At 37.9% G+C, this 54,929-nt stretch overlaps 1 protein-coding gene across 1 annotated transcript; it reads right to left on the bottom strand.

Moving 5' to 3' along the window:
* Positions 1–8,343: 8,343 nt before the first annotated feature.
* On the bottom strand, positions 8,344–35,226 carry LOC136050670 (leukemia inhibitory factor receptor-like). The gene is made up of 15 exons (XM_065739706.1): positions 35,186–35,226; positions 34,939–34,989; positions 31,095–31,206; positions 26,700–26,866; positions 25,563–25,702; positions 24,694–24,829; positions 24,466–24,548; positions 20,525–20,735; positions 17,970–18,128; positions 16,765–16,887; positions 16,015–16,167; positions 14,340–14,483; positions 13,403–13,499; positions 11,855–11,918; positions 8,344–10,010 (listed from the first exon to the last, which is right to left on the bottom strand). Exons 1-15 carry the CDS (start codon positions 35,223–35,225, stop codon positions 9,525–9,527), a joined length of 2,166 nt encoding a protein of 721 aa, XP_065595778.1. The 5' UTR covers position 35,226; the 3' UTR covers positions 8,344–9,524.
* Positions 35,227–54,929: the final 19,703 nt, after the last annotated feature.

The following is a 54,929-nucleotide window of genomic DNA, read 5'->3' as shown; positions in this document are numbered from 1 at the left end:
TCATTTTTGATAGGATTTAGTGTTCTTGCCACTGTGTACATTTAAGACTATAGAAAATGCTTTACCATGTAAAGTATAGACAGTCATTTTTGTGATGTTTAAGCCACATGCTGTTGGTTGGTTAACAGCTTACTCTGATTAAAAAAAATGACAAATCTGTACGCTTAAAGAAAGATTGTGAAGGATTGTGTCTTGCAGCAACAGCTGTCTTATTTATGATGTGTAAGTAGCTTAGAGCAAAGAGGTTGTTTGTATACTTGTTACCTTTGTTACCATTTCCACTAATAAAGTTAAGTATTTTAGAGGGAAGTTTCTGCTGTTACATACTTATTAAAGAAACATTTTTAGATGGCTATCAGGTCTTATTCAGGCAGCTTCTTTTGATTTGAAATGGGGATACAAGTTAAAACATATCTGTATTATTTATAATATCTTTGAAAAGATAAGTTACTCCTTCTCTGGGAGAAATTAGAATTTTCATAGTATGTCATGTTTCAGTTCATCCTAGTTCGATTTTCTGAGTTTTGTTATCCTGAATTTGCATAGTTCTGTTCTATACAGCAGTTACAGAATATGTAGATAATTGTACGCAGTTAGGGAAGAAAAACGCCTTCGGAAATTCATAGGAAAGGATGGCAGCATTACTAGCTAACATATATATGCAGCATATTAAGTTATATGGTATGTGAATTAATAGTCCCTTTAAAAAAATTTTGAGAAGGGGGAAAAAAGAAATAGACCAAATACATTTCTTCCCCACCCCAAACTGTTTTCTTACAAATACTGTATTTTCCATTTTGCCTTGTAATTCTGTGAGGATAGTTTTACCTCTTTGTATTAGGTATTTAATGGTTCCCTTCTTTGTAAAAAACAAACAACAACAAAAAAGCCACTAATAGGTGACTAATGTTCTGTAGAACACCCATCACCACAGTGGGCAGATCATTTTTTAAAACACCACTGGAACATGGTAGCAAAATTCCTACTTGCTCTACCACGATTGTGAGTTTGACTCATTAAATGTGTCTGTCTTCCACTGGAAGTCCATGCCTTCATCATTATGCATTTGCATGCTCAGCTGTTGTGTCAGATAGTTTGTTTCTGTACTTTCATGAGTTGAGAAAACTGAGTGAGGGTTCTTAGAACAGCGTAGTTTGTGATAGCTGTACTGTTTTAGATGTAATTTCATTTAACTTGGCCTTTGGGTTCTGCCTACCCATTAGTTGCCTGCTGTTTTTGGTAATTTCTTTTTATGTCAATTTCAGATAGGTGTAACTGAGCTAACTTTAGTTAACCAGCTGGCTAACAGCAGCAACCCGCGCACAGCCTGGTTTCTGAAATGAGTTGACCACTTGAGTGGTTTACTCCTCTGCTAAAGTAAATTCTGCAGTCTGTATCATGCTCTGTGTTGCTTGCGATTGTTTGCTGGTGTTTTCCAGCTTAGTTATGTGTAAGGCAATAAATATTTTCAATTCTGCAAATCTATTTGTTAATGGTTAGCTTCTGTGTTTTGCCTTCAGTCTGTAGTAGTAATTACATGTAGGAATTTCTGTGACACTCTTTAGGTTCAAGCAAGGGATAAAAGTAAAGGCTGCCTTGTATGACACAAATTCTTATGTGCTGCATACAAGTCTCTGTTAGTATTTTCAGTTAATGTATTTAATTAACACTTATAACCACTGAAAGCAGTAATGCCATAGTGGTATGTATATTCTTTATTCTTAAAACTGAAGCATCTCTGTATCAGTTTCTTTTTGTAAGTTTGTAATGAAACACGCATTTTAATTTTGCAAGCCATTCACTTAAAGGAAAAAAAATAAAGAACGAATTGTGTTGCGTTTCAGTGTGAAAATTCTGACAAAAACAAATGATTTCTAAGTACATAAGTTCTGCACTATGAAGTAGTGCAAATCGGGGCATGTTACGGATCCAATTTGACACCTGAGGATACTTTAGGTTTTATATCAGTGAATTACTGTTTCTGGTGCTGTCTTAATTCTAAAAGCAAGACTTGGATGTAGTGTCACAAATGTGGAGAGTTGTAAGTAGCTAAAATGTAAATTCGTAGGTGCTTAGTTCAGAGAGAGCTAGTTTTCTCACCAGTGGATAGGTGAAATTCATAGATATTCTTAGTGTTATTACAACCTAAAGTTTGTTTTTTGTTTGCTAATGCCTAAACAGAAAAGTTTCCAGGCTGTACGTGGAGTTTATTTTTTATATGGTGAAAAGTGTAATTCAAGTAATACTGAAAGCATTGTATAAAAGAGATTTTTTTTGCCTCATTTCAGATAAATTCACTTGTGTTTAATTTTAAACTCCTTGGCACTGTCTCTGTATGTAGTATGTATTTTCATGCATATATGCATTTAAAATTCAAGAATGCTTCATGTATAAGTAAGCTGCATCATGGGACCTGAGCACATTAGTATGGATTTTTCTCAGTAGTCACTTCAGCACATAAAACAGCTTAAGAAAGTTGTCTGATAATGCATGCAAACAGCTCCTTTGCCCACTGTATGAGAGCAGTTCTCCTAAGGCTTCAGTCCTGTACTCTGAGTAAATAAAACCATCGAGGAGCTATCTATGAATTCCAGTTTTCAAGATCTTGTAAGAATCCAAGAACTCTTATTATCCAGGAAGGCTTAAGAAAAATTTTTTGTGTCAGTTTTACCATTTCTGAGATTAGTACAGGAGGACACTGAAGTAAAAAGTGAGATTTTAGCTGTGTATTTGTTTTCTTCTGGAGAGCTGCAGTTTACACTTCATTTTGGATTCATTGCATTTTAATTTTCATTTTTTGACTGTAAGATAAGTGCCAAATTTGATGCAAGACTTAAAGATTGGAGTACAAAATATGTTCTGTACTAACTGTGCAAAGGAGATTTTTCCTCTCATATAGAGGTTACCTGTCTTACTTGGTCAGAAAGACTTATCAGCAATGGAAAAAATCATCTTACTGTCACTCAGTCCTTGATGTCCTTCGCTGACAGTTAAAGTAGCTCTTATAATGCGGATATTAGTGTGCTAGGTAACAAATTATAACAATTCCTAAAGGATGTTTTAATCTAATGACTATAGTAGTATTTTAGTTTTGAACTACTGAGAAGGTTAATACATTGATATAATAACTCAGATCTGCTTTAGCGGGTCTATTTTTCTTTACAGTAGAATTATGCAAATGTACGTTTGTGTTCTTTGATAGTTAAATGTCAAATATACTTAGGGAGTGGTAAGGGGATAAAGGTATTTACAGGAAGCAAGCAGATTTCTTTGAAGAGTAAGTTGCTGTACTCAGTAAAACCTTTAGCACAAAGATTGAAAATTGCTACAGTGATGCGTAAATCGTGATCTACTTAGAAGCTAGTACTTTATAAATGATTTTCATAATAATTTGATCAAAGGAGTGATACGCTCTGGGAACATCAAGATTGGATTTTTGCAGAGTTAATGTAGCTAGCTTATCAGTAGATCATTTCTGGTGTTCTCAGTGACGCAGGAGCCATGATAAGTTTGTTTTACACAGCACGTATCACCTGTGCTCAAATGTGCCTGGGTATCCTGTGCACTACAGCAGCAAAAATATTACTGCTCCTCCTCTAAATCAGATGTTTTGTTAGTAAAGGAGGCCTTTTAAGTTTAATAAATGTATATCCAAGCTTGTTCCATGTGAGTAGAATATATTTTTGCATTATTGAAGCAAATATGAAATGGTACAACTAAAGAAATGTCAACTGCTGCTATTTCGTTGTTATTTTTGTGAATAAACAATGTCCCAAAGTTTTCCTCGTGTCATAAGATCACTTTTACTGAGCAGAGAGATGTAGCAAATGGCTGAGCAGTTCTGTCTTGTGTTTTATTCATTTATTCTGCCTACATCTGTACCCAGGGAATTTAGCTCTTTGTTGGATGGAAATTGTCAAGAATATTGCAAGAATGGTTGTGAGGGGCTATGGCCTTTCTGGAAACTCCACCCCTGCCAAGGAGCTATGGTTTTCTTCTCCACAGAAAACTCTTTGGGTTCCAGCAGGAAGAGTTTGTCATTTTTAAACAAATGGGTTAGTTGATAAATGTGGATGTATAGAAGTGTATGTTGAAATTCATTTTTATTAAGTAGAATTAGGGGTTCATGCAGAACATTTTAGCATGAACAGTATATGCCCAGTTACTGTCATGGATATTTTTATACTAAAATTCACTATTTTCAGTGCTTAAGCTTCTCTATCAAGATAAAATTTGTACAAGGTGCTTCTCAGTGCACTTCAGACTTACACTTGGCCAATAAGGATCTTGTAGTTTTCAGAGCTGTCATGTCTGTAACAATCATACGGCTGGTTCAGCTCCTCCTGATCAGATGGTGTCGTCACCTGCACTTCTCCATGTTTCTCCTCTGAAGGAAAGTGAGGAAGAACACATAGGGATGTCTCAGCAGTGGCTCAAAATTATCTATTCAAGTATTCCATCATTTGCTGAAATTATTTATTCACTGAAACAAAATAATAAATAAAAATATATTATTCTTAGAGGAGAAAGTTATAAATTAAGTGAAAAAGGGACAGTTTTAAAAATCAAGATTTGGTGGCTTGCTTTGACTGCTTGTTTTAACTGCACTCAGAGATTGGTGGTCGCAGCACCTTGTTTTGAAAATGCTGTCCTTGGTTACTGCAATCATATGCCAGTTCTTAGTCCTGAGAGAGGAATCTCCAAGCAACATTCAAGCTCCTTAGGGCTCTTTGGGAGAATTACAGTGGTGAAACAGAAATTTTGAAGCTGGGGTATGTACAGAAATTACATATAAAGGAAAGTGTGATAGTATTTGAAGTGCATCTTCAAGAAGTTACACTGCTTCACTGCAGCAAAAAAAATTGAGTGGTGCAGCATCCCCTTTTGAGTATTGCAGAAACTTTTCAGATGACCTATGATACGCTGCACATTTATGCAGAGTGATAGGGGCTTATTATTAGAGCAATCTGCTAAAATGCAGTGGAATGTGATAAGCCTAATTATATGTCAGTTGGAGATATGCTGCATATGGGTTACAGGGCCTTTTTAGCCATGTCTGAAATAGGTTTGCCTCAATTTTGAGGACGTGCCACGTTTGTTACCTGGTGCCTTGGGCCAACACCAGGAGATCGAATGCTGAAGTGTTGCATTTTGATTGCTTGCAGCTAATTGGCTGATTAGTTATTTGAATAATCTATTTATTAATTGGTGATGGGTGAATAAATAAAAATGCTTGGGCACAGGAAGATGCTTTTACATAAGTTAAATTGATAAAAGTGTTATAAATCTAAATTATGTAGTCCTTGGCCTTCAGCTGCAATACTGATATACCAAAGATGTAGGAACTGTAAGGAACTGTAAGTAACTGATATGCCACTGGGCAGAGGACAGTTGTGCCAGCCTGAAAGATACGGTAACTGCTAGGACAGGCTGTGTGAGCATAGGTCTAGAAGGAAGATAAACAGTCTGCATCAACACAAGTGCTTGGAGCAGCTGCCTTTCGCTGTTTCTCCTGGTCAACATGTCTGTGCATCCAAACCTTCCCTTGCATTCCTCAAAGCTGCTGTAAAACAAACAAACCACTCCTACAAAGGGTGCTGTGCTCAGGAGATGTAGTTGCACTCCCTGTTAGCCCTGTCACTGGCTCTCCAGACTTACTTCTTGATGTGTAGGATCAGCTCACCTTTTTATCATATCTAGACAGCATAAACTGAGTCACAGTATTATAAACAAAAGTAAACTGTTTGCCAGTGAAATATTTGATGTTTTTAAGGCAAACATCTCTGCAATCATGGAACTCTAAATATGAAAGTATGGAAACAGGAGAAACTCTGGTGCTTGAAGAAATATAATAGTAAGAAATGTTATTTCAACGAATGTCATCAAAGCAATTGTATCATGGGGTTGCACGAGCCACACTGAGTGAAGAGGAATGGTCAAGGCCACACTTAGGAAGGCTGCCGTGAAAATAATGCCTCCTAATTATTTCCATGGAAACTATAACAAACATGAAAAGCACAAGTTCTGTTTAATAGAGCAAACTCTCAGCTGCTTTTTCAATGGTCACAACCTTGAGCTGTGCATTTTCAGCAGTGATGAACAGGAGCCAGCATGGCACGCTTGTAACAACCTGTACCAGCAGAGGTGATCCGCTGTTGCTGCTGATGGCACGCACCACCCACCCCTCGCTGTGCCCACATCCACTGCTTCATCTCAATAACTTCTACAGGTGTCAGTGGGTGCCATTTTTTCTGCACAGAGGAAAATGATGACACATTTTGCTCCATCCACGCTTCCGTGTCTGACGCCATTCTGCAAGGTGCCCCTCTGCTGCCATCTGTCACACGATAACAAAACAGAATATTGGCGGGAAGGCCTCTACTGCCACACCACCACCATCTGCCTCTGACATCGTGGGCTGACCAACCCACGACCAACCTTAATGATTCTATGATATATAGAGATATATATACCTCCATAATGCAGACACTCACCACTCACTAACCATTGCCCAGCTCACAATATAACCATGCACCAACCAGCAGCCAGCTATCCATGCAACATCTCACTGCCCACTGACCAGTACCCAGCCAAGCCCCAAGCAACGACTGCCCCTGGCCACCTCCCTTCAGCTTTGTGGCTTTCTTCGTGATTTCACATGGTATGGAATAACCCTGTGCCTAACTCAGGAATGTTTCCTGTCTCTGCCCTGCTGCCCCCCCCCGCCCCCGCCATCATGGCTGTGACTCTTCTCAGCAGCAAGCCAAACATACTGAGCTATTAACGCAGTCTCAGCTGAAACTAGGACAGAATGGGTGTTGTGAAGGACAGTTTCTAGGACAGCGGGTTGCTATCAATTTTATCAGTCAAACTGGTGCTTCTGCTGTAGAAATAAAATGGACACAGGGATAAGATCATTCTCCCGATAGCAGATGTCTTAGTGGCAAGTTATGTTCAGAAGTGACTGATGCAAACAGTCCAGAGTTTTATTACCTACCTTCTTAAAGAGCTCACAGTAACTGAAACAGTTAACATAATCCAAGCAGTGCAAACACAGTTCTTCAATGAAAAAAAAAATCACTGAGTGAGTGGAAAATAAGTAAACCAAAAGTCTGTAACACAGATCCAGAAGCTCTGAGACAAGTATCTTGTAATTAGAAGGCTTTAATTAAATGGTTTGTTACTTTACAATTTTTGTAGCAGTAGCTAGAGATAGGACTTCTCCTGTACTCTGCCTTCAGAGGACTCTGTCCAAGTGCACTTGCTGTTGTGCTGTAAGGTGGCTTTTAAGGTTGTCAAAGTACCCACAAAGCTTTGTTTTTCAGCAGATTTATGGACATTCTGTAGTTCTTATTATTCTATTTGACAGTTAATACAGAGGAGAAAAAAGCTCTGGAATATTCTGATCACTGAAATCTACTGTTCCAGGCCGAGTAGCTATATTTCCCATATCTGGAAAACACTGTCATATTTCTGAGTGCTGTCTAGTTACTACAATGTGATCTCACATCAAGTGTAAAAAATATGGAAAAATGTATCTCTGTGTTCATACAACATTAAAGTATGCAAGAAAAAAAACAACTCACCCTTGTTACCAGAAAATAAAAAATTATACTGACTTAGCTGTTTTCTGGTGCTGACTCACTACCATAACTGTGCTCTTTTTGGTATTACAGCTGACTCAGTAATGTGCCATGACTTGCCACCCACAAATCTCTTTTTCTGTGCTAACTAGCTCTTGAGACACTTTAGAAATGTGAGAAAAACTGAGAAATGTGAGAACTGAGAAGAACTTCTCCTCAAGAATATAAGTAAATGAAGAAGAATGTAAGAATGTAAGGTTTTTTTTATTTTTTTATTGTCCTATACTGTGATGCTGGATTATTTTTTAATCTTCCACAACTGCTCAGTACATAGGCCATATTAGAGACTAGATATGACATTAATTTCTCCAAAAATAAGAAATACTAGATCTTTGTAACACTGCAGTGTATTATCCCGTGCTATGAATCACTGTGACTGTGTGTCTCCAGGCCTACAGGCAAGTGTCTAAGCTTTTATGTCTAAACTCTCCCTAATGCTAAGAGTTATCATCTGGAGGAATTAACTGTATGCTGCCTAAAAAAAGCCTGAGATATATTCAAAATACTTTGGCATTTATGGTCTTGAGCCCCTATATTTTCAATTATGCTCTTAATGTAACACACCCTGACAATACTGAACTTAAGAGAATAACTGAAACCACATGAACTGAAGTTAAGAATATAATTAACTGAAGGCACTTGAACAGCAATATTCCAAATAAAATGAAATATCTTGCACATATGTTACTAGAGGCTTTATATGCACTAATATTTTTAGACAATTACCCCTAATCTGAAGACCTCAACACTCAGTGCCTCCTAGTCCATGTCCCTTTTTGACTGTGAGTCTGTTTAACAAGTATACTCTTCAAATATTCTCCAAATAGAAGACTCATTTCTTTTCTCTTATAGCCAGAAATGTCAGTGTAGGGAACATCCAGTTATCAACTTCTTTCTTCCCGAAATAATCTTAATAAAATGCTCCATAGAATAGAGAAGACTGACAAATTTCTACAGTAACTGCAAACCATTAATGCCTATGGAGTTTTTGGGTGAGAGGGAAGCCTCTGTAAGCTGGAAAAGCAGTTCAGACTCAGTGCGTTGTGGAGGTACATGACATAGTCACATATTGGTCATACAGAGGAGACCCTTTCAGCTGATGTATTTCAATGGCATCTTCTGGCAAAGCTTAGGGAATGACTAATTGAACTACCTATTCAGCTCATTAATTCTGTTCCACAGATTTTGTTATTGCATACAGGGTGAAACAGTATCTTCAACTACATCTCACAAAAGAACATGAACGGATTTCTGTCTGTATAGATGAACACAATAAGAAATATCCTTAACTTAATGCAAGTAAACTTCAGTAAAAATAACACTTGTTATCATCTTTCCTTAATCAGGATTTTCCACCTAAGTTTAAGTGCTTTCCATAGGTGCGTAAGCGTCATTTTCTATTCCTAAATTCAAGACTTCTCACTATTTTGTTCAGACAGTTTTGGCTAATTAGTTGGAGAGCTTCTTTGTCAAGTCAGGTGTTTTTAAAAATTTTTACTAAAAAACATTCTTTTCACACCTGAAAATCATATCCTGTAGTGGTCACACTATTATCAAAATCTTCTGATAACTAGAAAATGTTCTTAGACCAGAAGACTAGAAATGGTTTCTTGGGTGCCCTTGGTCTGAGGAATGAACAAGGATATATACCTTACTGAAAAGTTTTAATACAGTTCTCTGAAAAATTTGCCCATGCTAAGATGAGGCGTTCCAACAGAATGACCGTGGTGAAATATCTGATCTGATTATGTAGCAAATCTATTTCACAAAGGTTGCTCACTAAACTAGAGCACAGTCCTTATCACAAGCTCACTGTCATATAATCCTTATGCCTCCATTCATGCATTAGAGGTTTTGAAAGTTGATTTTTTTTAAGATTCCTTAGTTCAAATTGACTTTTCTCATCAAAGCTGGTCCAGATGGTAAAAATACTACCTGGCTTTGTTTGAGGTAGTCCTGGGGAGCAAACAAAACTTGATGCTCAGTTTGTGCTGTCTTATTACTTAGTTCCATTTCCAGGTGAGGATGAGCAGCTCTTGCAGGCAGCTTCACTGTCAGACTCATCAGAGCTTTCTGGCTGCACTCCATGCTGGTGTAGTCGCTCAAGAGTGGTACTGTAATGGAAATTATTCCATCTTTTTCACTTGTAACCATTTCTTCAGGGATTTCTTTGTGTGTTATATTTATGCCTATATTATTGCTAGGTTCTTCTGACTCACTGATGTCATGCTTGCAGTCTTCTACACCATCTATAAAGTGCTCTAGCTTCAAGGAAGCCTTTGACTCGTGCTCTATGACATAAAGGCTAGTGGTATCATTGTCTGGCAGAGTTTGAAGCAGTGATTTTGAAATGGGTTTCCAATTACTCTGGAAGGAAAGACAAGTAGAAATTGTAACATTGGTATAATACCTTGGTAAAGTATATTCTGAAATAAATGCCTGAAGAACAAAGCTAGAAGGTAACCTCTATGAAATGTACTTCCATTATTCCATTTATTATTATCAGCAGCCCTAACTCTATACTAACTAATCTAAAATAAGTTCCATACGAGCTTCTGATTTTTTTTACTGTATTAAAAATATGCATCAGTTGTAATCTTTCAAACTCCCAGGACCAATGTGATCTGGCAAAGCATGACAAGGATCTGTTTCTACCTATCGTATCCTCAGTAGTTACAACACTAAAGCATAGTCTGTGCCAGTCTTAGCATGCATTCATTAATCTTCTTGACTTCATCTGTCTTAGGCTCACATCCTTAAATGATGACTGAAGCCCCATATCACCTGCTTCTCATCGCCCACAGCACAAAACCATGCCCTCGTCATATCACTAGTCTCACTAATGTGTGGGAGAGAGATTGCAGCTCCTATCAGAAAGCAAACTTCTTGTATACTATTAAATAGGAAAAGTAAAAAAAAAGTGCAGATTTCAGACTTCTTTGTTACAGGAAGGAAGAAAGAAATACTTCTCTTCATCTAACTTATTATCAATAGCCTGTCAGTATCTTCATTAATATCACTGCTAATTCTTTCATTCTGTTGTCTTAGATGTGGACAGCGCTGGGCTGTAGGTACCTTCCAGCTTCTGTTCTGATCTTTCATTGTGTACTTGCCTTTTCCTATGTGAGCAGTAACTTTAAGCTCCCCAAACTCTGACTTCACTTAACTTGACAATGACATATGCTTCCTCTCACTGGCTTAAATATTAGAAGCAAGGAAGTGACACATTTGTAATTCTGTCCATCAGGATACATTAAGAAATGCCTATTTCACTTATTTCACTAACTTTTCCTTGTCCTAAATAGAAACAAGACCGCTTTGCTATAGCTCAGAATATCTACTATATATATTGCTATAGCTCAGAAGATCTACAAGTACCAAACTAAGTTCAGGTCTACCAGGAAAATAAAAATTTTAAAGGGAAACAGTACAAGTTCCTGTTCCAAAAACATAAAGGTTAGCAGTCTCAGACTTGGGAGATAAACTGAGGTGTAATGGAGGAAAGAATTTAAGTTATCACTACCAGCAAAAGTGGAGCAGAATCATATTTTCCAGCCATTTTTTTCAGGCACATTGTTAGTCCTGAAATTCAAATAGCCTTACCAAAACATACTGGTATTCTGTGGGTAGGGCAGGGTTTGAATGTGCTACTGAACTATGTTGCCTCTTGAGTAGTAGATGCTTCCTCAGGCAGCTACTAGCTGACAAGCTAAAGCCCCAGAATTTCTGCAGAAGCACGTAGGGACTGAGAGGTGAAGACTGGGTTTCAGAAAACACCATATACATTACCTCCTGTGAATTCTACTTTTGTGGCATTAGACCACAGTGTATTACTTACTCTGTATTCTGAGTAACATACTCAATAGTCCATTCCAGTTGTTGAAAAGTCACTGGGTATAACTGAACTTCTCCCTCTCAACAACTCCACCTATACAACATTTTGTTCTTTTAACAACAGTTCCTCTAAATGTGCTCTAAAGTGTTTTCAAAAGCAGTCTGAGAACATTTATTAAGCTAAAAGATGTGTACAGTCTCTGCCTAAACAACAACCCTCCCAGTTGTGTATTTCTGATACTAACCTAGCTTCTGAGCTGTTGAAATGAGATTCATGTTAGGATCAAGTGTGAAAACAGTAATAGCTAGAGTTAGTAATTAGTAAGTAGGAAAGATTTTCCTAGAACATTTTTTCACACCATTAGAATTATACTTGCCATATCTTGGATTGCAGTGCTCTTTCTTGGACTTGGTACACTGGACCAGCATGATATTTTCAACCTGTAAATAAATATTCTAAAAGTTCATTGTCAGGTTAAATAACTGGCACTTCCTGTGCATATAAATTAACTGCTGTACCTACATTTTATTGGTATTTTCATGACCATCAAAACAAGATGTTCTACAGTGACAGGCATGATGACAATTAAAAACTGTAGGCCAAGATTGTTAGACTACATTGAGATGCTGAGTTAGTATCTTTGTTTAAGGATAAATTAATTGTGACAGGAGCTGGTAAAGTTGTACGTTTCTATAGTTTCATCATCACATATTCCTAATTCATTTTCATTTCCACAAAAATCTCTATATTTTTTGAGGACTTGTAGGACAACTTTTGATTTAGGGAGTATTTTCTTCTTTGTATACAGAAGCTTAGTTTTCCTTAAGAAAAGAAAAAAAAAAGAAGAAAAAGAAAAAAAAGAAGAAAAAAAAAACACATTGGGCTGTTTTTAATTTCTTTACAATCACACTTTTGGTTTGGATCTGTAAGCTGGAATGTAGAGAGCATCATGGGAACATGGGTACTACTTTTTTCTCACAGTATGAGTTTAGCCCTCATCTCACCATTTCATTTCACACAGACCTAAACAAACCTTCACTAGGTTGTTTCTGCCATAGCTATAGAGTAAGTGACAATGTACTCTAAAATGCTGCAAAATCTAAATCCACCATATTTGTTTCAAAGCTCAATCCTCCCAGAGAGGAGTAGAGCAGTGTTCAGAATGGTGCCATTCTAATTTCAGCTTGCTGTTTGTTCCCAGCCCTCTCATCATAGCCCTTTATTTCCAGCTCCTTTCTTGGTCTTGGGGCATAAAACCACAAAACTGACAGCTGGTCTCTAAGCTGTCCGGCCTGTCCTGGCTGTCACCACCACAGGTATGTGCAGGACTTGGGGGCTGCTCCCTGCACTGCTTCTGATGGCTCTGGGGAAAAGAAGCTGCCTTTCATCCTCTGTGAATGGCACAAAGCAAGGGCTTCTTGTGAAGGAGTGTCTCTAGAAAGCAGTGATGGAAAGCAGCCCTGGAAGTGCTGGGCCAAGGCCCCACTGTCTCCCTCAGTATTGATCAGGCTGAGCTAAGGGTCCTTTTCCTCCTTTCTTTCCAAGAGAACAGGCTATGATGGTGGCACACCATCATTCCTGCCACCCCAGGATACTGGATAACATCCCTCAGCATTTTCCATGAGAAAACATGAGGTTATTTAGGCCATCACATTGCCTCAGCACTGACTTCAGTGTTGTCTGCTCTTAAAGTTGAATCTAGACTTTATTACATATTAAGTACTTTGTTTAGATAAAGCCAAAGGCTGTAAAGTTTTTCCATGTTGTCATGGTATATCAACAACATAACAGAAACCACAAAACCATGACACATGTACTTCTGAATTGATTTGCTTTTCGTGACAATAAAGGCACAGTGCTAAGAAAATCAGACTTAATAAAAGGGGGTTATTGTTAATAGCTTTAGTCAGCATTCACTTCTTACCTCTTAAGCATCAGAATACATGCCACAGGTGCAAAAAACAAAGCAAACATCATGCTGAAACAAAGGCCAGTCAATAAAGCTTCAAATTCTCCTTTATCTGGTGGGAAGCATCAGAAAGACTGAATCAGACTTGTACTATCAAGTACAGAGAGATGTTACTGTCTCCATTACAGATATACTCTAAATGTGAGTCAAACTTTCCACATAATCTGGGAATCGTGTTTTGTCCAATTGATACAGTGTTGAAAATACATGAGTGTTCATATTCTAGTTAACTGCATTTAATACAATATATGGAACTTCATAAAAATAACTGTATTGATCTTAGCCTATTGAGGCACCTTTGAAAGAAGCAAATTCTTGCCAGTGGATGATAGAACATGTTAGATGAAAAGGACTCTAGTTATCAGAAAACAGAAGATTTGATCAGCTGTCAGCCACAGTAGAAGGAGTGACTTTTTTTTTATTTTTGTAAACAATTAAAGTTTTGGCTGAGGTATCTAACTGGAAACCAGATTATGTGGTAAAGATTTTGCCTTAAATGAAGACTACTGAACTTCATAAGTCATAGGCAGATTATTTAAACTGCTGAAACCTGTGATAGGAGCCTGCAATAAATAAAGATTGGTTAAAATAACTAACATGAAAAGATCACAAAATGTTACAAAGATGAGGAACCTTAGCTAAATCTTCTCTGCAAGTTAGGTGAAGAAATATAGACAGAGTTTTATGATGCACAGTTCATCTGTAGCAAATGAACAATTTTGCCTTTGTTATCAGTAAACTAAGAACTGAATAATAAATCTTGTGCGTGAGCACTTTTTTATTCCTTGAAAAGCAGGGAAAAGAGAAAGGGTATTGCATAATGCTTTATGTAATGAAGTATAAATCCAAGATTGCTGCTGGGCAACCCAGTAGCATACAGATTCCACAGTACCATATTTTAGAGTACTGAAAGGTTGCGAAAAAGATGGTGATCCTTCTCCAGCTTTAGTGAATCCTGAAATCTGTACACGGTAGATGGTCTTTTCCTTAAGTCCAGTAAGATGATAACTTGTAGTAGAAGAGTTGATGCTAGCAGCTGAAAACACAAAAGTGGTTAGGGAATGGGGCGATTAAATAAACTCTACTGTTTGAGTCTGCACCTGTGTAGCTGACTAGGAAAAAGGCTAAATTCCTCTGTCCTGATCCACACTTGGAGAAAGTCATACTACGTAGATTTTCTTTGGGTGTGTATAAGACTCTCCAAAATACTTACGTGCATTTGGATTTCAGATGTAAAATAGCATGAGTTCCTAACACACAAGGATATTCAGGTGATGAGTGCAGTAGGCTGTGTTTAATGGGATATAGACCTGACATGCTGTACTATGGTTTCATGAAAACCCATTGTTGTTACAGTTGAAATAAGGACATTGAAAGAGCAAAGCATCTGAACTGCCTGTAAGCAATAACTGAATGATATTTGCAAGACTAGACCTTTGCGTTACCCTCATTATAGTAATTGGAAGTTATTCACATCAATCAATATCAGTACTATTATTCTGGGATCTGTACAGAAAAATGTCACTGTATTCAACTTCATCTGCTTTTCAGGACTTTGATCTCAGTCCATCTTTTCTGATGATGTGATGACTTCCACTAGTTAGAAAAAGCAATCAACAGTGCAATAGGACACCTTTAATGTGGCAGAAATTATTTTTCAAGTTTGCTATTGAGTATCTGAGATCTTAGAAATGAAAGAAGTTCAATATGCAAAATAAAAGCATTGTTATTTATGGTATGTTTGACAAAAGAGATAAAGATGGTGTTTTTTTCCCCAAAAACATAAGAGGCTTGAGCTCATAGCAGCATAGCTATGAGCTTTATTTCAATATGTAGAAGATTAATCATTTGTAGTTAAATAATAAACAAGTCTATCAATTAAATAAAATGTTTCTAAAAAATGAAATTAATAATCACGTCTTTCAAAATAGGTAAGAAGAATGAAGTAAATTCACAGCTAATAGGCTTACTTTAAAAAATGCTCAGAGCCAAACCTAGCTGAGTTGCAATGAAGCATAAAAGTACTGTGACTGAAATCAGAGAATCAGAGAATCACAGAATTGTAGGGGTTGGATGGGCCCTCAAGAGGTTATCTCATCCAACCCCCTGCCAAAGCAGCTCCCTAGCCCAGGTTGCACAGGTAGGCGTCCAGGTGGGCATTGAATGTCTCCAGAGAAGAAGACTCCACCACCTCTCTGTGCAGCTGTGCCACTGCTCCGTTACTGCACTGGGAAGAAGGAACTTAAATCATTAAGACCTCAGAAATACTGAAAGCATACATTTTCCTTTCATTATTACTGGGAAATTTTATCATTGTCCTAAAACTGTAAATTTTAAGGGAATTTTTGTTATCAATATTTATTTTGAGATGTTCCTACAAATATGTAGAATTTTCTTGAAGTCATCTAGAGCAGTAAAACCCTAACCAGAAGCTGATCTTTGGAAGCACTCAGTTCCCAGGGAAATCTGATTCAGTAGTGTGTTGTGAAAGCCATTAATTGTTTTGTCTGAATATTTTTCCGTCATGCCTCTGAACTACCGCTTTGTACTGAGCAATATAGACTTACCCAGAAACTTTTTCCTTGAGGAATCTATGTAGTTGATTTTGTATCCCTGGAGAAAGCCCATAGAGTCTTCAGCAGATATTTCAGTCCACTTCACAAATGCAGAATGCTTTGTGATATTCATTATTGTTATATTACTGGGTCCTACCCTAGGAACTTAAAATTAAGATAATAAGATCTGCATTAATATTAGTGCTATGAATATACATGACTGAAATCTAGCTGCTACCTAGAGAGAACTTTGCCTCAATTCTAGCTGTCATAAATACAAGATAAAGAGTGGAAAACAAAAGAAGAACCCCGTGGAGTAAAACACCCAGATATTAAGCAATGCCAAAGCAGGTAAACACTACAAACACTTATACTCCAACAGTCACAGCTGTATTAATTTCAGTTTGCTGTGTAAGACGTCACTGAATTTCTGTTGGAAAATCTAACTTTAGCCACAGTTGCTCTCAAGCTGCAAGGTGTAGTGACTCAGATGCCCCCTGTCTGTTACTTTTGTAATGTCATGTGTAATAACATTTCTACGGACCTCTCAGTAAGCATTCAGGTCACTCATTGCTGGTGCATAACTGCTAAGGAACAAAGGCAATGCTAACTGTAGAATTATGTTAAGTCACCTGGAAAATATCTAGGACTTCTTTTCTTCTCCCTCCCTCCCTCCCTTCCTTCTTTCCTTCCTTCCTTCCTTTTTTTTTCTGCAGATAGGAAATGAGAAGAAATATAATGAATATAAAAAGAGAGGAATACCTCCTTCAACTGAGTAAAAGTGGGTTACTCCAAGAGTCTTTTCATGTCTTCTGAAACTTTCACACTGACACACATCAGATGCATGCACCATGATTTTGTACAACTTATATGGATTAATATTGTCTAGAAAACAAATAGACAGATTTCAGTGTTTACTGAAGTTACAAATGGGAAAAAAGGGGAGGAGGGACAACAACCTTACAGTTTTTCTATATAGTTCCTATATATTCCTGAGACTGAGAGTGTACTATAAAGTTACATCCTTTACACAGAGCATAAAAGATTTGAATCCTTTCTCACTGCTTTTTAGCACTTTACAGAAACTATTTCAAAAGCAGAACAAGTTGTAGCACTGATTTTTCTTTTTTACAAGGTGCCACCTCTGGAAAGCTTGAACTGCTGTATAAAAAGTCGTGAACAAAAATAAGAAGTTTACACATATTAGTTCAAGGACCAGTATTTCCCCACAGCCAGCATACTTAAAAACATGCAAAACAACTAAATGTAATGTGACAGTTCAGATATTGCAGGAGGACTGAGGAAAGCACTGCACCTATTTACATAAAACTGACGTTAAATGTTCTCTATTGCACATTAAAAAAAAAGACAGTTCTGAATGGTATCTGCAAGAGTCACTTATGTGTTTTTATTAGAGCTTTTAGATGACTGTACTGTAAACTGATCTCTGACAGCAGCTCTTCACATTCAAATTGGTAGGAAGAATGCAGCAGTTGAGAATTTTTGCTTGACAAGCTCAACTGTGGGGATAAAAAATAAAAAATAAAAAGGGGAAAGTCTTCAACAGAGCAGTTTATATTTGAAATTAGGGGCAATAAAGTCTTATTTTTGTTCATATGCCACTGTGTTAGCCAGAAAGTAGTGTATAGTTCTGCCTAAATTTGGGGAAGGAGAGACTTCTTGCCAGCAACTGCAGTTTAGCTGCATTTCTTGACCGGATGTGACTAAAAGAATCCTACTGAAAGCTCTTCCTTTCCCTGCTTTGATGTTTCTTAGAATTAGATGCTATCTCATTGTTTGAGAGGATACACTTACCTGGATCCTTGGTTTGCTCTTAAAAACAGGATGAAAATCCTTCCCTCCCCAGCCAAAACAAACAAACAAAAACAAACAAACAAAACAACAACAACAACAAAAAAACTGGCAAGTGAAATGGTGCCTGCATGAGATGTGGCTGTTGCTTTTACCTAATGTGAAATTTCCAGCCGCTGTAGCTACTATTTTCATGCGCATATCCTCTTTACCAGTGCCCCAGTCAAACACAAAACATTTGGGACTGTGTTCTGGAATCCATGTGACAACTGCATTAGTTCCCTGACCTTTAACATTGATTTGGCCAGGCAAATCTGTGAACAAATACACAATCAGAGATGAATGAACAGGAAAGCAGACCGTTCCTTCCCCTGTCAGTGTTTCTCCATCTTATTCTCTGATTCGTCTGAAGATTCTTCATTAAGTAGTTATCATGTGGATGACTATATACAGTAATGTCTACTCTTGTGTATCAGTAAAAGAAATTTAGCAACTAGCACTTTGCAATAACCTCTGGGACCTCCACTGTTAGTTGCCATTCAGGACCTTTAATTTATTAAAATTGGAAAAAGGGAAATTGTTGTTTCCATGCTTCAGGCAGGGACTGGCTAACATTGCTAAACAATCTCCTGTGAACTGCTATTAACTGCTATAGACAGAACAACTGTGAGATAGCTCTTACCTGGAGGAGGAGACCGAGTTAATTACAGTTTGTAGCTGTGCAACTTTGTGTTTCATGTTCTTGCAGAAAATGCAGAATGCCTCAAATATTCTGTTGTTTTCTAAGACAGATTATTAAACTAGAGAAGACCTTCTGACTGAAACTTACATAGAAGAAAAACAGCCTATCAGTAAAAACTGAATCTTATGATAGACAAATTTCTGTACTTCGTTTAATCTGAAAACCAATATTAAAAACAGTAGAATTAAAATATATATATATGTACATTCTCACAAGAGTTGTGCATGCTGAGCAGGAATTTGTCCTGGGAACAAACTTAGTGTAGTATATTACCAGTAATTCATCATAGGTATAATGAACATGCCTGTAAGTAAAATCTTATCTAAAACAGATGTCTGGAGAGAGCCATGAAAAGCAGGCTGATATTTAGTAAAATGTGGTTCTTACTTTAAGAATGTCTTGAAGAGACAGATAGCATGTATAATATTAGAAAAGAGCTAAAGCAATTAAATGTAAGGAGCAAAAAAAAAAAACTACTAGGACTTTGCAGGCAAAGGAGAACAGAATGAGAGGAGCATGTTAAGAAAATTCTGGAAAAGTAATTGTTTGCAGCTGTTTGGTTCTTGAAACATGTGAATGCTATGGCTTGATTTAAAAAAAAAAAAAGAACAAAAATGCAATTTCAAGGAAAAAGAGGCTCTATCGTTGAAGTTACTGTTAGCTCAAGATCATAACTAATAAAACTAGCTTATAAAATCATTGTTATGTTATAATAAAATCATTGTTATATAGTCAAAATTAAAAATCCTATAATTTTGGACATCAAAAAGATTACATCTTCATTGGAATAGGACGTATACATCCCACCTATTTCTTCTTCCATGTACCAGCAGGTTTAAATCTGAAATAGGGAAAGTAGCATGTGTCTTACTAGTTACTTAACTCCAAAAGCCTCTATTTGCACTTAATTCTGAGAACTTTGTTTAAACTGCTGGAATCTGCTTAATTTTGAGTATGCATCATAAGCCCTTCTGATAGATTTTCATTTCTACCAACACCCTTTCTTAAGAAATAGTCATAGAATAGCTTGGGTTAGAAGAACTTTTAAGATTATCTCATTCTAACTCCCCCCTGCTATAAGCAGCCCTCTAGACTGTGTTGCTCAGTGTCCCATCCAGCCTGGTCTTGAATGCTTACTGATGGGGGGCATTCACAGCCTCACTGAGCAACCTGTTCCAGTGTCTCATCACCCTCACAATAAATAATTTCTTCCTAATACCTAGTCTACATCTACCCTTATCCAGTTTAAAGCCATTTCCCCTCATCCTATCTCTATATGCCCTTATAAAACTTCCCTCCCCAGGTTTCCTGTAGGCCCCCCTTCAGGTACTGGAAGGCTGCTATAAGGTCCCCCTGCAGCTTTCTCACCTCCAGCCTGAAAAGACTCATCTCTCTCAACCTGTCTTCATAGGGGAAGTGCTCCAGCCCTTTATCAACTTTTTGGCCTTCCTCTGGTCCTTCTCCAGCAGCTCCATGTCCTTCTTGTATTGGGAGACACAGAACGGAGCAGAGTGGAGGGGCAGAATCACCTCCCTCGACCCGCTGGCCACACTTCTCTTGATGCAGTCTAGAATACAGTTGACCTTCCAGGCTGCAAGTGCACACTGCCAGTTCATGTTGAGTTTTTCATCAACCAACATCCCCAGATCCTTCTTTTCAGGGCTGCTCTCAAGCCATTCTTTGCCCAGCCTATGTCTGCACCTGGGATTGTCCCAACTTAGGTGTAGAAGCTTGCACTTGGCTTTGTTGAACTTCATGAGGTTGTCATGGGATCACCTCTCAAGTCTGCCCAGGTCCCTCTGGACAGCATCCCCCGCCCTCTAGTGTATAATACTGATACTATGAAAAAATATCAGCCTAATGAATATTCAAAAGAATGCTAATGCAAATCCCAAAGACCGTTGAAATGTAGTCTAGAGATTGCTTATAAAACTTTTCCATCAGTCTAAATAAAAAAATGGTAAGTACCTGTTGCAGAGAAATCTGGGACAATATAGATGGTTTGTGGAGATTGTCCTGCTTTGTTATAGGCAGAAATATTAATCCTATGGTAAGCCATAGAGAGATTTAGAAGAACTTTTCTGTCCTTTTGAATGATCCTATTTGGTGAATCTCTGCAACTATTGGGTATTCGTTCAACATCAACGTAGTATCCAATGGTGTTCTCACTTTGCATTACCTAAAAGAAGAAGATTATTATTCTATATATATTATTATTATGTCCTGTGTAGAAAATGAAGAGCAATGGAATTATAGAAACCAAATACCATGTTTAATATTGGGGATAATGTCATACTATTTCAATTAGACTACCAGAAATCAGTGAAGCAAACCATTTTCTTAATATTAAAAGTGTTCTTGAATTGAAAGGATTTTAACACAAAATTAAGTGTCTTGCTTAATTGGAATCTTAGTTATGTATGTCCAATTATTAACAGCAGCACTGAAGAAGCTGCAATGTTCTTTACACTTCACTGGAACAGTTATCCCTCATAATTAGAAGCCTGAAAGTTAATGAGAGGTGTTTAATTGCAATTTATGCTTCAGGGAATATTCATCTATTAGACTCTGTTCAGCATCTGGTCTCTTTGAGGATAAATGCTGGTAATTATACTACAACTCTGAAACATTATATTCATTGATAGAAATTTTTTAGGTGGTGGTTGAGTCATTATTTTACTGTATAAAATCTTCATGAGAAATGAGAAAATAAGTGCACAGAAATGGAAATTACTACAGTTTAGTTATAAATAGAAATAAATACATCAAAGTCTGGGTATTCTGCTACACTTAATACCAAGTGTGATTATTATTTCTTGGTCACCTTGGCACAAAATAAATAGTGTAAAAAAGAACAGAAGTTTTTCCCAAGATACAGAAGGAAGAATTGATTCCACTATTTGAAGCTCTGATGAAGCTGCATGGGGGATAGTGTCCTCTAATTGAGCTTTGAAAATGAAAAAGGTATGTATGCAGGAGAAATTATTCCTAGGATATGTGACAAATGAAAAGAAACCAGCAGAATTCAGCTTTCATAAGGTAGCAAAATAAGACTTGAGAAGGGCAAGCATTGCCTTATCATGTGCAGTCCTGCTTGAGATCCCATTTTATTTCTATAAAAATACTATGTACTCCCTAGTTGGATGTTTAGAGCTGAAGCCATCTTTTTTGTGCCTTTAGGTCCAAACTCTGTAAAGCTTACACATTGAACAAAATAAAATAAAATAAAATAAAATAAAATAAAATAAAATAAAATAAAATAAAATAAAATAAAATAAAATAAAATAAAATAAAATAAAATAAAATATTTTTTTTATGTTTGTTTCTTTGAGATTGGCTTAAAAATATGGCAGATGACCCTCCCTTCTCCACCCACCTCTTTTTTCCCCTTTCACTTTAACATGTTAATTATTGAGTATTCTCCTTCCCTCCACCCCTTCGATGGTGTACTTGAACTTTATTTAGTATATTAGTTTCATACAAGAGTCATCTTGAAAGATCCTAGCCTTAATCTTGTATTTAATATAGGTATTTTTAAATTAAGGTTCATCAGTGGAGACTATTGTCTTCTCTTAACATTTAAATTGCCAGGTACAATCTATTTTATCACAAAGTGAATAATTTACTTTGCAACCTTTCCTTCTTAGGTGATAAAAGAAGGGGTATCTCATCCTAACCAGAAGAGGAGGAGTTTGCTTTTTCTGCTATCTTTTCTTTCCCTTAAAAAAATAGAAAATAGTAGTTACAAAACTTCCCTTTTTTATATATATATATTAAAAAACTCTGCCAGTCTCTGTCTTCCTTGCTTCAGACATTCTCTTTCGTAAGTTTTTGAGTTTGCAGATGTTCATTCTCAGCATCTGGATAGAGTTAGCTTCCAAACAAAAACCAACTGAAGACCTTGCTCATCAAAATTTCCTGTGGGCCCTTTAAATGGCAGTTCCAGACTGTCAATTACCCTCTTCTTAAGAGGAGAACTTCAGCAAGTAAGAGTGACTGATAAACAGTCAGTCAGCTGATAATTACACCTGCTACAGAAAGGTGGAAGCCTATGATTTATGGAGTGAATTTTTAATATCATTATGGGAAACATTCAGCTAGATGTTGGTTTTTAAGATCCTTTTCTCTCATTGTAGTGTATTTGCACTTCTGACCTTTTAAATCAGTAGTCTTACAAAAAGCATTTCTAACAAGTTTTGATCTCTCTTGATAATAATAATGCTCCTCAGGAGCACATCTAACACAAGATATATCACTTTTTTGTGTCCTATAAAGCTTTTTCAAGGAAACTTGATTTCATAATTTCCTGACAAGCACCAATGTTTACCATTAACTAACTGGAAAACATTTTTACTCTAGTCAATGATTTGAGCCCTAGAGGTTTCTGTAAATTTAAATAGTTTATAAATTATTGTGATTTTTCCTTGCTTATTTCTAGTACCTGATTTACCATCATGCAAATACAGTGAATCCTAAAGCGCAAGTTCAATATTCATAGAATCATACAATTACTGAAGTTGAAAAAGACCTACAAAATCATACAGTCCAACCATCCATCTATCACCAATAGTTCTCACAAAACCATGTCCCTTAACTAAACGTTCCTTAAATGCTCCCAGGGTCAGTGACTCCACCACCACCCTGGATAGCCCATTCCAGTGCCTGATGACTCTTTTGGAAAAAATCTGAAATCTCCCCTGTGCAACTTGAAGCCATTCTCTCTTGTCCTATCACCAGTTACATGAGTAGGAGGCCGACCACCAGCTCACTACAAACTCCCTTCAGGTAGTTATAGAGAGCAATAAGGTCTCCACTGAGCTTCCTCTTCTCCAGACTGTACAGTCCTAGTTCCCTCAGCCGCTCCTCATAAGACCTGGGCTCCAGACCCCTCACCAGCTTTGTTGCTGTTCTCAGGATGCACTCCAGGGCCTCAATGTCTTTCTTCAGTGAAAGGCCCAAAACTGGACACAGTACTCGAGATGCAGCCTCACCAGTACAGGGGAACAATTACTTCCCTGCTCCTGCTGGCAACACTATTTCCGATACACACCAGGATACCATTGGCCTTACTGTCCACCTGGGCACAGTGCTGGCTCATGTTCATCTGAGCATCAACCAATACTTCCAGGTATGTTTTTCTACACAGTCTTCCAGCCACTCTGCCCCAGTCCTGGGGTTTTCGTGGCCAAAGTGCAGGACTTGGCATTTAGTCTTGTTGAACTTCATCCCATTGGCCTCAGTCTATCTATCCAGCCTATCCAGAACCCTCTGTAAGGCCTCACTACTCCCAGGCAGATTGGCACTTCCAGCCAACTTGGTATCATCTGAAAACTTGCTGAGGGTGTACTCAATGCCCTTATCCAGGTTGTCAGTAAAGATACTGAAGAGGACAGGTCCCAGAGCCAACCCCTAGGGACTGGTTACCAGGTGGATTTAGCTCCATTCACCACCACTCTCTGGGCCCAGCCCTTCAGCCACTTCCTTACCCAGCAAAGAGTGTACCTGCACAAGCCACAGGCTGCCAGCCTCTCCAGGAGAATACTGTGGGAGATAGTGTCAAAATGTTTTGCTGAGGTCTATGTACACCATATCAGCAGCCTTTCCCTCATCCACCAGACGGGTCACTAGATCATGGAAGGAGATCAGGTTAGTTAAGCAGGACCCATCCTTCATGAATCCATGCTAGCTAAGCTTGTAGTTCCCTGGATCTTCCTTATGACCCTTCTTGTAGATGGGAGTCTCACTGGCAAACCTCCCGTCTTCTGTGACCTCACCAGTTGACCAGGAAGATACCTTTTTCTTGTACACTGTAGTCCTGATACAATGAGAAAATCTATTTTTCCCCTATAAAGTAATGAATTATTGTTATGGTTATAACATAATGTAAACAGACTCAAAGAGAAAATTACCTCCCACTTCAGAAGAACACTTCGTCTGCCTGGTGATATTTCTGTAGTTGCGTTATATGATATTCTCGGCTTGTTCATGAGCTCTGGTAAACATAGGAAAAGATGGAGACTCATACAAATCATGTTGATCTTAATATTTTCAACAGTATTTAACAATGTTCATATGTTGCAAAATTGGAAAAGAGTCTTACACTCATGCTTTTTCCCATGAAATTATTTTTAACTTACTGTGAGGGACCAAAATCTCTCTACTCCAAATGCAAACACAGTGAAGACCATCCTTGGTTATACATCTCAGCTGAATGATATATGAAGATGTAGCATTTGAAACAGTGATGTTGACAGCATTGCTTTCTATAGGCACCTAAAAGCAAATTATGTTTGATGTATGTGGCAGCAAGAAGACAATCTTATATTAACTGTTATCTCAAACAAAAAACATTATTCTGAACAAAAGTAGTGGTTTCCATCATCAATGAAGAATTACTACACATACTAGCAAATTTTATTTCATACTTGAAAGATGATGCTCCATTTTTCAACTAATTATGTTCTGTCAGGACATGTAAGCAGTAGTGCAGGTCTAACCTGCTTTTCAAAATGGCTTCAATGTTACATACATTGAAAAATTATCACTTATTTAAATTTGATCTTTGCTGGCATTGTGAGGACCAGTTTCACAGCAACCTGGTCTCTAACGGTACTAGTGAAGAAAGTAATAGAATCCTTTAATTAAAATGTAATCAGACCTTGGGATTGTACCTCATTTCTGATACCCTCTTCAGCTTTTCACGTGTTGATTGTTGTGTCTTACTGACAAGTTAATGAACCATATGACATAGCCTTTGTTTGTTTGTTTGTTTTTCTTTTTTTTTCCAGCATAAACTACTAATTTTTTCTTTCAGAATCTGTCAGCACAAAACTAAGAGACCACTGTGAGATTTGTCAGCAAATCATGCATTTTGTTTTCTTTCTGTCCACATTTTTGTGCATTACAATAATATCCTGTTTACATCCTGTCATGTAGCTGTATGTAGTATGTACTACTGAGCTGATAATAAATCTTGTGTTCTCAAGAGACATATGGAAATACTTACTTTTGTCCACTGAAGTGTTTCTGCGAGTGCCTCTCTGTATCTCAACTCATATTCTGTAGGAGTTGTGGGCAAGTTCCATTTTATTACCAATTGCTTTGTGATCTGATGAGCATTTATATTAGATGGAGTCAAACATTTCCCTAAAATGAGGAACGGATATAATCAATATAAGAGAAACAGGAAAGCTTTGGACATTATGTGTCAATTGGATGTGTTTTACCAAAAATTGAAGACTTTGCTGAGAATACTGAACACTATGAAACTTCAAAAAACCGGAAATAAGTGCTAACTAGATCTTTATAGGATCAACAAATAGGGTTGTTCCTCTTTTGTCTGTGCAATTCTTTTTTGAATGCTTTTTCTGATATCAGGAAGATACTTTTTCTAAACATGTGCTGAGTGAGTCTGAAAGGTAAAATGTCAAGAGTACCAATTTCAGCAGCTGTATTTAGCTATATGATTGTTAATGCAAATACAGTTTTCCCTTCATGTCCCAAGGAGTCATAGTGATAACATGGGTTTTAGTGATACTGCCTTTCAGCAATGATAAGTGCTTTTGAAACACAGTTACTCTGGGAAGGTGAGGATTTCAGAAGGTCTTGAAGTTAACTCAGTGATTGGATGCTGTAGAGAATCTGTGAATAGGCATCTGAGGTGCATAGTTCATACGAATTATTTTTTTTACATGCCCACTGTAGGACTGCGTAATAGGCAACTGGCCTTAGGAAATAGTTGAAATTTGAAAAATTTTCTCAAAATGTTAATTGTCTGTTTAAAAAATTCCTTGAATGTATGCTACTATGTAAGCCTGCCCTCGTAATCCTATAAAGACATTACAAAAACCATCAGAGACTGAGGAAGCTGATGAAGTATGGTACACATATATGACTACATAGTATTTTTGGGTATCAGTATTTTATAGTCTGGCAGATGATTTAAAGTCCTGTTCCCATTTTATGGAATTTTGCTATGGACTTCAATAAAGATTTCATCCAAGGATGCCAAACTGCATCATGCTGAATCAGTGAAAAAGGTAAGCGCATAGCAGGAGTTAACATTTTGAAAATAATTTTGAAGAAAATGCTACCACTGCTTCAGCAGGACACTGCAGTGACACAAATCATGAAGATATAATACCTGCTTTTCTTGGTGTAACTGAGATGTTCTTTCCTTTCACACAGCTGGCATGGGCATAGTTCACTGCTATCCAAATAGATGCAGAACGGTTCATGAAGAGATTTTTTCGTTCTATTGTGATGGAAGGTGATGATGTATTTCTTCTAAAAAGTTTTGTGATTCTCTCCCTTCAGAGAAGAGGAATAAGAATGAAAGCCAAAGTTTTTTACTGGTTTATCATACACTTTTTTTCCCCCAAAAGTATCATCATAACAATGCATTGCTTTCCAGGTACTCATAAACAAAGTTATCATTTTGAAAACATTAAGGTGAGGATAGAGCAGCTTGAAACAGCAAGTATAGTTTCAGTATCCTAGCAATTCTAGCTGGCTTAAACTTGCAAATCCCTGTTATGTCTTTGAGAACTGCTACAACCTTTACATTTATAAGGCACAGAGTGATGAAAGATCAAATCCGTATCATTTTTTTAATGATTAAAATGGGACATAAACGGCTTTTAGAAGTTAATATTAGATTAGAAATTACTTACATAAAATGTACTTGCCAGATACCATAGAACATAAATTCCTTTTGAACAGCAAAATTTCCAATTTACCAAGACTCAATTATGAAAAAAGTATGAAAAATGTCTGGTTTTATGAATTGTAGTCCTGTCTTATCAATTAAGGACTGATGCTTTGCAGAAACAAGACACTGATGTTTAAATATGACATTGACATTTAAAGGATCGCTCATTCCTCAGCTCTATAGATTTCCCTCAAGTAAACCTACATATGAATATAGTACAGAAAGTCCAAGAAGTTTCACTGTTTTCTTCCATAGTTGGAGGTTGCTGGTGTCTGATGCTTTTGTGTTTTTGCAGATGTAACTTTTTTCCAGGAAGGGAATTCTTCTTGACAGTTACTGAAATTTGGGCATCTAATTTCTCAGTTTTCATTTTGTATCCCATGCACCTGCAAGTACGGCAGTATTTACACAGGAGGTGCATAAGCAGGTACTCCTCCAATCCTCTCTTACCTTCAAGAACACTCAAGAAAAATACTAAAACAAGAAAATCAGTCTCCCTGTGACTTTGTTTACAGGTGATTATTATGCAGGCTTAACTGTACTCCTTAGCAGCAGAAAATATCACCAGTTTTGTTCAAGTTAGTCTTCAAACCCTCTTCACCTTCAAGAGTATAGTGCAAAAATTGAAGTTGTTGCAGTAAAAGTAAGTTAACAGGGCAGGTCTACCATCTACAGAGTATATTAGCAAGACACAATGTGCCTCCAACTTAAGTGACTATTCAATAAAGCTTTTATATTGAAATGATTTTCATAATTACTATATGCTTCAGATTAGAAACAGACTCTGTGTGACTTGATTTTCAACCATAGGTTCATAGGTTCATAAGGCTGGAAAGGACCTACAAGATCATTTAGTCCAACCATCCTCCTATCACTATCCCTACCCAACTACTAAATCAAATCCCTTAGCACCTCATCTAAATGCTTCTTGGACAGAAACCAAGCCAACAGCTGGCCAAGTCTTCATTATAAATTTTAAAAAATACAGTGGCCATAATGTGTACTGACTGTCCAGAGATACTTGGAGCAATTTAGGGTATTTACTTTGCTAAAGCCCAAGCCATTTAATGCAGACAGGAGTCCACAATTCACCGAGTCTCAAAAATAGCCAAGGTTGGACTGGAGATATTGAAATCAAATCATTCAATACTGCTTCTCAAAGCAGTTAACAGCAGGGAGAAATACAAGTGCAGGGAGAAAAACAAGTGCAAGTGCAAGAGACAGTCAATGTACACTGTACCATAATTCTCTTCTAAGAGGCAACCTTCTGGAAGCTACCTGAGGTTTTAAACTTTTCCTGTGAACAGTAGTGAAAGCTTAAGTTCTGCAAAATGTTCTTCACATAAGTAGTTGCTGCAGAAATACGGCCCTAAGTGGAGTAGGATTTGGGAGTATGTGTGCATGTAAAGAATGTATAAAGAAAAGCAGGATTTAGGGAAGTAAGATTTAACTTTTCCTAGTTGCTTTCTCACCACTCAGTTTTCCTTTAGGAAAAGGCCTTCAGTGGAAAACTGCTCCTGTTCTGCTTGGACTTCCCTCCAGATCCTCCTCTGTCATTTGCTCTCTGATACATACAGAACAGATTTTTCTAGGCTAAAGCTGTTCTAATTCAACATTCTAAAAAAAAAGGGATTAGCATATTAATTTCATACCTCCATATTTCAAGTATTAAATGTAACGATCATGATAGAATATTTAATAATGGAACAAAACTCCTGGAAGCTTCCCTTGTCTTTTGCTTCAGACTAGTTGTGAATCAGCCATTAATATTACAAAATATGATTTTGAATACTTGGTTTGAACATCTCTGTGGGAGTGTTATTCCTTAATCCTTTTCTTCCTGACAATTAAATCATAAAGTGCAAAGTAAAGGAAAAATTTCAATGCTAAACTAATGTTACTTCCAGATGGAGTAATGTCATCTTCTAGGCAAGGAGAAAAAAAAACAAAAAACTTTCAAATGCTTTTTTTTTTCCTACTGAAATAATAAAAATGGAGAAGAAAGTTTTTCTCTTGTTTTCCTCCTAGGATGAAGCCCAGGAGGCTGAGGTTCTGACTCTAGCTTGGGGAAACTTATCTCTCTATTGCTTCCCTTCCTTTCCTACCACTTCTTTCCCTCTTTTACTGCCTCTTCTTTTCGTAACATCAACTCTGCAGCTTACCAATAATACACTTTGATTTTGACTGGACATACAAAGAGCAACTACATTACAGATACTCTTGATGACAGCGTCCCAGAGGAAGGAGAGCAGTTTCACAAGTCCTTCTCCCCTTCCAAGAAATAAGGGCTCCTGGAAAATCCAGGAGGCAAGACAACAAATTCAGTGTGGTTTGGTATCTATTGAAAATTGCCATCTGCTTCTTCAGTCAGTAGGGAAATAGCCACAGTGGCCAGGAGAATAATCACAGCCTTGATGCTGCCACTGTGCTGCTCTGCAGTGTGCAGAAGATCTCCCTGGGGAATTTCCCAGCGCAGAGGCATTTCCTTACTGCAGCTCTTCTTTAATGCAAAGAGCACTGAGCTCTGTGGTAAAATAATCAGCAATGAGTATCAAAATTTGCCAGCAGTATACAGTATCATAACCTGTGTACCCCATGACATGGTCTCGTGGCAAAAATTGTGTTTCTGATGTCAGCTCTCTGTTTCTAGACATGCCTTTAATCTCACGGCAAATCCCAAATTCGAAGATATAAAGTGAGGAAAATCCCTTTTGTAATGAAGATACTGAGGCAGCAACATACTTCAACTTTTTGTAACAGCCCTGTGGGCAGATGATGATTTAATCTGCGCATCTGCATTTTACCTGAGTTCTTTGCTTTAGCTCACTAAAAAAAACGGAGTGACTAAAGATAGACATATTTTGTAATTAACCTCTACAATTTAATTTCACATATCTAACTCACTAATTTGGAACTGCAGTAAGATACTTCAAAACCTGTTTTATTTTTTCATAGATTATCTTATCTGGTTTAACATTATAATAATGCATAATAAAAATCAAGCTTTTAAACTTAGAATGTGTTAGTGTTGAATATTTGCTGCAACTCAATAGAAAAAATAAAAGTAATTAACTAATATGGTCTTCGGAAATAGTTTCTAACAGAGATTTTTGATGCATGGAAGATTACTAATGACTACTAGCAAATTGCAGAAAGAAGAAATCATTGCTTAGATAGAACATTATTTACTGGGTGGAGGAAGGGTCATTGTAATATCATTTCCATGTTCTCAGTGGATAGTGAAGATGATTACTGGTTGGAAGAGCTAGTGTCATTTATCTGAAATACGGTTACTAAATTACATGGTTGTTCTGTTATCTTTTCTTTAAAACTAGGAGGGAAGGTGGAGATTTCAGCTTGTTCAGAATTTAATGAATCTGTGGAAGAGATGAGTAAGTACAGTTGCTACAACTGAAATCCTCTCAATCCAATCCTGAGTAGCTTTACTGGGTACTCCTCATGAAATCAGAAAATGGTACATCACTCTTCCTCAGATTAGACAAATGGTTGTTGACTCTATGCACCTATGTCAAGCTTTTCTGTAAATCTGTTCAAGCACAGGTTCTATCTCTTTCTGCACTGATTATAAAGCTAACATAAGTGTCTGGTTAGTACCATGTGCGCTTGCCAACATCAGTCTCCCTGCAGTTTGAAACATGCAGCTCTTACAAAGTCATTAAGAATTGATGAGATGTGATGAAAAGGCTTGATCAGTATTGTGTAACAACCTACAATGTGATTGAATACGTATCCAAAAAATTTAGGCAGGTAGGAATCATTAGACAACAATGATAATTATTCATTTTCTGAGGCGACTTTTAGACTTACCATTTTAAGAATAAGGTGTAGTTAATACTATTTGGAGCACTGGGTGCTGGCAGCCAGGTACAGGTTAGATCCTCACTTAGTTCTTTGTAACATGCCAATTCATTGTCCCAATCTGCAAGATGAAATATATGGACTGGAGAAGATCCATCACCAACATTTGCCACCACTACTATTTGCCATCAGTAGGGGCACAATGACCAGGAGAATCAAAAGAATCAAAAATATAAAACAAGCTATACTTTTTGTAAAATGGAATAAGTAGCTCTTGTATGAACCTTATACCATGTCTGTTCTCAAAGCAAGCAGCTCGCTAACATTTAAACAAGGGACAGAAACATTTATATAATTTAAATATGATCAGTCATGTTTCCGAGTAAAACAGAGTTTTCTTATGTGACTGTAGAAAAAGGATCATTCTACCTATGCTTTATGTTTCTTTAAGAGCTATTCTGTACTGAACAATGTAGTGTGGAAACACTTGCTTTCCTCCAGCTTCAGAGTTGTGACACCTTTGAGCAGCATTTATCTCCCACCGTTTTACTTCCTGCTTGCCTAGGCACTTGTTTTTCTGCAAGTCTGATAGGTGTACTTTCATACTATGGGAAGCACTACTGCATTCCTTGCACAAAATAATTTAACGAATGCAAGGAAGCATTTTTATCTTTTTTATCTTTTGATCGTCTGTTTGAGTAACTTTGAAGAAAGCTCTTGCAAGGTAATTTCCCTATAGCATATGACAAAGCTACTGTGAAAGCTCTACCCTAGCATACCTTCAGTTTTTGCCTCCCAGCTCTCTTTTCTGTGGTTTTGCACCTTCCACCCCTGTAAGACAGTGTCTGTTGTGCCCTCAGTGTGTCTGCTAATGTGACAGACTGAGAAAAGGAACTGTGTGGCACCACTCAGCTGTTTGCTGGAACATGTTTGAGACAGTGCCTTCTGGGAGGTTGCTCCAGATCCTCAGAGTAAACTATGTGGTCGGGGAGTTACTGTAGCTTGAGAACCTTACAGAATAGGGAGCATCTGTCTTGTACTGGGGAAAATCCTGTTTGCTGTCACTGGGTGTGGCAACAGCTTTGTCAGTAGCAACTTACTGCCTGTTAAACACAACTTGTATATATTTTGGAAAGTACAGTCCAGAACTGAGGGTTTCACAGACCTCACACATATCTTAGAAATTAATTAAATGCAAAAATTTATTTCTTAATTAATTAAGTGTGAAGAAAAAAAGAAAAGAAAGGGCTTGCATTTTGATGATCAACACCAAGGGCAAATGTGATATTTCTATAGTTTCCAACCTGAAAGAATTACTGGGGAGTTTCTTGCAAATCATGATACCATTGTAGCATAGAACAGTTTTCCAACAATATAATGGATTGACCAGACTCCAGAATTAGTCCAAGATCATCAATCATCTCTTTGTGGAGTTCAGAATAATAGCTGGAGAACCACAATCTGCTGTATGATACCAGATTCATTACAAAGCAGGAGTGTGAATTTTTACACAGAATAACCCGTGCTTAATTTCTGGTAAAAAGGGATTTTTTTTTTTTTGCAGTTGAGCATATGTGTGGTTCAGCCAAGGTGAAAGTTAAACACTGACGACATTCTTAAAGGATCCATTAGTCTGTAGTGGTTAAGCATACATTAATATTACAGAAATATCTTATCAGAAACTGTAGTCATAAAATCTGTCTGTCTCCCTTTTGCTCTGTGTTTTACTGTCTGAAGTACTAGTTCAGAAGAATCAGCCAAAGTATCACCCACATTTTTCAAAAAAAGGTGCAGAAATAAAAGGCAGGTGTTTCTTTTTTTTTTTTCCTTTTTTTTCTTTCCTTCTTTTTTTTTCAATTTTTTATTTTTTTATTTTCAGAAAAGTAGGTTAGGCTCTAAAAGTGCATGGATACTTAATGTAACTAATTTGTTTCTTTCTTCATAATGAATATGACCTTGTTTTTTCTTGTATGTAGTAGGTTTACTAAGCTGCCAATAAATTTATCAATATTAAACAGGAAATGTTTGATATTCAATAAGTAAGTATGTGTCTCTAGAATTAGTATTACAGATTCATCCCAGTTATATAATAAAAGATCAGTCCTCCTCTTTTCCATATTCAGAGTGCGTTCTTCAGATTAACATTACTTGCAAGCTATCCTTATTACGTTGCTTCATTGTTCAGATTTCAGTTATATATTTAAATTAATAGCAGATTTAGATGAGAAAGTATGTGTGTATAGCTCTGACCTAAGATCGCCATCCTGCAACACCTTTTTTCTCTCTTATCAAGAGAAATGTACATTTCCAATGCAAATTTGATGCATTAGCTTATAAGCATGTATGGCTTCCTTTTTGGAAGGTGGACATCAGGTCTTGCTTGTTTCTACAGCAGCATGGAATTCTTTGCTTTCTAGTACAACCACCAAACCAAATCTTCCTCACCTCCATCATGTACAAGCTCTCTAAGAACTGGGAAAAGGAGCAATTGCTCTTATATTCTCCTCTTCTTTTACTCTGAATTGTGCCTTTCACTGGCTTGGTAATTTTTATTTTCTTTTAAAGAAAAACCTGGAAAAAAAAGGCTTTTTGGAACAGCTCTAAATCTTTATGTCAATATGTTTGTAATATGCTATTCTTGAAACCATGTGTAATAATAGTTCTGGAGAGGTTGTTGAGGATGAAATCTGATAGAAATCTTTTCACACTTCTACAGAATTTCTGTTAACTTCTCACCCAGATAATTTCTATTAAGTGACATCCAAGCTATGACCACAGATGTAGATCTATCTCTGCTTAAAGAAAAGTAAGGGCTTGTGTTGTTCTTCATGCTCTTGATCTTACCAGAAAAAAATGTTTTCCTCTATGAGAGAGTTTAGCAATAGTCAAGGCAGAATAGAAGCAAAGTAGTTTTTATGTGCAGAATGTCTAATAGCATACCTCACAACAGCCCTAATCAAGTATACTCAAGTATACTCAAGTCCTAAATACCTTGTTACCTTGTTTTCACTTGTCCTAAAATTGTTAGACTTAGTATACATATGCACATTCAGTTTTATCCTATTCATTTTTGGTTTTACTGTACTGCTTTCCCTGAAAGAAGATATGAATTGTTAGGTCCTCTGCTCCTTGGAGTGGTTTTAGGCGTGTACCAAGATAGTACTCAGAGGTGTACAAAGAGAAAACTTCCCCTTTACCAAAGATAACACAATTTATTATCCTTTTTTAAACAAAGGAACAGGCAGGTAGACAGAAGAGGCAAAGTTTTTCCACTCCAGAATTGTTTTTGTTTTCATTTGTCTGGTATTCTCAGTAGCGTTTTAGAATTTAGTCCAATGGGATAATAGCAAAGCTGAGAAAATAATGCATGGCTAGTTTCAGAAAAATACAGTCTTCTTATGATTTCTCATCCAGTACTATGTACTAAAAAACGTATCTTCCCTGCTGTTGCTCTCAGCAAGTAGGATTATTTCTGTCTACAATAAATTCAGCATAATCACCTCTATGGATACATATTTGAATGACCCATTTTGCCCTTGACAGTAATATATTAATTAAATCTGAACCGTAAAATTTTGTTAATATAAATATTACAGATTTTATTGTCTTTTGAGGAGGCCACTAGGAGGCCCCCAGGAACTAGAAACAGAGATAGACCCTGTGCCTTCAGCCCCACAGTAGGGAGCTAGGTCTTGGGAAAGGCTCAGAAATTCACAGCTTCTACATTCTGAATTTCAACCAAATAGTCCTATGCTGTATTTCAAATGCAAATAACTTCAGCTGGTAGATTTCCATCAGCAAAGATCTTCATATTTGTCATTAAGTAGTTAACATGTGAGAAAAGTTTACGCACCTGGAAGCTGCTTGCAAAATGGAAAGTCCCAGCTTAAACAGTTGCAGAAATCTAGGGAGTAAAAAATGCATTTAACAAGACAAGTGTAAAATAAATAGGAAAACATGTTACTTATTGTAGTTTCTCCTACACAGAGTCTTTAATCCAGTAATGACTTAATTAAGTCATACATTCTTGTCTTTGAGTAATCTTAAGAATTTTTACTATGTTTAAGCAGTAGTAAGTCATGCATCAAATGAAAACTCACCTGCTGCAAATAAAATGATAGCTGCAAGCAGAGAGTTCATCTTCTCTGAAAAGAAGCATAATGATTACCATCAACATTGCACTGTCTATAGTCTATTCTTTACACTTCCTTTTCTAACTTCCTTTTCAGTCCACCAGCTATAATTGCATTGGTTGAATTTAAACAGCTTGCTTGTTAATGTGATGTACTTTCAAGCTTCAGTTTATTAAATATATTTACAAAATCTTCATGTCACATTTATGAAAAGTAGAAACTTTCACCCTCGCTGTTTGCAAAAAGTCACAACAAGATTCTTTAAGGTGTATAAGATATCAGCAGTGCAAACTTAAATAGGTGATTTAAGCATCTTCAAAAGTCTAGGCTAAATGTCAATGTGAATTAAAGATACTGGCATCAAAAGTAAGGCAAAGTTTGTCACTTACTCTAACATGAATGTTTGGATGCTGTAGAAACAGTTGTTGCAGCAGACCCTGCCTATCTTCTCCTTCTGTCTTCTTTTCCCACTCAAAGTAACATCAGCACTGCAAAGATGCTGTATCTTCATAGCTGGTAGCAACACTGGGAACTGTACTGTAGATAAAAATCACACGTCAGCTGAGACTATAGGCTCCATGTCTATGAAGTCTGATCACAGAACATTTTAAATAACTCTGGGCACAGAAGCCATCAGAACCACCATAACAGTTGCGCTAATGCAGTAAAGGGAAATTTTCAGAAAATTTCAGTACTCTAGGGAAATTTCCCTTCTGTATTTAGACAGCTGCAAGCAAAGACTGGATTCAGACCTTCCTGGTGATAGGCAAATTTTTAAATTATCTTGGCAAACGTAATCTATTTCATGTTGAGTATTAAATAGCAGTATATATATACGTGTGTGTATATATATGTGTATATGTGTGTATATACATATATCTGTTTAAAATGAATCATTTGTTTAAAAAGTAAGGTATGGGCATGGTTCTGAGCCTGCTGTACATTGGTGGCGTGTGACTAATTGCACCAGTAATATCTTATCAGATTTTCTGAAGGGCACGTTCATGAAATACAAACGAATATTCAGTAGTACTGGGTGTTACAGGGAGTTTCCTAGTAATGAGATTGTATGGGCTTGAGAGCAAGTTCCAAAATGATGAAGGGAGGTAGGCAGACATTGTGCATGCAAAGCTAAAATCCCTCTTACCTGAGAAATCCAAATAATTGCCTTGACAGCACTTCTCAAAAGAACAGGAAGAGGATAGTGGTAATTTATGAGCACTTAAGGAAAAACTGACAAAGAGGTAACACAAGTCATAGATGAGAGAGATTTTGAGAGTGGGTTGCGGAGTTCCAGCCTCAAAGTAAAATGTAAGTGCCCAGGTGGCCAAGAAGGCCAACGGCACCCTGGTGTGTATCAGAAATACGGTTGCCAGCAGGAGGAGGGAAATAATTATCCCCTGTACTCAGCAGTGGTGAGGCCACTCCTCAAGTACTGTGATCAGTTTTGGGTACCTCACTGCAAGACGATAAATCGAGGCCCTGGAGTGTGTCCGGAGAAGGGCAACAAAGCTGGTGAAGGGTCCAGAGCACAAGTCTCATAGAGAGTTACTGATGATACTGGCTTTGTTTAGTCTGAAGAGGAGGCTCAGGAGAGACATTACTGCTCTCTGTAGTTACCTGAAAGGAGATTATTTGACCTCTTCTTCCATTTAACTGGTGATAGGACTAGAGGGAATGGCCTCAAGTTGTAGCAGGGGATGTTTAATTTGGATATTAGGAAAAAGTTCCTTCTTCAGGTGCTGGAAATGTGCTGCCCAGGGAAATGGTTAAATCTCTGTCCCTGAAGTTATTCAAGAAACACTTAGATGTGGTACTAAGGGACATGGCTTAGTGGGGAAATATTGGTGATAGGTGGACAGTTGGACCAGATGATCTTGGAGGTTTTTTCCAACCTTGGTGATTCTATGATTCTAACTACATACATCAGAACAATCACATTTAAATTAGCTTTTCCCAGATAAAAAGTCAGTGCAACAGCAGGAAAATGGATTCAGCATACATACTGTAGAGAAGGAAACTCAATAAGGCAAGACCATGTGATGATTTCTGGACCTCCAGGTCTCAGTATGAATGTTACATCCATTTAAAGAAAAAAAAAATCAACTGTAAGAAACAAAGGACAAGATCTTATCAGAGTTTGTCATAGGAGTAAGAACCTGTTTTTAATTACAGCTCAGACATACAGTTGCCATAGTAACTTCTTTAATATATAGCAGAAGCTGAACTATTATATTACTTCTGAAATACATTTTGCATAAGTCTGCTTTATCAAGTGTTCGATATTTAAGTTCTTTTTCTTGCATGGATTTGTGTCAGAATTTTATATGCCTTAATTTTTTTCTGCTATCCAGACCAGGATAAATTATACCATCTTCAGTGATAAGCTCAAAATCACAGTAATGGTTAGAAAAGACCACCATCTCTTTGCTTCTTCTGTTAATTAAATGGTTTCTCAGACTTATGCCTTACTACAGATGTGGTTAAATACTTTTCTCAATATTTTTCCTTATTTGCTTATTTATAGGTTTATAGGTTCATAAGGTTGGAAAGGACCTACAAGATCATCTAGTCCAACCATCCTCCTATCACTATCCCTACCCAACTACTAAATCAAATCCCTTAGCACCTCATCTAAACGCTTCTTGAACAGGTTAAATCTTAAATACCGCATTAAAAGACAATGCAGGCTACTGACCTCCTCAATATAAGATATATCCTCCTCAGCTTAAGATATATATACCTTAAGCTCTTCCATTTAGCCTGAACTGCATTATATAAATTAAAAGAAAAAAATAAGGAATCTTTGTGCTCTGCTCAACTTCACCTGTTAGCTGTTACACATCACAGGAAAAAGAAGTTCCAAAGATTCACAAGCACAGTGACAAATATCTTGCCAGCCCCTTTGTCCTGCCTTATACCTGTGGAGTACATCAAGGGGAGAATGAGGCAGGCCTTTGAGCTTCAGAGTACATTTTTCAATCAGGCCTTTTGTCCCTGGATGATAAGGAAACAGAAGGGATCTCACAGGTCTAAATACATTCTGAGGCACTTTGGGTTATGTGGAACAGCCAAGTTCATTAAAGCACATGCAGAGTCTGGTAAGCATCTGAAGCAGAATGTAGACTGCAAGTACCAACAAAGGAATATCTCACTTGTATTTCAAGTCTTACCTTTTCTGAAGTGCAGGCATTTGAGGTCTTCATTTTCTTCTGGTTGAATGCTGTCAATTAGCTTTCTGTTTATCTGATGAAAAACAAAAACAAATACAAATACAAAAACGGTTTATGTTGACTACAGTTGGTCTGTTTTGTACATATTGCAACAAATTCAATATAATAGAAAATTCAAACTTGATTTTTTCCTATTAGTACTACTAGCTGGAGTCCTATATCCTTCTCTGCACCTAGAAGAGAGCTACACTCACAAATTGTTGTCACAAGTTATTATATAACTCTGCTTCCAATACGCAGCTATGCAATTCTGCAAAAGATTTGACAGATCGACAGATGGGGGAATTGGCTGAGGAGATGACTGTTGCTTGGGTACTGACTGGGCATCAGTTGGCTACTGGTGAGCAATTGTGCTGTGTATCATTTGCTATGCTTCTGTTATTGCTTTGCTTGTTTTGTTTTGTTCTTTTATTTTGTTTGGTGATATTAAAATAATTTATAAAATGTTTTTTGCTATTTTTTGTACAGAACAGAAAGCCAAGATGGGGCTAAATTTTTCAGACTGAGAGAATAATATCGTGGTTTTAGTTATTCCCCATATCAGTGATTGAAACGATTACTCAGAAGGTGCAACTTGGTTGAACTTATTTTGACTACATGAGGGCTTTTAATATGGAACTAACTACCATGCTTTAGAACATCCTGGCATGGACTATTTTGAATCCCGCCATCTAGATTATTCTGCTTTATATCATTGATAATTCAGAAAAATCAATTTAGCAAGGACTGTGTGTCTGGTTAGTCACATCTCATTAGAGCATCTTAAACATAAATACTGAGCATCAGACTGTGGCCCCTTGTGAATGAAATAGTTCTGACCATAAGATTTGTAAACTTGTGGAATTCTCAGCTTTCTTTCAATGCAGTGTGAATTCTGACAATCCGTCTTATCTTCCAGCTTAGTTTTGCTGCCATAAACACAGGAGTACTAGGGGGGTTGTAACTCCCTGAATTTAATGCCCTGCTACAATTGGTAACCATTTTTTGCAATCTCTGTCATGAACTGAAATCATTCCATCTTAGAAATTGTTGGGTATTTTTGGTCCTCGCCACTCATAACAGAGGCCATTCCTAAATTTAGAAATCCCTGGTGAGATTTCCTTCTAGCTTCTAACCTTATGTTTATTCCTGGATGAATTGTATTTCTACATTTTTCCACCAACGTCACTCTAAATATTTTCTTTCCTCCCCCATACTATCAGCCTGTATTTTCCTATGTTCAACAAGTCATTCTTTCCAAAACTATTATGTGAAAAATACTTCATTTTCCTGATTATCTCATTAGCTTGTCTCTGTGTATTCTGATTCTCTGATATTTTTCTGCTTATGAAATGGCTCTAAAGAAAAAAGCTCTCTTAGGCTGGTCCTGGTCTTGTCCCTATTTTATCTCCCTTTTGCCAGGGAAGTTATTGCAGTGAAGCCTCTTCCTGCTGATTGCAGGGGTCCAAGTTTTCATTTCTAAGTTGATGAGGTGTGGATAAGCAATTGGTTGCAGAGTGTGACAAGTTCTCAGAATATTCAGACATCCCTGTACAGCTAAGAGGCTTTGCTGAATGCTGGAGAGTGTATGGTACACCTTAACAAAAGTGCAGACATGGCTATGATGTGTAGCCAATGCATATACAAATCATAGAATCATAGAGTCATAAAAACATAGAATCTTAAAAGCACAGAATGATAGAGTTATAAAATGGCTTGAGTCAGAAGATCATCCAGTTCCAACCCACTGCCATGTACAGGGTTGCTACCCACCAGCTCAGGCTGCCCAGTGTCCCATCCAACCTGGTTTTAAGTGCCTCCAGTTAGGCATCCATAGCTTCTATGGGCTGACTGTGTTGGGGCCTCACTGCCCTCTGAAAGTAGGTCTGTTTTGGTTTAAAAAAAATAATAAGCATAATGATACGAATCTAACGATGTCTTTGATAAAAAAGCAAAGCTACCTATTTTCTTTTTTCCTTACAGTACAGTATTAACAAACAGCCCTCTGCACACTCCTTCATTTTGAAGAATGCAGAACCTGCTTAGCTCTCTCCAGCTAGAGAAGTTTACTTTTCTGCAGAGGGCTACAGAAATGGCAGACGGTTTAGAGGGGAAGACATGAAGAGCAACCGAGGTCCTTGGGTGTGCTGAGCACGGAGCAGAGCAGCTGAGGGGAGGCCTGATGGCGGCTGCAGCTCTCCCAGGGAGCGGAGGGCAGCGCTGAGCTCTGCTCTGTGTGACAGCGACAGGGCCCGAGGGAACGGCATGGAGCTGTGCCAGGGGAGGGCAGCTGGGGGCTGGGGACAGGGTCTGCACCACAGGGCGATCCGGTCTTGGTACAGGGTCCCCAAGGCTATGGTTACAGCACTGAGAGCTGGACTTCAAGGAGCATTTGTACAGTGCTTTCAGACATAGGGTCCGAACTTTGGGCGGTACTGCCTGAAGCCAGGGGGTGGACTCAGTACTCCCTATGGGTCTACTGGGATATTCTATGATTCTAGGAAAATTTTCAAAGTAAAAATGACTGCATGAAGTGGTGGAACTCTGCATAAATATCATAATTGCAAGCTCCTTTTTTTTTTTTTTCTTTTTTTTTTTTTTATAAGTATAGGGGAAATTTGTGGAAAACAGGAGTCTTACTAAGACAGAAATGAAATGCCAAAGAGTAAACTTGAACTGTAGAGGACATAAGGAACCTTGAAATGGAGGAAGTTTGGATCTCATCTATTTATCTAATACATTTTTAGTGCTCTGTTTTCTCTTCAAAAACAGGTTCTTAGTAAAAAGCAGTGTATAGTAAATGTGTAGTCTCCACTGCTCAGCTGGATATGAGAAATGTGTAAAAACAGACATCTGAGGTAACAGAAGGTGTCACTGCAAGACAAGGAGGAACTGCAGTCCACTGAAAATGCTTCCTTACAGTTTGTTAGTTACAAAACTGGACTCAGTAGTCCAGCAAGGCAAGAGCTAGGAGGTTAGTTGGTGTGCTTGTGGTTCTCTTGTTAAGAGTCTTTCAGTTCCTTATGAGTGCTCAGAGGAAAGCAGATATACAAGAATATCTGGATAATATATATGTTTTCCTGTAAATAAATGCAAGAATGGATACACACTTATATATATACAAACTGAAAAGAGATTCCACTCTGCGTTAACACAGCTTGCAGTGGTACAGGGCAATTGGCAGTCATACTGAAGATACAGTTGTTTGAGGGTTTTGCTTTCGTTGTGTGGTTATAAGAGGATGTGAAGGAAATTTGATATCTCTTTATACCACCCTGTTTTTCACAGAGGAAGGGGCTTGTCTGATAGCTGGGGAATCCAGTTTCTGACAAAGAGAGTGTCTAATCATCTCATCCTCGTGGTGCCCTGCCTCATCTAGCACTGGAGCTTATCCTCTGATGGGAGTAAAACAAACTGAAAGCATGGAAGATGTGATGGTTTTCAGAAGCAATGTTTCTTTGCTTCTGAAAGAGGGAAGCTATGTCCTGTCTTGTTTGACCCCACTTGCTATAAGCATCACCTCAGCCTTAAGAGAGGTTGGAGAACTAACTCCATGTTTGGTCATTAATCCAGCTTTCTAGAAGTGAAACAAAGTGAAGAAGTTCTCTCTTACAGGAGGAAGCAGCACTGCAACAGAGAACAACATTTTTTTCTATGACTACGTGTCTCTGAGACATAGCTGGAAAAAAAACAACAACCCTGAGTTTCTAATGTGTTTTCCATTTTGTAATGATTTAGAAGAAGAATTATAAAGAAATGTAACATTTCACTTTTCTTTCTTTCCAATATTCATTACGAGGGAATTTGATCTTGGAAGACACTGCTGTGTTCATGTATTTTCAGTGATTATGGAAGTAACCCTCCATATGATGTTTAATGACTACTCAGAGCTTTGCAAGATACAAAAGACATTTTGTAACATAAAAGGATTTTGACATAAACATTTTATTGTGTATCTCAATAAAGAAGGTCTGGATTTCTTTAATTTTATTATACTACACTGCAAGTGGCATCAAAGAAGCTTAGTGCAAGAAGCATTGACAACTCAAGAATTTTATGAGATGGACTAGTCTTCAACAATTTTTCTTATTAATCAGTAACATGGACAGTTAGTGAATTGAAAAATCTGACATATCTAACATTTCATATTGGCTCTTGATGACTCTGTTCACTGTTTTCCTCAGTTCCTCCTGATCTTTCTTGAGTACCTAGAATTTTCCACTGAGAAGGCAACTATTGGTTTTCAAACTAAGCGTTATTCAAATAATGTCCACAGTCCTGCATAAGGCATGATGAATTAAATGGAATATCATCAGCTGGGTCCAAGCCATGCTGCAAGAACCACACATGCTAGTTGTAGCATAAGGCTACTACTCTCAAGCCAAAGCTGGAATCAGCATGTCTCTCTGAGTACTTCTGCAGTGATCTCCACTTGTGCAGATAGCAAAAGAACCTGTCCCTCTGTCTCCCCCTTCTTAAATTTTCCATTTAAAACATGAATGTAAGTTATGTGAAGATCTCTTAAACATGTTGATGTTTCACTGTGACATAAATCCAGTAAAATATTTTTGCTTAACTGAGTTTCTGAATCATGAAGAGTACAAAAAAAAAAAAAAAACAACAAAAAAAAACATATACATCACAGATGTGAAACTTTGATAAGTTTCTGAGTAGTGTTGTGTGGGCTTTGTACATCTTTATATAATCATGTTCTCACTCATGGTACTGGATAAGTTTTGCACAAGAAAAGATGCAGTTCATGGAGGGAAAAATCCAAGAAAGTTCACATTTATTTACGTTACTTTATTACAACATACATAAGAGAATTTTTTTTAATCAAAAGTAATTTAAAAAGTGAAAATTATAGTGCAGACTAGAAGCAATTAAATTGTATCCTCTGCTTGTTTATCTGCTCACCTCAAGGAAGTTTATCTTCAGAGATCAAAAGACAGAAGTCAGACTCAGAAATATGTTCTCCCATGTCACATTACATGCTTTAAATAGCAAAACTTACAGCTTATGCTTGTTTTGAAATACTTTTTTAGGGTCTCCATGGAGACAGTGTTGTCCTTGCAAAAGTGGTTTTACAGGGTTCAAGAGCAGAAATTCACAACAGCTTCAAACTTTCAAATTGTACCAAGAAACTTTTATTTTTTAAATTAAAACAATGTGACAAAATCTGCTGGGCCATTTCTAGATTACTGACAAAACAGAACACTGTTGTTTGAAAGTACCTTTTCAGAGTTCTGAACAATGAAAGTGTGTGGTTTTAACTAACGCTTATAAATACCAGTATTTCCCACTGTAGTGAGAATCAGAGGTGTTGAGAATTAACAGGTTAGATTTAACACCATGTGCTGATGAGAAATTATCTTCAAAAGTCTTGTTTGTGTAACCCCTACACTCCCATAATGCTATCAGTTATGGACAGGCTAAATAGGTTAAACTTCTTGAGGATAGGGTTTTTTGTTTTTGTTTTTTTTAATAGGAAAAAAGAGCAATTAAGATTCTTCTGTGACAACTATTTGAAAATCATTTCTTGAAACAAAATAAAATAAGATCTCCAGTACAGCGGAGTTTTATTGTCCTGGTATTCTAAAAGGCAATAGTCAAGAATCAGAGACAAGCATGATCTGGAGCAGAGCGGTCCATAGGAAATCCAGCAGGGTGCCCTCTCATCACCACTCAAATACTGTCTGTTTATGAGCTTCTGTCCTTCTTTGAACCCTTCTAAAGGAAGGTTCATCAAGGCTGGTGTCATTTTGCAAAATGTCATTAACATTTAATATTTTTTCAGAGAAAAACTGCTGTCAAAATTTCTTCCTTGTCCATTTCTTTGTCTAGGTCTACTCATGGTACATTTTGCATAACAGTAATGAAATAAGCTAAAAAATTGAACTGCTCATAAAAGTGCTAGTGAATTAGCTGATTTCCCAGACACATCAGTATCAAACTGTTAATAACAGCAAAAATGTAAAATCACTATGGCTTTAAAATATCTAACAAACCTGAGCTGGTCATACAGAAAACACAGGTTTTTTTTTAATTTGACTATAACCAAGTAAAAATAGTGACCAGTCATTTTCAAATCTAGCTCCCTCAAGCCAGACCTTAGGCAGGTACATGCACCCACAATTTTAACTAGCTTCTGAAAACTAGCTCCCAAAAACCAGCTCTGTTCTACAAATTAAGGAATCAAAGGACTTCATGAGGCCCAAAGTAGAAAAAACAGGCCCAGCTCCCTGAGCCTGTAAGAATCCATCATATATAAGGCTTCAGATGTTCAAGAGTCAGTGCTTTGCTGCCACTGAGATGCTGATAGCCCAACCTGTGGGTACCTCAGGCTGTCCAGCGGCAGGAGGATGGGCATGATCGACAGCCCTTCATCGGACGCTAGGCAAAGCCTGTGGCTTTCTCCTCTGAGTCTTAATTGCAGCCTCTGTTTCGGGGTTAGGTGCTGGTACAGAGCTTGCGGCTGGCCCTTGGTCCAGCCAGGCTCTCGATCCTGCTGCCCATCCAGCTCCTGACACTTCGAGTTGGGGTGGACTTTGCACTTATTATTTCACAGTGACACCTGCTGGAAAAGACCCTTTGCTGAGGCAGGTAAAGTGAATTTATATTATGAATTAAGCATAAACTCGACACCAGTAGATTATTTCAAGTTGGGAAAAAGACATAGTAAAGCCTGTCGTAAGCTAAAAAATATCAGAAAAATATTATAAACGTTACAAGAGCCACTAGACTCCCATAAATTATTCTGTTGTGTACTCCTAAAGACACAGAGCAATTGTCAGCTGTTTTATGCTGAAAGTCCTGCCCCACACAAGTCTCATCCCAGCCTTTAGAGCAATGCATTGTTTGCCTCTCTACAACAGTTTATGAAGGCGCTGAAATCTGTTCCCAGACTTCTGGGTCTGAAATGCATATAGAGAACAATTTTTCTTCTATTCCTGTACATTATGAAGCTGTTCTCTCATTTATAGAGTATGTGGTGCTTATGGGCTGTCCTTGTGGTCTCTCTTATCGTCCCATACTATTCAGAAAGCAATGGTGGAGCAATGGCTACAAAAAGGAATTTCAGAAATTAAAACTGCTTGTACTTTTCATAAGCGAGAATAGGCCACTAGGTGTCACTAAATGCCAGTAGATCCATTGTGTTCCCAAACCTTCCCGGAACGTGCTGACACCATCAATACTCCATGCATATACACCTCGTTAATCATTGGCTTTTTGCACTGGTCAACGTGTGAGGTCGTTTCAGTTTTCATCACGATTGGAGTAATCTTGGAGAAATATCTTTGGTTTCCAAGTAGTACACATAAATACTCACCTTTCTCTTTAATTATAACAGAAAAATCTTATTTTATAGTACAGCATGGTTGAAATAACCTAGGTCAGTAGAAGCTGTTAAATCATACGCGTTTACAGTTGAGAGGAGCTGCTCCGCCCTCAGTACTAATACAACACTGCTACTGTATGTGTATTTGTGCTGTGTTTGCTCAGTGAGGCTGGCCTCAATGTAACTGTCATTCTGTGTAGATGTGTTGAAGCCTCAACCATATTTGCTCTCACAATATTTTTGTACTTGAACATTCAGCTCATAGATGAGTGTTAGGATGGAAGCTGGTGATTAAACCTCAGCCTAAGCTTTGTGCAACCCCTCTAATTTGTAGAATAAATATCATATGGACCACCTTTTTCTTCACAAAGTTCGTATCCTAGGTTTACTCATTTTTTTGGTAGGCATTGGTGTTCACAGAGAATAAGGTTAGATATGCAATGGCCAGACTGTTTTGAGAAGTGGCAGACAGGTTGAGGGTTGTGCCACCAAGCACTTCTGTACCACAGCCAGGACTGAGTCACAGGATATGTGTCCCTCTATGCCTTTACAGAAGTCTGCGCTGGAGCTATTAATGCTGAGCTCTGACTGGTGACCCAATGCTTAAGGCATAATTCCCTCAAGCTAGCAAAGACAAGGACCTACTGGATATATGTATTTCTATAGTTAACTATTTGACATTAAAACAGGGTTGGAAATGGATAATGAAAAGTAAACTGAATGCTGAATAATCATTGCTTCTACTGAAGGAGCAGTAGTTCTGTGGAACAAAAAGTTCACACTTGTGACTAGATTAGTTGTGACTGTTTCATAATGGATGCAGGGAAACTTAACAGAGAATGCCTGCTCAAGTTTTGCACTTGTCACATAGTACGAATGTCATTCAAGTTTTTCCTTTGCTACATGTAGTCTCCTTTTAATAGGTTTATGTGTATATACATTTTTATATTTATTTTACCGTTTAACCTCTCTACCTCTGAATAAAAGACATGATCACTACAGATTTTAGAATTAAAATTTTCACCAACAGGGAATGAAAGAAGAAACAAGCCTTTCATTGCTTTGACTATTTTGCCCACTTGGACTTCCCGTCCCTCAGACAAACTCTTCTCATGCACAGAGGAGTAAAATTATCTCTGGCACAGGTTTATTTTATTTTATTTTATTTTATTTTTATTTTTTTTATTTTTATTTTATTATTATTATTATTATTATTATTACTACTACTACTATTACTACTACTATTTTTAATTTTCCACATAGAAAATAATCATTACCTTTTCTTATGTACCTCACAAGAATGTTTTAAGGTTTAATACATGCATGTTTTCAGAGAGTACTGAAGATGAAAAGCAATATATGATAAACATAATTCTACTTTGATCATAAAGGGCACATTACCACTTTTCTTCATCTCTCTAGAAAGCAACAATGCCATCCACTTCTAAACATCTGCCAAATATATGTATAAAGCATAAATAAAAATAATTATAAAATAAAGAAGATAAAGAATTATAAATAAACAAATACAGAAATAATTTACTTTAAGATGACAATTGGAATCTCTCTGCCTTGGCTCTTTTGATCTCCTTGATGCTCATTAAATTGTGGATGGCAGACCCTGCTTCCATCTTTGAGAAAGAAACTGAAGTGCTGCTTAAGCACTAGCAAAAGTTTCAAGGGTAATGAGGCTTGGGACCTATGGACCAGAAAGTATAGATTGATTTGCATGCTTTTTTGCCTCCCCTGCTGCTTATTTGTATTGTTCTTGCTTTTCCAGCCAGCTCAGAAATTCTCATCTGATTCATTAATATTTGCACAGTGCACATAAGCATTACTGACACTCTTCAGGTAGGCAGGGAGGAAAAGCACTGCCCCACTGAGCCTCCAGTCAAATGACTTGAGTTGTGACACTCTCACTTTTATCTGCTACCTACCCTGGAGGAGTATTATGGATTTTCCGTAGCAACTATGACTGCTGAATTCACAAAAATAGGTTGTAAGTTTAAAACCTGTAACTGAAAGATTAAAAAAGTAAGGAGTGGGGGGTGGGGAGGGGAAGGGGGATGAAAATTCATTTCCTTGGTTCCATCTGTAAAGGATATATCCATCCTCTGTATTTTTCTGCGTGTACTGTGTTTTATTATAATTATTTATCTTGGGTTTCCCATTTTTGTTGTTATGGCTTCCTTTTCTTTATGTTCCTTTGCTAGTTATAGTTGAAATATGCTGCAAAACGTGAGTTTGTGTTAGAAGTGATACAGAACTGTCTCAGCAGAGATGCAAACAGCACAACCGCTCTCAGGCTGCTGCCTTGTCTTTGCCCATCTGCCCCTGCGTGGTGCGCTAGCTAGCCGTGTAGGGAAGAGTCACACGCAGGCGCAGAGGTGAGGGAGTACCTCTATGCCTAGGATGGGTTCTCGCGTCAGGGAAGGCATGCAAAATTGAATCCTTTATTATAGAGTCCTACTGCTTAACAAAAACAATGAAAGCACTCTGTTAAAAGGGGTGTGAGGAGGAAGAATTTCAAGTGTCTTACAGAAAATAAAATAGACAAATTAATTCAAAGCCCAGAGACAGCACACCCTGGAGCCAAGTGTGCTATCTGTGTGCTCTGTAATGTGTTTTTCCCTTACTCTGACAATGGTTCTCCCTTTCTTTTTTTTTACTGGTTGACTGAAGTACAGCTTGCTGAAGTGTAATGAATGGTGTTTGTGAAGTGTAATGAATGATGTTTGCTTGTAATACAAGCTGTGGAAGCATATATGTCCATCTACTAGTGGCTACTGTGCTCATGATATCTTCAAAGCACAACACATGAGAACTTGCTCTTGCAGCTGCTCTCTGCTCTTCCCTCTGACATCATGATGGCACACTGATGGATGGCAAGAGTCTCTGCAATCTGCAACCTAAAGTATATTACCACCATGCTGATTTGTTATTTGGCACGTTAGACAAATCAATAAATGTGGCAATGGTGATAAATCTGGTGATTGTTTTTACTGTGTCTGACCTTACTCATGCTGGTGAAAGTCTATGAAGAAGTTTTAAAGGCAAAAGGAGTTATAGCAAGACAAAAAACAAAGTACACCTCAAGATAGCATGGAAGCTTTTTTTTTTTTGTGTGTGTGTAACATACATCATCTCTTTGAACATAAGCTCCTGCTGAGGCTGAATCCTAACTGGGACAAAAGCATAGCTGATAGTGCCTAAATATACAGTATATTACTTTCTCCCTCTTTCCTTCATGGTTTAAGGAGTGAATAGCAAGCATATCATGTTCCCTATAAACATCATTTTTTTTAATGCAAAGTTTACTTGAAAACTGCCAAGGGGCTGTTGAGCATATGTTGCTATCAACTATTCTTTTTTATAAACACAATAGAAAAAAAAATAAAAAATGCTTTTTTGACTAGCGCTCCTATAGGCTCATTGAAAGTTGGTTGTGGAACTACAGCACCTCACAAACTACAGCCAAATCACAAACTATGAAACCGAAGGCAAAACTATAACACCTACAATCAGCTGTTAAAACAGGGAAAGTAGATCCTATGCAGAAAAGAGCATTTTACAATATAAAGACACAAATCAGCAGCTACAAATAGGGAAGCAAAATAGCATTTCCTCTATTTCCAAACATTGCCTATGGTCAGTGCCCTAAGATTTGAACAGATTTACAGCTTTCCTTTTCATATCAAAACTGCTATGTTTTGATGCAAAGATTAAAAATAGTATCTGCATAATGGCTAGGAGAATTTAATAGTGAAACATGACAATGTCCTAACCTCCTTGGCACTGGCTGCTGCTAGAGAAGAGCATGGGGTTTGCTGAATGACATTGTGGGATGTCAGCTGGTTTTGTCTTCCATATCAGACCCCTCAGTGATGAGCCAGGGCAATCAGAGCCTGTTTGAACAGAGGAGAGAGGAATATCAAAAGGCAGATTGGAATTCGTGTTAAAATGAATAGTCTGAAATCTCCAAGTGAGATTACTGGGGTAATGATAACATAGTCATCTCACAAAGAAGGCTGTTATTTTAAGAAATGGAATTTCACTGGAAAAAAAAAGAAAAGAAAAGAAAGGAGAATAAAGAGATCAGTTCTACTGAAACTGTGACTGTGAGATGAAAGATAAATCTTTAATATGAAGCACTTCTTTGCCTAATGAAATGACACTGGGAAATACATCTATATTTCAGATTTTTTTTCTTCACCCAAGACATAATACTCTGAAGTAAACAGATTCACAGTTTTGTGTTATCCCCAGAATCTGAGATGAAGAAACCAAAGGGAATTTTTTTTAATGTTACTTATGATAATTTTAGTTTTATCTTAGCAGAATAAAGAGACACAAGAAATATATATTGTAAAAAAGTACTATGATGGAGTTACCATTTTTGCTACTTGATTACTTATTTGTACTTATTATTGAAGAGATTCCCTTGTGTATTCCTGCAAAGAGTAAGTGACTCAATCAGGAGAGCGAAGGAACAAGCACAGGGGATGAGACACTGCCTAATGCAACAGCTCTGAGGCTTCTTTGACACTGAGAAGGTGACCAGAATGTAAGGACATGTATAGAAAAGAAATGTATTACTCCTCCTCCACAGTGTTCCAACCATGCTGTTTCACAGCCAAAAGTAATGAGCCAACAAGATCACTATTTTGTGTAGGTCTCTGTAACTTATTTACAAGGTAAATGTGCTTCTACTTCTTTTCAACACAATTTTTCTAAATGGATGACAAATTTTGAAAGAACTTTTGTCTAGAAACTTTGTGTTTGTGATGATGTTATTATTGTTATTATTATTATTATTAATGTTATTATTGCTCTCCATCATATTTGAAAAGTCATGGCTGTTGGCTGTAATCCCCAGTGACTGGAAAAAGGGAAACTTCTCCATTCTGAAGAAAGGGAGAAAGGGTGACCCGGGGAACCACAGGCCAGTGAATCACACCTCTGTGCCTAAGATCATGGAGCAGATCCTCCTGGGTACCATGTTAAGGCACATACAAGATGAAGAGGTGATCTGAGGCAGCGAGCATGGCTTCACCAAGGGCAGATCTTGCCTGACCAGTCTGGTGGCCTTCTATGATGGAGAGATGGCATCAGTGGACAGGGGAAGGGTGATGGGTGTTATCTATCTGAACTTCTGCAAAGCCTTTGACAGGGTCCCTCACCACATTCTTCTCTCTAAATTGAAGAGGTATGGATTTGAAGGATGGGTGTCCCCCAAGGGTCACTCTTGAGAGAGGTGCTCTTCAACATCTTCATCAATGACTTAGATGATGGAATTGAGTGCACCCTCAGCAAGTTTGCAGATGACACCAATCTCAGCAGTGCAGTCAATACATCGGAGGGAGGGGAAGCCATCCCAAGAGACCTAGACAGGATGGAGTAGGCCCTTGTGAACCTAATAAGGTTCAACAAGGCCAAGTGCAAGGTGTTGCACATGGGCCGGGGCAATCCCAGGCATTTCTACAGACTGGGGGAAGAACTCCTGGAGAGCAGCCTTGTGGAGAAGAGCTTGGGGGTCCTGGTGGATGAGAAGCTGGACATGAATCAGCAACATGCACTTGCAGCCCAGAGGGCTATCTATATCCTGGGCTGCATTAAAAAATGCGTGGTCAGGTTGGAGAAGGAGGCGATTATCTCCTTCTACTCGGCTCTTGTGAGGCCCCACTTGGAGTGCTACATCCAGGCCTGGGGCCCCCAACACAAGAAAGATTCCGAGCTTTGAAACGGGTGCAGAGGAGGGCCACTAAGATGATCAGGGGGCTGGAGCACCTCTCCTATGAGGAAAGGTTGAGGAAACTGGGCTTGTTTAGCTTCAAGAAGAAAAGGTGCCAGGGATACCTCACTGTGGCCTTCCAGTACTTGAAGTGAGTGTGTAAACAGGAGGGGGAACAACCATTTACATGGGTTGATATTGATAGGACAAGGGGGAATGTTTTTAAAGTAAGACAGGGAATATTTAGGTTAGATATTAGGAGGAAGTTTTTCACTCAGAGGGTGGTGACACACTGGAACAGGTTTCCCAGAGTGGTTGTGGATGCTCCATCTGTGGAGACATTCAAAGCCAGGCTGGATGTGTCTCTGGGCAGCCTGGTCTGGTGGTTGGTGACCCTGTCCATGGCAGGGGGTTGAAACTCGATTTTTGAGGTCCTTTTCAACCCAGGCCATTCTTAGATTCTATGAAAATTGGGAGCTACTTTTGAATATCAAGCGTTGAGTTGAACCCCAGAGAATATATTTATTCTAGAACGAGAGCTGACAATTGGCTATGCCTAGTAAAAGTCATGCCATAGTCACACGCTGCTTGGGAATATATGGACATAAGTAATTGGCTTGTTTAGGTTTTTTTTGTTTGTTTGTTTTTTAAAGAAAGAATTATGTGATGTTTTGTAAAGATCTGCTAGTCAACATACTGCAGCTTGACAGTGTGGTGTTTAAAAGGAATTTGTTTCTTTCTTTCACATAATAAGTGAATATGTCAGAGGGCATTCATCAGAAGCCTTCATGCACTGCTATATATCAGCGTCCTGTGCCAGTCTGTGCACTCGCTTGTGGTCCAGGCCCCAGAGTGCAGCCGCTTTGTGGCAGCACCAAAGGAATGTGTTTTTCCAACAGGATTCTTCTTGCCCAAGTGTCACAAGGTTGTTAGAGTGTTCTTTTGCCAGTGGAAATCTAAGCTTTTTTCTTCTGTTCTAAGCAGTCTATGTAACTGAAAAAAAGAAAGAAAAAGATGAACATTTTGCTCCTTTTGAAGTTGCCCTCTGAGCAAAATGCCATCTCCCACTGCCATGCCATTAATACAGGTGATCGCATGAACACAGCACCGACAAGCCTTCCCATTGATGTCAGTGCATGAAACACATCCCTGTAACCAGATGAACTGCCTCATACAATTGTGTTTCTCTTTCTTTGTGTGACCTTTTCCCTATTTGCTATTCTCTATCAGCAATGATACCTTTTGTAACTCACAAAATACTTTACAGTTCCACAGCAAAGACATCTCTGCTGTGGTTGTAGCTCTCCCCTCCCACCAAGTGACACATCCACTTGAAAACCTGTCCCAGCAGACTGCTGCACTCCCACAATGGTGGAAATTCCAGGGCTGGGCAAGAGCTGGGCAAGATCTTAATTGATCCTGAAATAGGAAATCCAGGCATGCCCTATCTCTGGTGCCTCTGCCTCCTCGTGCTTCAGATGCTGCTTTTCTTCTCCTGAACATCTTTTACCCTCAGCCTCTCCTAAGCAGTGATCTTTACAGATGTAAAAAAAAAAAAAAAAAAAAAAAGAAGCCTACATAAATTCTGTTTAGTGTCCAATATTATTGTACAAAACTGACACTACAAGAAGCCCAGTGATGGCCGAACTGTGCCAGAACAATTTGAATGGATAAGCTTTTCTTGTTGCTCCCAGTGGATCCAGTAGATTTAAGCAATTGGTCTGAAAACCCAACTTGGTAATGCAACCAGGATATCATTTGCTTGAATAAAATAAGAGGTGGTCTGTAATCAATAGAATTTCAGAAAGATGCAGCTAATTTGCATCACTGTTACTGAAAGAGTGGTAGTCTTGCCTTCTTTGTGTAATATTAATTCAACAGCTTGCTCAGAAATAATAGCTGAGACAGCAAGTGAGTAAGTCCCCTGTGTGCACTGGGTGTTGGTTACTTGAGAAATACTCTGCCTAATGCATTTCTCTAAGGAACATTTTGCCTTCTGCTGAAGACAAAAAAAATGCCTTCATATTAGTCCTTTGGGGTCATGGTTTTTTGCATAACATTAATCCAGTCAAAGAAGATTGATTAAAAACCAAGTCTATTAATTCATTCAGATTAATCAGATGAAGAACTTGCTCTGTATTTTGTAAAGACCCCAATTATTCTTTGCAGTACAAACAGTCCTGGGGCACTACCTTCCTTTGAGAAACTTCAGCTGTAAGGCTGACAAACTTTGCAGTGCCATCTAAATAAATAAATGATATTAGACCTTAATGGCTTACTGCATGAAAATTTGAAAATTTATCTTTGGTCTGCTGTATCTGATTTATGTTCCTTTCATGGGATACTTGGCAACAAAGCAGAGCAATTTATAACAAGGAACTTCTAAAATATGAATACAGTGACACATGTTAGAAAAATATCATAAAGTATGTTGCGGGTAGGCATCAGTCACTAATTCTTAATTGATACCTAGGCAAATAACTCAAGTTTTTATAAAGCTTTAATAAAGCTCTGGTCTAACCACACTGGAATTTTGATTAAATAAATTACACAAGCTACTATATCAGAAGATGTGAGTGCTGGAACTGCTCAAAGGTTATCACCTTTTATCCACACCTGCCACCCTGGAGATGCAGCAGCCCATTCAGGGGGACACAGTTCTGTAGCTCCAATCTCAAGGTGGCTGAAACACCAGTGAGATTTCCTAGGTGAACCAGTGTCACCAGCAGAGTTTGTTCCCACTGCTGTGCATATGCCGCCTTTGGAGGTTTTGGACTGTCAGCAGCTCTGAGTCACAGTCCATAGATGTAGCATGTACAGAAATTAGAGGGCTGGCCACTAATCTGGGACATGTGAGCCGGTGCCCTGGTCCTCCTGAAGGCAGTGGAATTTCAATGCCTGTTTAAGTATTTCTTAGAATAAGAATGAAATTAGTTCTGCCATTAAAATTCAATACTGAATTACTAAAAGGGACCTCTGTAAGTGAATTATCTATGATAAATGCAGGTTGAGTCAGCCTTGACAGAGAAACTAGCATAGATTTTACTAGCAGTCCATAGTTGAGCCTTGTACAACCACAGATGTTAGTACCTGAAGCAGATGCGATCTCAGCTATGATTACAGCAGAATAGACAGTTGGGGAAGCAGAAGAACTCTGTAGTAGTACATAGAACCACACTGAAAAATTCCAGCCTACTTCTGCTAAACTAATCCAGAAAACTTCTAGATGCATGACCACTAAATTACATCTCGATAGATAAAAACATCAGTAGACTCCATAGTACTTACTCTGTGAAATTAGGCTAATATCTACCATTCTGGAGAAGGAAGGTGAGTGGCCTGTGATTGTGATGGAAAGCAAGATTAAATGAAATCCATACATCAGTGTGTTTCCTGCCTCCCAGGGGCTAGCTGGGCATCAGTCATAGG

The sequence above is a fragment of the Cyrtonyx montezumae genome, unplaced genomic scaffold (genome assembly GCF_038088225.1).
Source record: "Cyrtonyx montezumae isolate F1298 unplaced genomic scaffold, pur_monq_1.0 scaffold_25, whole genome shotgun sequence".
In the NCBI taxonomy this organism is placed as follows: Eukaryota; Metazoa; Chordata; class Aves; order Galliformes; family Odontophoridae; genus Cyrtonyx; species Cyrtonyx montezumae.
Note: the sequence above shows the minus strand (reverse complement) of the source record. Positions and strands in the feature narration are given on the sequence as shown.

What these genes read in the sequence shown, in the direction of transcription:
- LOC136050670 (XM_065739706.1), bottom strand. Translation starts at nt 35,225, where the DNA reads ATGAACTCTCTGCTTGCAGCTATCATTTTATTTGCAGCAG. An exon ending in TACACCTTATTCTTAAAATG is followed by an intron (nt 26,867 to 31,094) that starts GTAAGTCTAAAA and finishes TCTTCTCTGAAG; the next exon opens with GGAGAGAATCACAAAACTTT. An exon ending in GTGTTCTTCTGAAGTGGGAG is followed by an intron (nt 20,736 to 24,465) that starts GTAATTTTCTCT and finishes TTCTTCTTTTAG; the next exon opens with GTAATGCAAAGTGAGAACAC.